The 52,369-nt window shown below is 34.8% G+C and overlaps 6 protein-coding genes across 15 annotated transcripts; 3 read left to right on the top strand and 3 right to left on the bottom strand.

Moving 5' to 3' along the window:
- Nucleotides 1-11,051: 11,051 nt before the first annotated feature.
- Nucleotides 11,052-12,821, bottom strand: LOC145616535 (uncharacterized). The gene is made up of 2 exons (XM_081671282.1): nt 12,686-12,821; nt 11,052-12,584 (listed from the first exon to the last, which is right to left on the bottom strand). The coding sequence occupies exon 2, from the start codon at nt 12,342-12,344 to the stop codon at nt 11,148-11,150; it is 1,197 nt and encodes a 398-aa protein (XP_081527408.1). The 5' UTR covers nt 12,345-12,584; nt 12,686-12,821; the 3' UTR covers nt 11,052-11,147.
- Nucleotides 12,822-13,492: 671 nt separating this feature from the next.
- Nucleotides 13,493-15,190, bottom strand: LOC145616543 (uncharacterized). The gene is made up of 5 exons (XM_081671290.1): nt 15,056-15,190; nt 14,146-14,259; nt 13,802-14,022; nt 13,632-13,704; nt 13,493-13,550 (listed from the first exon to the last, which is right to left on the bottom strand). The coding sequence occupies exons 2-4, from the start codon at nt 14,256-14,258 to the stop codon at nt 13,697-13,699; spliced, it is 342 nt and encodes a 113-aa protein (XP_081527416.1). The 5' UTR covers nt 14,259; nt 15,056-15,190; the 3' UTR covers nt 13,493-13,550; nt 13,632-13,696.
- A 3,445-nt stretch (nt 15,191-18,635) lies between these two features.
- LOC145624173 (photosystem I reaction center subunit IV, chloroplastic-like) lies at nt 18,636-20,174 on the top strand. The gene is made up of 3 exons (XM_081677149.1): nt 18,636-18,972; nt 19,748-19,813; nt 19,929-20,174. The coding sequence occupies exons 1-3, from the start codon at nt 18,757-18,759 to the stop codon at nt 20,037-20,039; spliced, it is 393 nt and encodes a 130-aa protein (XP_081533275.1). The 5' UTR covers nt 18,636-18,756; the 3' UTR covers nt 20,040-20,174.
- Nucleotides 20,175-21,627: 1,453 nt separating this feature from the next.
- Nucleotides 21,628-25,067, bottom strand: LOC145624171 (protein LOW PSII ACCUMULATION 1, chloroplastic-like). Its single transcript, XM_081677148.1, has 4 exons — nt 24,674-25,067; nt 22,734-23,306; nt 22,592-22,642; nt 21,628-21,930 (listed from the first exon to the last, which is right to left on the bottom strand). The coding sequence occupies exons 1-4, from the start codon at nt 24,895-24,897 to the stop codon at nt 21,792-21,794; spliced, it is 987 nt and encodes a 328-aa protein (XP_081533274.1). The 5' UTR covers nt 24,898-25,067; the 3' UTR covers nt 21,628-21,791.
- Nucleotides 25,068-36,788: 11,721 nt separating this feature from the next.
- On the top strand, nt 36,789-38,533 carry LOC145616527 ((R,S)-reticuline 7-O-methyltransferase-like). Its single transcript, XM_081671269.1, has 2 exons — nt 36,789-37,621; nt 37,996-38,533. The coding sequence occupies exons 1-2, from the start codon at nt 36,827-36,829 to the stop codon at nt 38,299-38,301; spliced, it is 1,101 nt and encodes a 366-aa protein (XP_081527395.1). The 5' UTR covers nt 36,789-36,826; the 3' UTR covers nt 38,302-38,533.
- Nucleotides 38,534-47,571: 9,038 nt separating this feature from the next.
- On the top strand, nt 47,572-51,847 carry LOC145624170 (uncharacterized). Of its 10 annotated transcripts, none has more exons than XR_014110392.1 (5): nt 47,572-47,785; nt 48,086-48,319; nt 48,476-48,599; nt 49,702-49,850; nt 51,522-51,847. XR_014110392.1 is itself a non-coding variant. In XM_081677143.1 (5 exons), exons 1-3 carry the CDS (start codon nt 47,695-47,697, stop codon nt 48,584-48,586), a joined length of 435 nt encoding a protein of 144 aa, XP_081533269.1. In that variant the 5' UTR covers nt 47,572-47,694; the 3' UTR covers nt 48,587-48,599; nt 49,707-49,850; nt 51,522-51,847. The 10 variants fall into 10 exon arrangements, 8 of the variants coding, with proteins under 8 accessions (XP_081533269.1, XP_081533268.1, XP_081533272.1 ...); XM_081677143.1 differs by having other exon boundaries at nt 48,109-48,319; nt 48,454-48,599; nt 49,707-49,850; XM_081677142.1 differs by having other exon boundaries at nt 48,109-48,319; nt 48,454-48,599.
- Nucleotides 51,848-52,369: the final 522 nt, after the last annotated feature.

The following is a 52,369-nucleotide window of genomic DNA, read 5'->3' as shown; positions in this document are numbered from 1 at the left end:
TCAACAACATGTCAAGTGTTAAAGCTTACAAAAATCTCAATAATTACAACCCAATAAATCTAAGTGAGCTATTTATACAACTCTATAAATTAAACTGGTTATAACAAATTAATCGAAACACTTGAGCTCCTTTAGTTACGATCATCTCTTGATCAACCTGTTACAATCTTGACTGCTCACCATTAAGGACAAATTCCAAAATAGATTGTCGCAGGGCCACCATAAGAAAAAGACATGGCCGCAAACACAAGTACCACAACAAAATAACATACACGTCAGCAAAAAAAATAGCTGAGTAATCATCACATATTAGAGTACGAAGAATAATATAAAAAAAGCAACATTACTAGCTCATCAACTAATCAATGTAGTTCAAAACTACATTACACATTGTACTCTGAAAAAAATAACCTTCATCAACTCAACCTCGAATAATAATACAACCCTTCACGCAATTAACTCATAACCAATAAGTGTGTCATGCTCTTTGTTTTATACCTAGCCTTAGACATGGGTAATTCGAATAACAAACCAACAAGTATAAAAACTTGAATACTCTCAATAACAGGAAAACACCTTGAACCAGACCACATACGGGTCAATTCCCACTATAGGGGACCATAGAAAAACAAATAATAAAGATTGTACCTCATTTTTTAACTCATGATTATCATCCTCTTACCAACATGCCAAGGACTAAGGTATATAACGCCGAGCCTCAAACCAAGAACAAAATATAATTCTCAACCTTTTGATCTCATACATCGATCAAATAATCATTCACAACTAATAGATAATATCTCAATAATGGCACATGTCCCAAATTATATGACAATTCGATTCATAAATATCTCAACTCTTATAGGGCTAATACTAGTACTCAAAATTAATTAATTCTCAACCCAAAAATAATACTCTACATGAATAACCCTAAACCTCGATAAAACAATATTCCCTATAGCAACAACATTAAAACCCTAGAAATAATCAATCATAAACAATAAAAGTAATACGATACTCATATCTAATCAAATCATATAATACCAATAATCAATCATATACATATACAAACTTGATCACACAAATTACGATTATAAAATCTACACATAATAATAATACATAGTACAAATAACAAATCATATCACACATAATAATAATACATAGTACAAATAACAAATCATATCACACATAATAATACGAAATATAATACAAGCATCCCAAAATTTCGTGAGATCACACATAATAAGCAATACAACAAAAATACTATCAAACGACTCCCAGTGTGTCAGTGTGATTACCTCTCAAAAAGTTGAATGTTTATAGAAGAATCGATGGAGAATTAATAGTTGGATGGAGTTTATATTGGGTGGAATTGAAGAAGAATTGATGGAGAATTAATAGTTGGATGGAGTTTATATTGGGTGGAATTGAAAGGGAAGATCAAAGAGAGGAATCTTGCAGCTAGTTCACGCACGAACAAAACAAAGTCAATTCAAAGAGCAAAACAATTTTCACACGGCTACACTAGTAGATTACTTTAAATAAATAGGAAAATTTGTCGAAAATAACAAGACCTTTGAGCGATCTTCCCAAAATAGCACCACCTTTCGATTATTCCAAAAAACGACCTTTCACATACTTCCGCTATAAATGGTACGTGACCGGTTAGTAACCTGTTTTACAGGTTACCTATGACACGTGTCATAATATTATTGGCCAAATTTTTTTTAACAATTTTGATTTATAAATAAAATAAAATAAAAATAAATAAATAAACCTTAAAATCAAAAAAATAAAAATAAACCCCCTGCTCAGCCACCCTATTTACCGGAACCACCACCCCCACCGACTCACCCCTCCTGAAACCACCCCTTCCGACACCCTTACCCTTTTCCGTCATCATTTCCGGCCCCCCATTCTCCTTCCCTTCCTCGTTTCTGGCCCCCTTTCCTTTTCCGTTACCATTTACGGCCCCTGTTACTCTGTTAGCATATACTCCGTAATTATGTAAATAATTTAAGCCTTAATTTATGCCTAGAAATCAGTGTAGTTGATAGTGATAAATTTGTAATTAAGTGTAATCTTGTATTCCATAAATAGTGGATTCTATAGGTTGTAATGCACGATTATATAAAGGGAAAAAAGGATGACAATCTCCTCAAGGGAGTATTTCACCTATTCTTACATTCTTCATGTCATGGTTGTGTAAAGGGGAAGAGTTTGAAATTGGAGACAATGAAGAGAAGAAGCTAAGGGTTGAATTTGCTACGGGGAGGAGAGGGGGGTTGAAATCGGGAATAGTGAAGGAGAAGGGGCATGGAAGGGGAGGGAGGTTCTGAAACAAGGAAAGGGCCAAAGGGGGGTTGGGCTGGCAGGGGAGGGGTTGGGCAAAGGGTTTAAAACTTTAAATTTTAAGTTTTTTAGTTTTATTTTAAATCAAAATTGTAAAAATATAATTGAACCATAGATATTGTGACATGTGTCACGGGGTAACATGTAATTCAGGTTACAAGTTTTTTGTACCATTTATAGCGGAAGTATGTGAAAGGTCGTTTTATTTTGGAATAATTGAAAGGTGGTGTTATTTTTGGAACACTGCTCAAAGGTGGTGTTATTCCCGACAAATTTCCCAAATAAATAAGCCTATTTTTAGGGTTTGAAATAGTTTATATACCCTTACGAATATATTGTCCTATTTAAATTAAAATAGGGTTTTACAACCTTCTCGAACGCTAAATAAAAATATGAGATTAGGAAATAAAGTTATTTAATAAATAAAAATAAACTATATTTTTTTTATAAAATATATTATATAAATTCGTAAAATATTCGGGTATTACATAAAATGTTACTACGTATTAAGAATATATAAAAATATTGATATTATGAAACTTTACATGATTATTTTTTTGAGGAAAACACGAACCAAGAAATTTAATTAGGATAATTTTACAATCATTACCCAAAAAGGGTGTCTTGATTTTGAAACAAAGCCCAGCGAAAACAACTTAGGCCCCGTTCTTTTGACATGGTCTGCTTTGCTCTGCTATGATTTTTTTTTTTCTTTTTTTTTTCTGACAGGATTGCTCTGATCTACTTAATTAGTAATAATAAATAATAAACAATAATTAAAATCTACAAACCTCTTCTTTCAAAAAAAAAAAAAAAAAAAAATCTACAAACCTCCAGCAATTTTCCAATATACTCTGTATTAGGCCCTGTTTGATTCACCTTAATTTTGCTGAACTGAAATTATTTTTACTAAACTGAACTTATTTTTACTGAACTGATATTATTTTTACTGATTTTCTATTATAATTCTTCTTTAAGAAAACTGAATTTTACTGAACTGAACTTATTTTTACTGAACTGAACTTATTTTTACTGAACTGAAATTAATTTTACTGAACTGAAATTAATTTTACTGAACTGAAATTATTTTTACTTAATATTATTTTTTTAAGGTGAAAAGAACAGGGCCTTAACATAACTATGACATCACTAATTACCTTAATTAAGTGTAGTTTATGCCTTTTGAATCTCATTTTGTGACTTATTAATAAGGAAAAATTGTCAAAAATAATACGAACTTTAGGTGATCTGCCAAAAACAAGTTAATCTTTTAGTTATTTCTAAATAATACAAACTTTGCTGAGTATCCGCTTTAAACAAGTTATGACCTGTTGCTTTTTTTTTTTTATAGGTTGTATGGGACACGTGTCATCGTTTTATTGGTTAAGCAATTTTTTTAATCTTTTTCAATTTAGTTAATGTTTTTAATAATGAAAAAAAATTGAATAATATTAATTATTATTATAAAAAAAACCACCCATTATTATTAAAACTCCTATTTTTTTAAAAATCATTATTATTATTATTATTATTATTTGTTTAAAAAGAAAAAAACGACCCACCACCACAGCTCAGCCCTCAAGCACCTTCCTCCTCCACCTCTATTCGACGGCTCGCCGCCCAGACTCCCCCAACTTCCTCGTGCCGACCGACCAACCGACCATCCTGCCGCCAGTCATGCATCCCCATCCCTGTTCCCCGACAACCAGCAAACCACGTTCCCCAAAATCGTCCCTCCCTAGCAAAACCACCAAAAAAATCCATCTCCCACCCTCGAAAAACCTTAATCGGACCTCCCAAGCCACCTCTTGGGGTTCGACTAGGGTTTTTCGGGGGTGGGGGATGGGTTTTTGGTGGTTTAGCGGGGGAGGGAGGGTTTTGGAGAAGGGTGTTAGTTGGTTAAGAGAGGAAGGAAGGGGGTACAGTAGTGAATCGCGGGGGAAGGGTTCGGCGCCGGCATCGGGGAGTGAGAGTTTGAAAGCGGCCGGCGCCGGGGCTAGGAGGGTTTTGGGGGCGCCGGCGGCGGGTGGCTGGTGGAGGAATTAGGAGATTTTTTTTTAAGAAAATTTTAAAAAAATATTTTAGTTGTTAATTTTTTTTAAAAAGTTTTAATTTTTAATTAACCATAATTAAAGTTGTTATTAAGAGTTAATTACATTGTTAAAAAAATTTATTAAAAAGAAAAAAAAAAATTAATCGGTCATTCAGGTTGCTGGTAAAATAACTTGCTTAAAGCGGATACTCACCAAAGTTTGTATTATTTAGAAATAATTAAAAGTTTGACTTATTTTTGGCGGACCGCTCAAAGTTTGTATTATTTTTGACAATTTTTCCGATTAATAAACACCTTATATTATCAACCAAAAATATAAATTTATGACGTATCATTAATCAGCTAAAAAAAATGTAATTTATGTCATTTAATATTTTTTAATCACTTATCAATGATTTTCTTTACTAGCTTAAATGTAGATTATATTCAACGTGATGATAGATAACGTCATAATTGGGCTGATTTGCCGGAAAATGACAAATAATTGTAAAAATTAATCCCTTTCAAACATATATATTGGCACATTGTTGTTCCATCTATTTATATTCTTGTCCTTGATATCTTACGAGGTAATTCTATACCCTCCTTCATTAATAGGTATTTTATATAATTTTGATTCCAAAAAGGAAAAACACTGATAAAATTTCCGATTTTTGCCCTATAAATTTGTGTAATGTATAATATATAAGCTAGTGTCGAAAGTGTTAGCAAATAGATTAAAATTATTCCTAATGATATTATCACTGCAAATCAAATTAAAGCGCCTTTACTCTTGGGAGATTAATTATATTGTCGACAATTTATTAGTAGCTTTTGAAATATTTCATCATGTGAAGGCTTCTAAGGCTAAAAAAAGGTAATTATCCTCTCAAGTTGAATATGGAGAAAGTTTATGATGATAGGGTGGAATAGGATTTTCAAGAAGAGTTTTTGGTAACGATGAATTTGAAGAGGGTCGGGGTGGATAATAGGTTAAGGAATGAGTTCGGTCGACGAGTGTAGTTCTTAGTGTAGGTGAATGGGACGGGCAACCGAGTGAGGAATTTAGGTCAGATCAGGGCATTCGAAAAGGGATCCTATCTCCCTATATCTCTTTATTTTGGTGGCTGAGGCCCTCTCGGGTTTGTTAAGGAAGTCTTTAGAAATGGGGGCATTACATGGGCTTTGTGTTGCAACTAGTTCGGCTCCCTTTGTTTCTCACTTGTTGTTTGTAGGTGATTGTGTCATATTTGGTAAAGCCACGATGGAAGAAGCAAATGTGATAAAAAAAAAAAAAAAAAAAAAAAGCTAAGTCCTTCAATTCTATGAGAGGGCTTTTTGGTCAAATGGTAAATCTTGGCAAAACAACGATTTCGTTCAATAGAGGGGTTAGTTGATGAGGGGAGAAGACATATTATTGGTTCGTCGTTTGGAATGAAAAATGTGGACATCCATGACAAATATTTAGGTTTACCATTGGTGGTGTGAAGATCAAAAAAGTGCATCACCTAAGGAATAAAGGAGAAATTATGGAAGAAGTTATAAAGGTGAGAGGGGATTTCAAAAGCGAGTAGGGAAATCTTTAATAAGGTAGTGACCTAATCTATCCCTACTTCATGATAAATATTTTTATACTCCCGTCCTCCTTTTGTGATGAGATTTGCTCTCTTATTTCCTATTTTTGGTGGGGTTAAAAGAAAGAAGAAAGAAAGCTTCATTGCATGTCTAGCATGAAAAAAAAGTTGTGTAAACTAAAGTTAAAAGGGGGATTGGGATGTTTAATTGGGAAAATTAGCAAGCTTAGCGAACAAGTTTGGCGGTCGACCTCAAACCCGAATTTGTTGTCGCATCGTGATCTTAAGACACTATTTTCCTCAAGTTTCATTTTTAAAGGCAATTTAGGGTTATGACCCAAGCTACACTCGGAGGGGAATTTTTGAAGTGAAATGGGTTCTTGTTGATAGAGGTGTGACATGATGGCTTAGGTTGGTAGTGTGGAGCATAATCGTATTTGGGCTAATTGATGGATTCCTAACACTTAATCCAGAAATTACTCTGTATTGTAGAGCAGAAAAATATGATATTATATAACCAATGTATACATGCATGCATGATTTATCTGTCATGTTAATCCTTATTTTGTTTGCTCATATGTTCCTATTGTTGGCTTATTTGATTCTTTTGTTGCTTAATTGGTTCATTTGGTTGGCTTAGATGTTGCTTTTGTTTGCTAATATGTTTCTACGTTGGTTTTATACTTCTTTTGTTAGCTGATATGTTACCTGATATTTTTTTTAATGTCTGATGAATTCCTTTTGTTGGTTGCTATCAGACATTAGTTGTCTGGTAAATTTCTTTAATTGGCTAATATCTTTATTTTGTTGGTTGATATGTTTATTTTGTTTGCTTATATGTTTTATTAAATTTGTTGGTTGATATGTTTATTTAGTGGTTTATATGTTTCTTTTTAAAAAATTGGGACAATGTGAATTTTGGGAGAAGTTATTCGATCAAGAGATACGTTCATAAATTAAATTAAAAGAGAATCGGAATATAATAAACTCAATTGATTCTGATATGAAATTAACTTTTTACGCAAGAATTTTTCATTATATTTTGTAAAGGTAGTGCTCTCTTTTTCAACTTATTTTTTCTCACCACTACCTTTACCAAAAAGAAAAAAAAAATCAATTTTATTTATTTATTTATTTTTTATTTTTTTATATTTGTATATTTTTTTTTAGAGAAAAAGGAAATATATTAATACTGTTTAAGTTGAGCTAAATTTTGTACATAGATAAATGATTATTTGACATTAATTTTGTTTAGCCACATATACAATTTTCTTAACAAAATAATTAAAATTTAACGTTTGCTTTTAAAATGATTAGAACTTTGACAACTTTTTTTTGATCAAAAAGTGAAGCTATTGTTGGTAAGATAGCTAAATAATTAATACGGAGTACATATTTCTTTCTATTTAAAAAAACATTTTTGGTAAATTAAGAAATATCATTAGTTAACATATAAATATCATTCTACATAAAATGACTTTTATACATACGTGATACGTGAGAAAACTTAGAAAAAAAAAAAAAAAACCCTACAAAACAATGAGCACCCGAAATAGGAATAATAGTTAGAGAGATTGTGTGTAAAAAACCCTCAAAGTATCATCGTGGCTCGTGGTGGATTGCTCTCAAATAATGCGTCCAACACCAATATTTATAGTTGAGGATGGGTAGATAAAATTGTCTAGAAAATTTCTTAATTATCTTGATTATTCTTGTAGCTGTAATGTTCTAGAAATTTCATAAGCCATTGTTTCTACTTCCTTTCGATTTCAAATATTGTCTAGAATATTCAGGGATGATACAAGCATGTAAATAATTCTTGAAAATCAATGTCAAGCACTAACCTTATTTGAATCCCTTCCCTACCTTATAAAAAGTATATGATTGCTCTTATGAATAGTGTGATGCCAATTATACCCTTCGAAATTGTGCGTTTGACAATTATACCCTCATTAATATGTACAAGTTTTTTTTTTTTTTTAAATGAATAATGTTTGACAACTATACCCTCCAAAATGTTTATTTACTTAATTATTTTCTCTCATTAATGTTAGTTGTCATGGACATTTATACTTCTAAACATAGGTGCTTACATATCATAATTTTATTTGTGATTTAAGACCAATCGAAAGAAGGCTAGCTATGACGCGCGCATAACGCGTGTTAGCTTTCCTAGTTATCCGAAAGATTCTAGAATATGCGTGCACATACTCTTCGATACACGAGATAAGAAAAAAAAAAAATGTAAACCACACCCAACACAATGAACTAATGATCTTGTATTTTGTTACAAGGTCTTATATTAATCAAGGATCAAGGGCAACAAAACAAGAAATCAGTAGAACAGGAAGGGTGTGATCTTGGATCAAATGACTGGATTAGGAAATATGGCTGGTCAAATATCAAAAGGCCCTCCAACTAGAAGATCTTTTGATGGGACTTCCAACGGATCTTTCTTTTAACGTTCCCAAATCACGAAGCCCCACAATATTTAATTAATTATTTTTTCTTCTCTTTTTTAATAGTACTCGTATAATTTAATTTTACCAGCATACTGGAATAAAAATACAAAATAATTTCAGTTTGAGTTAGATTTGTCTAAATTACTAATGCTTGCTATTTCCTTCGTCTCTTAATACAAAATCTCTTTATAGCATTTATTACTCACATAATAAAGAGAAAGAAGTTTTTAATTTAGGGAGTACTTAGTATTTCTTATACACATGTAGTAATTACAGTTTACAGATATTTTAAATTTTTAGTCAAACATGTATGCATTAAAAATTGTGCAAAACAAATAGCACATACGTAAAGGAATGGATATACAATACTCCATTCCTTATACTATGTAGGTGTTTTAAGTAACGGAGTATTGTACCTTGAGTAATTTAATAACACATTACAAAATTATACTCCATTGGTGTTTTATTTTATTAATATGTTATTATCAAATAATATGATTATAGGTAATTACAATAGTCTAAGGGTATGTTTTGATCACCTTTATTTTTATTTTGAATACTAGTAGTTTATTTACTAAGCTTTTAACTTCAAAGTTAGAACTATTATTGAATACCTTTCCACACACTTAACTAAATGCATAGGTAGTTGGTATTAGATAACATTCTATGCACACATCCTAGGAGTATAATTATTTTGGATTCATACCATAACCTTTTAATTTTTCGGAGAACCTAATTCTCACATCATAAAATAATCTAATTATACATTAGTGAATTACATGTAAAGAATTTGGTATTACTTAGAAGCAACTAGGAATTAAAGAAGAGAAAACTAAAAAGAAAAGCCACAACATTTGTATACTCCATTGCCCCACATGCTTCACCATTTACTTCACAAATAGGAAGTATAAGGTACAAGTAGATTAAGCATTAAGGCATTTTTTGTGTGTGACTATCTGCCACTATTTAGCATGACCACCATTAATACATTATCACTCTATGTCGAACGGGTCTGAACCGCACTCGTCATGAGTGTCCACTTTCCACCTCAAAACCATGTAAAAATAAAGGGAGTAGTCTCTTAGCCTTATAAAGTATTTAAGGTTCGTAATATTTTTCAATATAAGACACTTACATGTGTTGTTTGAGATGTCTACTTCAACGCTCTATGAAGAAATAAGTACAAGGGAGACATTTTATAGTGAAAAGGAAAGGTAAATTAAAGCTTCTTTTGTTACCCATAATTCAACAATAATTACACTTTGTGACTCAGAAAATCTGTAAAAGTGAAAATCTCTTGCAGTAAGGCAGTAAGTAGTACTGGAATTTTCTTGCATCTTAAGAAGACAGTGCGTAATAAAGCTTGGCCCAACAAATGTACGAAGGATAAGAGTGTTTTTTTTTTGGGAGCAAAAGGATAACAAGTAGTTAATGAGAAAGCAATGAACTTTTGATACAGTTATTATGTGCAAAAATGCATTTTTTTATCCTTCGAATTAAATGTAATCACATTATTAAAAGAGCGTTTATTAGAACCCTATGTAATCACATTATTAATCCAACTAAGAGTCCATTGAGAAGCGAATTAAATGTAGTGACAAAATATACTACCTCCACTTCTTATGACTCTCAACAAAAGAATGTTTTATGTACCACAAATAATACCCCTTAGTTTCGAGTAATCAGAACCGAAGGTAGTAAGTTGTATTTGTCTAAGGATTAAGGTTAATAACCTGTCAAAAAAGAGGACCAAGGTTAAGATGAGAGTGAGACTAACTACCCTGATGTATATGTAAAAGATTAAATCACTGTCTTTAACATTGAAAAGTGATAAAATATTGGAACAACCCAAGTAAGAAATTGAGAAGAAAGAAACAATAATACTGTAATAATATTAATAGGCCAGAGAAATAATTTACTATGTATTCTTTACAGTAATATACCCGTACTCAGTTTATCAACTTCGACCATCAGTTTCTGACTTTCTGTAGATAGTTAAGTCTCTAGGGACGTCGTACTCGAAATCTAATCTTATTTGTACTGCATGTATCGACCACAATCTGCCACCTCGAGCACACCCCGCCCCAAAGAGACAGTAAAGGGTGTAATTGCACAAGTCAAATACTAGTTTATATGCAGGAAGTTCGCCTGGATTCAAGTAATCTATCCTTAAGGGAATCAAGGTTGAGAACTCAGTGCTTGTTATACAGAAAATATTTTAAAATAAAATCTACGTTACGAGTCAAGATTAATTAATTAATATAATTCCCTCTCTTTTCACTAGGGACTAACTGATTTTCCTTCTTGCTAAAGCTACCTCTAACTGAACCATAATGATAATTAACAAGGGCACGAGACGCCCCTTCCCTATACCTGATGCATTAGAATATTTCGAAATCTGGACATATGCACATTGATTACCTCACAGCATTTAGTAGAAAATGGAAGAAAGGATGACCAAAGTGGCAACTGGCAAAGTATAATTGACATATGTTTTTGTTAGATGCAGATGCAAATGCAATGCAGAAATACAGAGCCAGAAGTTTTAACTAATTAGGCCTCCACAACACATTGGTATACCTTTCAAAAACGTGCGAATCACAGAGGAAAAAGATATGTACATTCCAGCAATGAAACCAAAAAAGATATTAATTGAGTTAAGAAATCACCAGAAGAGTTTATTACAAGTAGTTGTTCCCTTGTCCTCACTGTAAGTAGCAACTTCTGTTACTTCCATCCTATTGTATGTAACTGCAAAGGAAGTGAATCTTCCTGACTTTCAATAGGCACATGCACCCGAGCCAAGGACCATCTTTCTGGTTGTATAGTAGTGAGGCTGTTCTCACTGGAAATGAGTAACGGTGAGCTTGAATATCCCCGTCTGAAATGCTCAAGTGCATAATCAGTATACTCATATTGCTCCTTCAGAATACCAGTTAGTGACTTGCATTTTAACTCTGCTTCAGATTCTAAGTCTTTAAAGATGGGAAAAGCTTCTACAGCAGGACAATTCCTATCAGAAATCATGTTTTCCATTGAGTAATTACTCTTCTGAGGGATGAAAAAGAAACTGCCATCTTTTGAGGGACTCTTAAAGAGACCAGAATCATCTGCGTTCAATTGTTCTGGACCGTATGATAGTCTAAATGGGACATATGGTGATCTTGGAACTAAATCTCTTTGCCGGAAATAATGTCCCTGAAAATCATGTTCTTGACAAGTGTAGGTAGACCAATGCAACAAATTACTGTTTTCCAGACTATCACAATGATCTTTACTCCATGTAGTTGATGGATCGCAACATATATCAAGGTCTGGACTATCCTGAGGATCTTCACTGTATGTAGATGATGGAGGACAGTATACTTCAAGCTCCATATGACTATTATGGGCCGAGTTATGCATATCCAATTCATTAGTATCCCAACCAAGTAAAAGAGGCCGGGGTTCTCTTCTAATCTCAAAGTCACTCGGATAATTAGGTTCAGTGCAATCCATGAGATTTTTCAGCACAGAAGGTCTGGAACTTTTAAAAGAGTCAAGAGAATGAGAATCATATTGACAATTTGAAGTAGAATGTGCTCCTCTATCTAAATTGAAGTCATGTATCTCATGTTCATATGTTAGACTACCACTGCTTTCAGTAGCTGCAACGGAGTCATAATTTCCATTGAGAAGCTCATATGAATGATTCTGGTCTCTAAATCTGCATAACTGTCTACTGTCATATGCATCACATAGATAATGCTTAAATGTTGCATTCTCGACGATGTTATGGACAGTGCTTCCTGGTGTAGAATAATCATGAAGTTCATTATCCCATGTCAAAAGATTTCCGTCTCCAAATCTGTTCAACCAACATCCAGAAGCAATACCATTTAGAGAGCTTCGCCACTCATTCTCTTCTTTGTGCTCAAGAAGCATTCTATAAGAGTTTCTAGCTGCAGAGGCATCAAGGTATTCATCTATTTGATCAACAGGATGTGTTCCCCAGATTCTGTGGGACTGAGAAGAAGAGACACGGCTATCTAAGAAGTGATCCTTGGAGGCCTTCACAACCTTTCTTGAAGTATCCGAAGCCTCCTCAAGTAGAATATTTGAGCCAAGATCCAACAGACTTTTCTCTTTTATTTCTTGTAGCCTTTGTTGTGGATCTTGTGACAGCTGTTACACAAAAATTAGCCTTAGCACAAACAAACAAGATGGGGTTTATGGATAGAGGAGTAAAAGCAATAGTTTAAATCAGTAAAGGTCAAGGATGGTACAATTTCTTGAGAATTCTCAGGGAGCAGTCGGCTCAGGAGCAGACAAACCAAATCACACCTGAGACCTGACAAAGTATCTATGAATTTTTGTAAAATAAATATGTAAAAAAAAGACGAAAAGCAAAAAATAAAGATGTATCAGGCACTTAACTCCTTTGGGACTTCATATGTTTCAGGAAATAAGGTCTTGGCAATCTGCTGCCGTAACTTCAGCCTCTTGGACGAAAATATATCTCCATCTTGCTGCTGGAGTTCTGGACAATAAGAATGTTGTGACCAATATATGAATTACATCCATCTATATGCAAGGAATCAATATTAGGGGAAGGGTATGTTAGTCATAGCCTATTAGTAGTAACTTGGGGAATAAGTTAAAGATTTGTTAAGAGGGATTTTCTATAAATAGACCTCATTAGGAAGAATTAGGATATGTTAATATTGTTGAAGTTTGTTATTGGGAGAGAGTGAGCCTCTCAAAAGCTCATATTAGAAGAGAATCCACCTCTCGAAAGTGGAATTATCGTTCAATTAGTTGTAATTCTCATCTTATTACTATAATCATCATCTTCATTCTTAATTCTCTGCCATTATTAGTGCTGTAATCAAGCTAATCTCTAGCACTATACTACCTCAATATACGTTTCCCACGTGAATCATCAACAGCCAAATATTATAGAGCAGCATAAATGCCACTGAACTACCTCTCTGAACAATTTCTCCAATAATTACAGTTCCAAAGAGTTACCTGGGTTCACAGAGGCATTTGCAGTTGCAGAAAGGAAGGAATCTAAACTAATACTAGTGGGCGTTTTGATAGGAGATGAGCACTTGAATCCCTCATTGCTACGATCCTTCCTGGGCATAGCTATCAAAACATACCACTGAGTAGTGAGTAGCTTAGATCACAAAATGTGGTATAAAAACAAATTAATTCAATGCCCCGCACCTGAAATTTCCACAGCAGCATCTCTACAAGAGAGGAAGGAGTTAATTTCACCATTTGTAGGCTTCTTACTGTGCTGTGAAGATTTTACATCCGTAAGTTTCATTTTATCCAACTCTGCATAGCATATCATATATAATAAATTTGGTATCATCAAAACCGAAAAAGCTTACTAAGATCCCACTGCAAGCTCATTGTTTTGAACTTCTTAACTATTTTTAAGAAGGCATAAGTGAGGTAGCTACCTCTAGCGTGGTTGGTCGGTCCACAATTCCTCACGGGCATGCTGTGTCTGTTCAGTGTATTTTGACAGGAAGTGTGGCCAACAGCTTTCTTTAATCTCTTAAAAAATGCAAACTCGGAGGTTTTTGGTTCATTTGAAGCTGCAGATGGCCTAAATGCATCAGATGAAGAGCGTGTTACAGGTGCAACACAAATGCCTCACTACACCCACAAAATCAGAAGACTGAAATTGAAAGCAATGCTAAGTAACTCGGTTTCTAGATATCATACATACATTGTCAGGTCTTCTCTTGGTTCACATGGTGCAGAACAAGCATCAAATCTACTGCTTGCATAATCAACCGGATCAATTTCAGAGTCCTTGAACCTCACTCTTTTCGCCTTCATTCTATTTGAAAGATCAAAGTAACAACCATTATGTTTGTGCTATACCCCAATTACCCATATACATTGTCCAACAAGATATGTTATCTCAATATGCAGAACGACAATACGTGATATTCTGTGGTAATATTAGCAATCAATGTCCTGATTGCTGAAAAATTCTTAAACCAGGAAGCATTTCCAGAAGAATCTCATCAATGTATGTATGTGATTGCTGATTAATATTGAAATCAATATAGGAAAGCTATTTAGTAACACAATAACAGCAACAGCAACAACGCCATATTCGATATTTCTAAAATGATTTGGGGTCGGCTAACATGAATTATAATACAAAACCATCTTTAAGAATCAGAGCAGGCAATTAGTTAAGAACGTTAACAAAGTAGAGTGTGAAATTCAAAGTATCAAGCATCCAAGAATAATAAAGTAGTTTACATACTCCATTCATATTATGTGAAGATTACAGTCTTAGACACCATTATCTTGAGAAATTACCTAAAATCAAAAACTTTCCAATGTGATCATTCTAAATGCAATTACAATTTCAAAAAGTTTAATCATCAATAACCATATTATTTGAACATAGGAATTTCATAAAAGGTTGTGCAATATATTAGCAGTCAAATTTGATTCAATTATCAAATTTTGGGAGAAATGGTCCAATTTCATAGTTAAATTCTAACATTAAAGGCAAATTAGATTCAAGTATCAAATCAAGCGAAGAACACTGAATTGAGTATACTGAGAATTAAATAAACGATAAACCCTAGATTGTGAAATTGATATACGATGATTACCTCAGAAGCTGCTTCAATGGAAGATACAAATATCACAAGTCGCTCTAATGGAGAACATTCAGTGCGTTTCAATGGGAAACTCAGAAAGAAAAGAGGAGAGTTATGTTGTGTGTCCGACTTTTTGGTACATGGTCATGGGTGTAATTACTCTCCTTTTGTAAAAATCGAAACACTAGCTGGTTACGTATAAAATTTTAATTTTAATAAAGTTATGCGCTGAGGATTAAGGGCCTATTCATTTTACTGATTTGAATTAAACTGATTGGAGTTGAACTAAACTGAATTGAGCTGAAATGAATATTTATGAGAGAAGAAAATTAAGAGCTGAATTGAACTGAACTGATTAGAGCTGAACTGAACTGAATTGAACAGAAATTAAGTAAGTGTGAACAGACCCTAAATAGAAATTTTCTAATACTCAATATAAAGAAACTTGTTAATCAACATTTTGGGGCGTTTGATAACAAATTACTATACTTTTCTGAAATTATATTGATTTTGAAATGCATGTCAAAATCACGTATTGATCTGTATAAATAATGTTTATTTTAAGTTAATATTTCAAATTTTAGTCGTCTAATCTACCTAATGAAGGGCATTGGAGCAACAAAGAGCGGTAACGATGGAATATTTTCATACATGGTACATTATTGGTAATTAAAGACTTGAGTAGCAAATTTCATTTGAGAAATTAATAGACGTGATAAAAATTATATGTGTGACTGACTGTATTGATTATACATTTATAGTGTTGATAATGTCTAGTCTAAGGTCCCGTTCATTTCATCTTATACTAAAATTATATTTTTCTTATTTGAAATTACTGACTTTTAATGAACTGAACTTATTTTTACTGATTGAAATTATTTTTACGGTTTTTATTTATTTATTTATTTATTTTTATAGGTGAATTATATAGGGTTTAAACCTTGAACACTTCATCTCTAAAATCTATATTTGATATTACTCCATAGATGATTTGAATCAAAATTGATACACTATGATTATTTATATAACTGTTTGAATACATCTTAAACTTAACCCTCCACACTTAAATGAGTAGCATTTTAGGGTAGGGTTCATCACTTTTTATTTTTGGGCAATGAGTTGCATTGTTGTTAATCTTGTTATTTGACCCATTTAATACATACAAGTATACATCTAAGACTGGTTACTTCGGAGTGTGGAATATCATCTTAAATTTAAGGGAACATCTGCAGCCAGCCAAAAAAAAAAGAAAAAAAAAAAAGGAACATCTTATATAAGTAAACGCACTATTGTAGTATTGTCCACCTTTCTTGTGTGCAATGACAGTGATGACAAATATTGCTTATCATATGATATTTAATGCAAAGGTAATCCATAGAAAATAGGATCCAATTTTAATTAAGGGTCTGTTCTCATACGTTTATTTTCATTTTAGTTCAGTTTAACTCCTAATTTTCTTCCCTTATAAAATATTCAGTTCAGTTGAGCTCAGTTCAATTCAGTTCAGCTCAGTTCAGTTCCGTTCAGCTGAGTTCAGTCAGTCTATGAGAACAGGCCCTAAGTTAGATATATGAGTGCTTTGATATATTAAGAATTTTAATGGGGAAAATAAGATCCAAAATCAATTCTACAAGACCCAAATACTTTAAGTCAATAGTCCTTTGTGTAATTGTGTCCCCTCCCCAAAGCTCCTCCCATCATAACTAAAAGTAAAGCCACCAAACTAGGTCTATGATCGGTTACACTGATCGATTAGATAATGGTACTTATGGATTCAGTATTTTGATTTTTGAAGAATTGTAGTATCGGGTCAGTTTTTTACGGCTCTACCCATTATGCATACACCGACCCTACGGTTCATAATATTTGAAACACTTCCATTTATACTTGTGAATATACATTATTTTAATATCTGATGAACTTTATTGTCACTAAATAGAATATTAAGAAGTTGACTTGTTAAAAGTAAAAGTATAACTTAATGCTAACTTACTAGAGTACACAAAACTATATTACAAAATAAAGTCAAAGTAAAATATATGAATATTGCAAAAGTCAAAATGCTAAGAATCTAAGGAAATACTTGATGAAAATTGTGGCTAATAACCGTAATTGCCACATGTTTATCCTCTAAAGATAAATCTAGACTATATCGTGTTCTGCTCATGCGTGCCAAACTTGCATGCCTTAGGGTTGTCTAGGCAAGGCACGGAATAGTCCAATAATACATTGCACCTAATATTTCAAAAGGGCAGCAACCAAGCACAAACATACCCAATGTATCAAAATGTGTGGTGCTTATGTTATTATGTTCATTAGTTTATGTCATGTTGGGTTTTTCCAGATGTGGCTCGCATATTCACAACCAAAAATGAATATAGTAAGTTAGTAACAACCAAAAATGAATATAGTAAGTTAGTAACATGTCATGTTGTAGCATGTCGACTTATCGAGTGAGGAGTGAGGGGATGGAGGGATGGTTAGTCCCTCCATCTCTCCCCATGTGATGAAGGTTCGACTTCTCACAGCCCCATTCCTGTGATAGGATAGGGCCCCCTCCCCGTAGTTTACCGGTCAAAAAAAAAAAAAAAATTATCGACTTATCGAGTTTCTTTGTTTTGGATACTTGGATTGTACCTTGCTCTCACAACTCCAACATAAATTTTAACCAACCATACTTATGTTGTTATACTAACACACAGATCATAAGATCAGTGTACATATATAAAATTTCATAATGCATTATGCATCCAACTATCCAAGTCAAATTGTAAAAGTGAAATAGAAATATAATATTTCGTATTTTACTATGACTTAATCTAAAAAACTTTATATACAACCTTCGTTGACGAAAGTTTGACTCATTTACTATTTATATGGTAAGACTTTATATTATAGATATAAATTAGCATGCGAGATCTTATTAGATTCTCCTTAATGTAATATCTCTATATATTAACTATTATAATTCTATTTTACACATATCTAAATCTATTATTGGTCAAAAATGCACATTGGATACCACTTAATTGCAAAGCGAGTCAAACTTTCAAGAATGGAGTGAGTGCAACTTGTGAATTTTTTTCACAATATAGAATAATACATTTTATTTTGATATATAAAAAAAAAAAAAAAAAACCTGACTAAGGCCCGTTTACTTCACCTTATTTTTGCTGAACTGAAATTATTTTTACTGAACTAAAATTAATTTGTATTCAAACTGAACTGGAATTATTTTTACAGAACTGAAATTATTTTTGTTGAACTAAATTTATTTTTACTGCAATGAAATTATTTTTATTGAATATTATTTTTTAAGGTGAAGTAAACAAAGCCTAAGTAGTATATAAAAATAAATTAATAAATAAGTAAAAAAAATCTAAAATTACAAAATTGAACCATAATAATGAGCACCGTGGCCATACTGAAAGCAAAGAAAAAGATAACAGCAATAAGATAAACCACATAAATGAGATATGGCAAGACAAATGGCAAACTCCCAATGGTTGAAATAATATTTCCTCCCTAATCTTTTAACCAAAATCCAAAACAAAAATCCAAAACAGAAAAAAGCTTTTGGATCATGAATAATACCAACGCCACTACATTGCTACAACTACTAGTTCTAGTTCAAGGCACTCCTTCATTTTCACATACTTAATTCTTCAACTTACATAAATTTTATTTTCTTGTAACAAAAAAAAGAAAAAAAAATGGCTAGTATAGCATCATCAGTAGCTGCTCGTCTTGGGTTTGCTCCTGTGTTGTCTAACAAAAACTTGTCATCACCAAGGAGTACTAGGTTGGTTGTTCGGGCAGCTGATGAGGCTGCTGCTGCTCCTGCACCCGCTCCCGCCACACCCGAAGGTGAGGCCAAGCCTAAAGCTGCTGCTAAGCCACCTCCAATTGGACCTAAGAGGGGTTCTAAGGTATATTTATTGTTGTTTTTTTTTTTTTTTTTTTTTTTACTTGGTACTTGTATTAGTTTTTTATGTCGAGTTAACTTTGGCTCTGATGCCATGTTAGTATTTAGTAGCAATATTGTTATGTTCTTGTCAGAGTTGTCACTACGCATATATAATATGTTTGGATGATACGGTATCATATAATCATATTGATTACTATGTTAAGAGTGTTAGTGTTATCAGATTGGTATTAGATGGCTCGACTTGTTCTCTTGATTATGTTTGCTTACATCCTACTCGATCTTATGAACCAAAAAAAAACAATTAGCTTAAAAGGGTTGTCAAATTGGATTTATAATATAAATCTTTGGAATGATTTATACTAATAATAACAAAGGTGCTGACTGCTGAGTTAGTTTCTGACCATACAACATATCAAAGAATATTAATCCTGATGATACTATGAACTAAAATAGCTTAAGTTGTTGATTCGTAACATATTGTATTATGAACTTGTGAATTTGAAAGTAAAGAGGTGACTGCCAATATGAAATCAATACAACAATTTAAAGAAAAGTAATAAGTTTTCGAGTGAGATGATCTCACGGTGTTCCTGCATCTTGAACTCCTGATTGTCATGGTTCAGTACCTGTTTAGAAAAACTAAGATTTTCAGTTTGCAGAACACGAAGAATAGGAGTATAACTACCTCAGGAAGAAAAAGCATCCTGAAATATTTGTGTACTAATATATGAACATAAAAGAGATGATCAACTGCATTCAAAATTGGTACATTGCAGGTGAGAATCTTGAGGAAGGAATCATACTGGTACAAGGGTGTTGGCAACGTGGTTGCTGTCGACCAGGTTAATAATCTCTGCCCTCGAACTTTCATCTATTATCAGGCCTCTTCGGTATCACTGCAGTTTTTCAGTTTTTTCGAAAACACATGTATATAACAAGGTAATTTTCAATATGCAGGACCCAAAAACAAGATACCCAGTTGTGGTGAGATTCAACAAGGTGAACTACGCGAATGTATCAACCAACAACTATGCACTGGATGAGATTCAAGAAGTTGAAGTTGCATAAGCAAACTATATTAATATATGTGCTTTTGCTATAAGTTTGTGAAATTTCCAAACATTTAGATGAATTAGGAGCTATTCTACTGTCTATCCAATGTAAATCTACTACTTTTGAATATCAATTTCTTGCCCATGAAAACTGCTCATATATGCTCCTCATCATCCACAATATTAACCATATTCTTTTCATATTTATAGCAATCTCTAGCCTGTCGCGTGCTGCTATTTACTCCTATGAAAGTGATAGATAGTCGAACTGAACTGTCAATCTGTTATAAATGCTGCTTCTGAGTTTTGATTTGTTGTAATGTAAGCGGTGCGGAGTTGTAGATGGTCAGAAGTTATTTCAACAGAGTTAGTAGCAGTACAGGAGTAGTGAAGAACTAACAAGATTATGCAAAACAGATAGAAAACAATTCTGACATAGCAGAATAATGATATCATACATTTCAGAGGAATTTGTGAGTTAAATCTTCTTCTGCAATTTCTAATTTCAGAGTCTCAGGGAATAATCTCAAAGATGATCAAATTCAGAGTCTCAGGGATCTTTCTTCCTAAATTACCCATAATTTAACCAAGAAAACCCCAAAACTTCCCCGTGTATTCATAGCAACTCTAAAAAAATCAGTAGCAAACTGGTAACACTTATTCTTGTTGTACATCTTAATGAATTTTCAACACAATATGCCGCATTCTTCAAGCAGCAGCAGTGCAACACAGATAGGGATAAGTTCGACACTTACTTTTCATTTACGTTGCATTCGACTAGCATAAAATATTACAATGTGCACAAGAAACAAGCTCACTAACAGTCTTGTGATCTTATCTAGTATCAGCTCACAATCCCCTGTGGGCCAAGCCTCATTTGCCATTTAACTCAGTAACTTGAGGCGCACACAGTTGGTTACTAGGCTATAAGAATTCTCGTGTTACCCTATGTCCCTTATTAATAATCTCGTAAACGAATTTGTTCTCATTTGAGGAAAAGAGGTCAGAGGCAAAACCATCGTCAATTCTGTAACATTGCTCTGCTGCTAAAACTCATGTCATGACAAAAAATTTATCCTAGAATTGAGGTAACAAGCCTACACTAAGATCTTGGCTTCAGAAATGCGGATATATACGAGTAAAATGAAGGAGCTCCAGAATTCTCAAATTCCAAACATTATATATCTACAATTTGTTTGGCTGTTTTATAATCCAGAACTCACAAATTCCAAACATTTTACTCACAGATTACATGGTACGTCTAGATTTCAGAATCCAGACCACTATATATTTTCTTCCTAAGTTGAAATTTGATTATAGAATTTCCTAAAGATGATAATTAAATTACCCTTCGATATCTCATCCTACCTTTGTTACAGGACTTTCAGCTGATATAATTCTTTTGTCTTTAAAACACATGTACTTATCCTGCCTACTTTAAAGATACTGCAAGTCTGCAACATAGAGCCAGATAGCACAGATAAAACGAAATTGTTGAAAGCATACACGAGCTATAAGATCAGTTGGAAGGTCAGAAGTATTGACCAAATTGCATTTTGTGTACAAAGATTTTTGTTTTTGTTTTTGTTTTTGGTGGAGTCCAGTATCAATAAATGACTAATAAATTAAGTGTTGCATTTAGTGTTTTGTGCAGGCGGTGGATACTACCAAGCTGAAGTACAGACTCGACACATACAAATGGCTGTTGCCAATTGATACAATTTACAAGTAAAAGCTAACCTTGCAAACAAAGAATAAGAATACCCTATCAAACTCTTCCATCCATGCCATCAAGAAGGCCTGACCACAAACCCTTTACTGGTGGTAGCTGTGCTACAAAAGCGTTCCACGGTGGGTAACCAACTCCACTTCCACGAACACGACCATCCATGCGTAGGGACATATACCTGTAGATGTTAAATGATGCATATAAGCCTTTATGCAAATTCTGAGAATTTAGAAATAATAGAATCTTCCAAAGCCTCATAGTATCAGCTTGTATATGCACAGTACATATAGGACAGAATGGGTTGCCTAGTTCAGTTGTTCTGATACTTTGCAGGTTCATCAATATTTGTGCTTAACAAAGACCAAAGAGTACAAAGCTACACACCATAAACTGATTTTTATTATGTAGTTTGACTAATTCCTTTCATTCATAAAGTTTATTAACATAGCTGGTGTATGGTGGCTTAACAAGACAAACACTCCATTAAAGTGCACAATTCATTGATAACATTCCTAAGAAAAGTTGCTTTGTAGGATAGGTGACGCCATGTAGGACTTTTCATAAAGTAGCAAGACTTCATGTGGATTCTGGTAGTTATTAATTACTATTGAGTTCATCGGGGCAAAAAGATCATGATTACAGGAAAAAAGGATCAACTTGGGCCTCTTGGGGGACTCTTTGTTTGCAAAAGCATTTAGATTTCCTACAACAATAACAAAGGATTATCTGTTCCAAACATAGGAAAAACATAAGCAGGCTGCAACAGAAAGCTAAAGTCAAGAATATGTAGTCTGAAGGGGAGGGGAGCTTTCTTCGGGGCTCTGTGCTACAGTACTTACACTGGAGAATCAGAGGAGACATTTGCTAGCTTCTTCTGTTCATCTATCCACCTGTATAGAAGAAAAACAAAAATTTTAAGAAAACAAAAGAGAGGAGGGTAACAAATATTGAAAACAATGGACTCCACAAATAGATCCTTACTTGGACCATTCAGATATATTAAAAGGCAGCAATTGCCAAAGCCTCTTCCTTTTGCTAGTCAAATCCTTCATATCTTCACTCTCATCAAACTCAAAGGTAGGAAGCTCTCCATCAGTTGCAAATGGAACCACGAGTACCCCTCGCTCCACAAGCCTCTCAGTGAAAGGTTCACTAAGCTTATAGGACTCAGCGATAAAGGAACCAGGACCGGCAAGAATAACAAGGCGAGCAATCCCTCTTAATGAACTAATTGGAATCGTCTTCTGATCAACAATACGGACCTTAAGATTAGAGAGGTTCTCTTCCCTTGAAAGTCTTGCTATCTGTGCATTTTTGGCCTTGTTCTCTCTACTATATAGAAAGGCAAAGATAGAAACTGCGGCCACGTCTATGCCAAGACCCTTGAGAATTTCAGGGACTTCATCTGCTCTGAATGGATTTGCAAGAGCACCAATCAGTTGTGTTACAGCTATTAAAGTACCCAAGCCACCACTTGCCATGAAAGCAAGGTAAAAGAACATTCGAACAGAGCGGAAAGGAGTAAGAACTTCACTCCTTATCTTGGCTGTAGAACTGAAGAACAAATAAAATCATGAATACAGGGAAGCCATACTTGGAAATCACAACCTGATAAGAAAAGCATTAATCAAGTTAGACAAAAGGGCAAGCATTTAAGTCAGCAACACTGTCGGAAAGACATGTATATCAGCTTAGAACTCAACATGTCACAACACAATTGCATTCATACAGTCTATATCAAGGACCTGAAAATGTATCTAAATATTTGATAGTGGCACTAAGGGATGATAGATGGTCTAGTGATCAATATTACTTTGTATAAGATTGCTAGAACCTATACAAAATTTCTAGGTCCTGGGAATAAGTTGCAATGGAGCAAGTATGTTTGCAATCACTTCTCTACACCTGGCACATATATATTATTTGGCTAGCTATGTTAAAGAAGGCTGCAAAGTACGAAGTAGGCAAAGAGTTCACGGTTCACCTCCATACAAGTGAAACTGACATATGTCCTAGGCTGAAAAGAATCAAGAAAGAAACCACTACGAGTACTTTTTAATTGCTTATGAAATGAAACCAGGAGGAATAGAATATCCCAGGGCAGAAGAAATATTGCTGCTGCTGTTGTAGCTGCGACATTGTATAAAATGCAGTGTGACTGTAATGAAGCCATGTGGGATCGGACATGCAATCCGAATCTATAAAATGACTACAATAAGTGATTTATCACGATATCCATAGTTCCATACTAAGGTCAACTAGAAGATCAGTGGCATATTAGGGAAGAAGGTTTCTGGTTCTGATAAGGAATGGCTAGGAAGTACATAGTTGTTTCTGTTTAAGTAGTGGCTATTGTTTGTAACTTGTAAGGCCTGATAGACATATTAATACATAATCATCTCCATATCATTTCAACTTACAGTACCTTTTGACATAGAAATATTGGACCCTTTGAAGCTTTAGTAACATTACCGAGACTAATCTCTGAATTGTCTATATAGAAATGTATGGAACATTTCCAAAATTACAAGATACAAATTTCAGAAGAGCAAGCATATATATGCAATACACCTTTTGGCTAGCTTTAACAAGTCTTAGGTGAGGCAAACTTACAATAATTTATTATAAGTCCCCCACGTACAAGATTTCGACATTTTAAATTATCAATACACCCATAATATTTCCACAAACAACCTTAAACAAGTCAAAAGCTTCATCTAAACCTTTCACTAAATTATTTCTTAACTATGATCATTCAAATTAATCTCAAATTCCCTTCTCTGTAAACATTAAACAGCATCATAATCCAACATTTTTAGCACATTACTGTGAAATAAAAAACAATGTCTCAAAATAACACAACCACAATAAAATCACATAAAATAAAAATTAAGGAAATTTCAAAATTAACCAAATAAAACCTGATTTCATCTGAAGAATTGGATTCATTATTTGAAGCAGAGCAAGTAAAAATACTTCTTCTTCTACTACTACTAAACCCATTACCATAACTAGATAGAGAAGAAACCTTCCCAAAACCCAGAAATTTTTGTGAAAATTTGGAGGAATTACTCCTACAACTTTGGAGAGATAAATTATGGGGTGCCCATTTCAGAAAAAGGGTAAATGGGGCCACGGAAGCCATGGATTTATGGAGTATAAAGTGAAGGTGAAGTACATCAGCAAAGAAGATTCATCAATGGTGGAAGTTAATGTTAAACAGTTTGATTTGGAGCATATCTTCCTTTTATTTTTTTATTTTTTTTTTGCGGGGTTTTTGGTTTATTTTTGGAATGGTAGAAAATTGAGGCTGAAATTTTGTATCCTTTTGATGACTAGAATTTTGCCACGGATGTTAAGGCCGAGCAAACTATCCGAAAATTCGATCCATAACCGTTTCGAAAATTCGATCCGTAACCTTCCAAAAATTAGGGTATCCGATCCATTAACCATAACGATTCGGGTATTCATTTCGGTAATTTGTTATCGGGTATGATTATTGGATGTCATTTTAAAATTAACAGTTACCCGATCCGATCTGATCTGATAAGCATTTTTTTTTTTTTTGTTTCCCTACTTAAATCTATTTTTTAAAATCTAAATTCTTACACTTTACTTCATAATCACTTTAATATCAATGATTAGTAATATTATTAATAATTTGGTCAAGATGATGTGGTATTGTTGTTAATTAGTGTTAAATGGTATCATAATAACTACATTATTAACCTTAATTATCATTATTTGATATCTTATTGGGTATCCGATAACCGATCTAAAAATCTGGGTACCCAAATTTATCGGTTCGGTTATAGTTATCACTTTTAGTGATTTTTGTTATCGGGTACCTGAACTGTTAGTACTAACGGTATGGGTAAATGTCCCATGCTCACCCCCGATGGATGTCCTCCCATGTTTCGTTGTTCATGCAGTTTATGGGGGTGTCAAAGATCGACTTTTTCCAGCTTAACTAAATTTAAACTTAAAAATTATTTGATTTAGATTTCGACCTGTATTATCAATATGGTTCAACGTGATTCAAATTCAATACAGACCTAATCCAAATAGACTCAATCAAACCCAAATTAACGACCTAAATTGACACCTTGACATTCTGACAACCTTGTTATACAATCTAATATTATATATATAAAGGGGAGTTTTTTCCCGAGTTTTTAGAGAGCCACTTAGGATCTAATTTTCTTAGAGCGCCACATAGGATTATAAATTTTTGTTGTAGCCAATCAAATAAGAGATTATTATATTTCTTTTATAATTAAATAATTCAAATCCCACGTAAGCAAAATTGGCGAATACAATTTTTAAGTTTAAACTAATTAAATATTATATATTATTTTTTGATATTAGGAATTTTATCTAAATATATAACAAATTTTAGCACATTAATACAAAAAAAAAAAAAAAAAAAAAAAAAAAATTAAAAAAAATCAAACAAACCGTGCATCGCACGGGCTTCATCTAGTTTTTATCTAATTAAGTCAAATTCAAAAAGACCCAATCAAAGTATCAAGCCCAACCTAATGACCCAAACTATATAAAAAACAATATGTTATAGATGCAATTTTTTTTTTTTTTTTTTTTTTGCATAATCATATAACTAATATATAAAGCTAAATTTTTAGCCAGGCCAGGTCACGAGGCAGCGACACTTGGCGTTCTAACTTTTCGCCAAGTGTCGTGCCACGTAGGATAAACTTTATCAGATAAAAAAGTTAGTTTAGAATTCTATTTGGATATAATTTTAAGATAAAATTGTTAGTTTTGAGTTTTATTTTCGATAAAATATCAATATTTCAGATGTTCAAATTATAATTAAAATTTGTATCAATGATAAATTTTAAAATTTGATACATATGTTAAATTTTATGTTACAATTCAATAAACAATCCGGGCATTGCACAGGGCATTCCAACTTTTCGCCAAGTATCGCACCACCTTGGATAGATTTAAATATACTTCATTTGATAAAAAAAAACCGTCAAGTGTCGCGCCACCTTAGATAGATTTCATAAGATAAAAAAATTAGGTAAGAATTCTATTTTCAATCAAATTAGGATAGAATTTTAGAATAAGATTATTAGTTTAGAGATATATTTTTGATAAAATACCAAATAATTAATTTATAATTAGGCCACAAGACAACATCATTTAGTGTTTTAATTTTTCGCCAAATATCGTACCACGTTGGATAAATATAGATTGACTTTGTAGCAAAAAAAGTTAATTTAGAATTCTATTTTCAATCAAATTGAATTATAATACTACCTTTGTTAAATGTTAAGTTGCAATTTTGGGGTATTATTTGAGAGATATAAAATATGTCAATGTTGCACATAACATTTAACGGAGGTAGTATAATTTTATCTTAAAAGTCCATAAACTACCCGGGCATCACCGGGGCACAAAACTAGTATCACATTAAAGAGATTGATTCTTGTATAGTTATATACAGTTACACCCAATAATATCTTTCATATGGTGTATAAATAATGGTAAATAATATTTCTAACTTTATCTCTAACAATTAGCATAATATCAAAATGAAGATTTAGATTTTATATACACTCAGATTGGATTCAAAGTACAAACAATATTTTTATTTTTATTTTTTGCTTATTTTCGATCCCAAAAAAAAAAAAATATTTAAAAAGAAACGAAGGTGGTAATACTTACTTCGTATTATTCTTAGAATGACTCTTTGTGATGTATTGATTTTTATTTTGTATTATTATTGATTGATACTTTGTAGTTTGTATTATCATTGATGGACGGTGCGTGGTGAATTGATAACCTATCATCCATAAAATCCTGAATCAGCCACAATACATTGATATTTCGTATTTTTTAAATTGGAGGGAAGAAGTTTAATGAATTATGTTAGTCTGTTAGAAAGTGCTATCTAGTATTTTTTAAAAAAAATTTAAAATAATGTAAAGGATGAACACATATGGAATATGATGATATAATTGAAATAGCTAAAGATAAAGGTGTAAATAATTGTACGTAGTATAACACTTTTATCTAATTTGCCTTGTATGCCATATTTATTTATATAATTATTTATTTATACATACAATCAGATATGTATAGTAACTCAATACTATGACAAGGCTACGTGTAGTAACTCAATACGTGGCAATTACAACACTTATGGATTAACTTCTTCGACATTTTTGTGGCTATTTCTACCCCTAGACATAACACCTCCACCAACACCGCCTCCTCCTCCAACACCGCCACCACCACCACCACCGACCCCAACACCTCCTCCACCACCACCACCTACACTACCTCCAGCACTGACACCACCTCCGACCCCGATACTACCCCCAGCCCCAACACCACCTCCAGCTCCAACACCACCGCCAACTCCACCTCCACCCCCTAAACCACCTGATCCTCCACCACCGCCTCCACCTCCTACACCACCCCCAGCTCCAACACCACCTCCGACACCGATACTACCCCCGGCCCCAACACCACCTCCACCTCCACCCCCTAAACCACCAGATCCTCCACCACCACCTCCAGCCCCAACACTTCCACCAGCTCCTACCCCAGCGCCGCCGCCAACTCCTCCACTGCCACCTCCTCCACCTCTACCTCTTCCACCACCGCCACCTCCAGCTCCAGCACCACCTCCTACACCTACACCTCCTCCAATTCCCCCGCCTATTCCGCCTCCAGCGCCAACACCCCCACCAATTCCACCACCCGCACCAATACCTCCACCACCACCTGCACCAATGCCTCCACCTCCACCGCCACCACCTCTTCCACCTCCTACTCCAACACCTCCACCAGCTCCACCTCCTACACTGCTACCTACCCCAACTCCTCCACCAACTCCCCCTCCAGCACCAATACCTCCACCACCACCACCTCTTCCACCACCACCAACTCCACCTCCAACGCCTCCACCGCCACCTACCCCAACTCCCCCACCAGCTCCCCCTCCAGCACCAATACCTCCACCACCACCACCTCTTCCACCACCACCAGCTCCACCTCCAATGCCTCCACCGCCACCTGCCCTAACTCCCCCACTAGCTCCCCCTCCAGCACCAATACCTCCACCACCACCACCAGCTCCACCTCCAACGCCTCCACCGCCACCTACCCTAACTCCCCCTCTAGCTCCCCCTCCAGCACCAATACCTCCACCACCACCACCTCTTCCACCACCACCAACTCCACCTCCACCTCCAACACTCCCACCAGCTCCAAATCCACCACCAGCACCCGCACCTCCTCCACCGCCACCACCTCCTTGTCCCCCGCCACCACCACCTCCTCGTCCACCACCGCCTCCAACACCTCCACCAGCTCCAATTCCTCCTCCTACTCCAATTCCACCACCAACCCCGCCTCCAGCTCCAACACTTCCCCCACCTCCAATTCTGCCACCAACACCAACCCCTCCACCTCCAGAACCACTACCACCTCCTCCACCCCCTCCGCCACCACCTCTTCCACCACCACCTCTTCGACCTCCTCGCCCTCCACCTCCTCCACCACCACCGATTCCGCCTCCAGCACCACCACCTACTCCACCTCCAACACCAACACCCCCACCTGCGCCTCCACCAATATCACCTCCAACTTCGCCTCCAGCTCCAAAACCTCCACCTCCACCTGCACCACTTCCTAATCCTCCACCACCACCTCCTCCTCCACCTTTTTCTCTTCTACTTCCACCACCACTTTCACCTACGTAACCACATCCATCTGTTTTCCCATCACTACCAACACATACTCCTACATGATCTCCATATCTATTGTGTTCATTCCTTAGAATAATATCTTCCCTTGCCATTCTTCCTTGTACTATTTCAATAAGCAAAAAATGCATACATAATAGTACAACTAGCATGTTAAGATACAACGAAACCCTCCCCATTACTATTTTTTTTTTCTCTCAAGATTATTACACTTCAAAGTAACAACTATGTGATTGAGTGTTTATTTCAATAACACAATGTATATAACTCTCTTTCTAAGCTTATTATCCTCTCTTTCCTTCAACTTAAATTAATGTATGTAGAAGTGACTAGCAAGAAGAAAAGCTTAGTTTTACACTTGATTCTTAACCAAGAGCTCCCTATTTATAGTGAGACGTAGATAAGGTTATAGTATGAACATGCATAAGTACGTGTTAAACTAGGTCCCACACAAATCTATAAATAATGTCAATGAAGCTATGGGTTGACAAAGTTTTGAAGTGCCACGTGTATGTTCTAATTACTAAATAGATATAATTTCATCCATTTATAGTGCGTATTCGTTAAAATAAACCCTCCCATATTTAGTGCTAAGCACTAAGATATGGGATGGTACGTGCTATATAGTTACTAGATTAGCAATTTCAACAATGTATAGTGCTATGCACTAAGTTAAATAGTGGTAAATTTTTAAGGGGAAGTTTAAGGGTTTACCATGTGTACATTACGAAGAATCTAGTGGTAGGTTTTCCAAAAATACCAAAATACTAGAATGAGAACTGAATTATTGATTACTATTTTGTCAAACATTTTAATGATGATATATAAATGGTCATGCCCTTTCTATAGTGGTAGGCAAATCTTAAGGTGGGTTTAGACACTTCATGTTGTTTACTCGTTTTACAATAGTTTCCCATTCTTATCATACATGCCGACATCACCACAAATTTATTGTAATTATACGTCATCTGTCTCGAAATAATATATTAGTATGAGTTTTAGATAGAGTTAAGCTTCGAACTTCATTGTGTTATCTAGTGATTAACATAATAGGGTACTTGCATAATCTTGATAACATATCATACGTTAAAATAAAATTACACATGAGAAACTGTATAATACTATAAAAGCACAATACATGTGTGTTTTATCAACACGATTTTCTTTACTAGAATGTATTTATTCTAATGCACTAAAACTATTCAATTTGCAAAGAATGAAAGAAAGACAATCTAGGTAGGAGAAGCTGAAGTTATTTTGTGTCCTCTCAATTTAAAGATAGTAAATGAAGGTTGTGTGGGAAATTTTTTCAATATACATTAGGATATGTGAAATAATTTTAATGAATATAAATTGAGGATTTAGGGTTTGCACTCTTCTACAGTTCTACCTATATATTTTGTATAGATATGTGTAACCTTTATTTCTCAATAATTTATCTACACTTATATTTTTCATGATTTTTTAGAATTATTAACCCTTAATTATATGAACTTATATTTTTAATTTTTTATTGATAAGTGAAAATAAGTTGAACATGATAGAATTTGCATAAATCTTCGCTTAAAAACTAAAGAGGCAACCTATGACAAAACTTTGGCCTTGTTTAATTAGAGGATATTTTGGGTGTAAATGAGCAGATTGGGGTTAGTTTAGCTATTTTGTTAAGTCAAAATGCTATTTTCGCTCCATATTTTCTAGGCAAATGCTAACAATAAGTTAGTTAGAAGTAGAAAGACTAAATTAAAATTAACATTAATTGCACCGATTGACACGTGATTTTGTCATGCTTTCCCAAATTAATACCACTTTAAGTAAGATTTTAAATGCTTATCCAACGCCCGGGGGCGTTCGTTAGCAAGATCCTATTTTCTTAAGAGCAATCAATATATAAAATGAAACCGCTCATTCGAAAACGTTGCTTTGAACAACATCTTGAGAAAAGCCGGTTTGAAATTATATTTCTTGTATCTTTATTTATACTCCAGCCCTAATCAAACCTTATCTCTATTTAATTAAAAACACAAACATAATCTATCAGTATTCACAAATTTTTGTATGTGGCTGGCCACACGGTGTGGCCAACCACAATTTTTTTTTTCTTTTTTTTTTAAATATCACAACTCTTCTCTCTTCTCTTTTCTTATCTTCTTCTCCAAGCCAAACCACACATCACCAACAACCATATCTCTACTCCACCCATTTTCTCTCACCACTTTTCTTAGCTTCATCTACAACCCAAACCACACATCACCAACAACCATATCTCTACTCCACCCATTTTCTCTCTCCTCTTTGCCAAATTGCTGCAATTAAAGCCCAAAATTGTAGAAATTGGGTGTCAAATTGCTGTGAAAAATTGTGACTAATTATCCTTAAGATCATCAACAACATTTGAAGTAGTGAAATCGATGAGAACCAAAGAAATGTGAGCTCGTTTTCTTTGTGGAATCTTAGATCAAATATTCTACGTCAAAAATTGTAGGGTGTTACTAGTTTAGTCCGGGGTACTTGTAGGGTGTTACTGGTTTGGTCAGGGGTTACATGTAAGGTGTTACTGGTTTAGTGAGGGTGTTACTGGTTTGGTCAGGGGTAGGTTACTTGTAGGGTGTTAGTGATTTTGGTAAGGGGTTACTTGTAGGGTGTTACTGGTTTTGGTCAAGGGTTATTTGTAGGGTGTTACTGGTTTGGTTAGGGGTTACTAGCTTGTAGGGTGTTACTAGTTTTTCTCAAGGGTTACTTGTAGGGTGTTACTGGTTTGGTTAGGGGTTACTTGTAAGGTGTTACTAGTTTTGCTTAAGGGTTACTTGTAGGGTGTTACTGGTTTGGTATGGGGCTTACAAGCAACCCTTGAATAAATGACAAGTAGCCCTTAAATAAGTAATTTATACAAGTAACCCTTGAATAAGTAATTCATACAAGTAACCTTTGAAGTAACTCATATAAGTAACCCATGAATAAGTAACTCATACAAGTAACTAACCCTTGAATAAGTAACTCATACAAGTAACCCTTGAATTAATCTATACAAGTAACCCCTGAAAAAAAAAAAAATACAGGTAACCCTTAAAAAAAGAAATACAAGTAACTCTTGAAAAAAAAATACAAGTAACCCCTGAATGAGTAATCCATAGAAGTAACCCTTGAAAAAAAAATACAAGTAACCTCTGAAAAAAAAAAAAAAAATACAAGTAACCCCTGAAAAAAAATACAAGTAACCCTTGAATAAATAATCCATACAAGTAACCCCTAAAAAAAATACAAGTAACCCTGAATAATACATGTAACCTCTAAATAAGTAATCCATACAAGTAACCCCTGAAAAAAAATACAAGTAACCCCTGAAAAAAAAATACAAGTAACCTCTGAAAAAAAAATACAAGTAACCCTGACAAAACCAGTAATTCCGTTATACGAGTGAAACAGTAACCCCGTTATGCGAGCATAATCCGTTATTTTTACTGACTTGGCAGCAGGCCACACCATGTGGCCTGCTGCACCAAAAAAGCTCTGAAAAACATTAGGAAATTTTGTGTAAAACTACCCTAAAGATAGGGTCATTTGTGAACAATTACCCAATTTTTTTATTTGTTTAGAACTATCGACAAGTTTGGAAACGTTTGGGTAGCACTACCCACTAACATTTTTCGTCCAATTAAAACGTTATTTTGGCTATATTTTTCACTTTTATCAATTACAATGGCCAATTAATGCTTAAATAAGCAAAAACTCCAATTCAATTAAACCCCCAAACCTTAGAATTCAAAATTCTAAAATAATACTAAACTCATGAACCCTAAAATGAATTCTAATTAAAACCTTAATTAGGTTAATTAAGGTAAATTAAAACTTTTATACAAATTAGGAGAGTTAATTGGGTGGAAATAGTGAAAAAAGTGGGCTCCGATAATGTCTTAATTGGACGAAAAATGTTAATGGGTAGTGCTATCAAAATGTTTTCAAACTTTTGAGTAGTTCTAAATAAATAAAAAAAATGGCTAGTTGTTCACAAATGACCCTATCTTTAGGGTAATTCTACACAAAATTTTCAAAACATTATACTACGTATATAACTTCTATTTTACTACTTAAATATCGATGAAGCTTAGTGCTATTACTGCTATAGGGTCTTAAAATTTTCCTTCCATTCCACAATGATGTTATTGTTTGGAACTTTTGACTTTTAAAAAATACTCCCTCCGTTTTTAAATACTTGCTCTGCTTTCCTTTTCCGGTTGTTTTTAAATACTTGCTCCATTTTCTTTTTTGGAAAGCTTTTACAATATTTAAATCATTTCTCACACTTAATGAACCCAACATAATACTCTCTCTTTTCCTACTTTTCCACTACTTTTGCTTTTTACAAGTTTTTATTCTCTCAACTACCCCACTACCTCAATATTTTATTACTTTCTCCAATTTCTCCTAAAACTCCACGCATGGAGAAATGGAGCAAGTATTAAAAAATGGAGGGAGTATGATAGAATATTCTAATAAATTTCTCTCATTATATAAGAACAAATAAAATCATGTGGGATCTCGTTTGATTCATCTTGATGAGTATATTATTAATATCTAACTTTTATTTTTAGTGTGAGATTAAAGATATTTGCGGTCAAAAATTGATAAAAACGTGTATCGATTTACGTAAGCAGAAACATCATTCTGAAACGGAGGGAGTACTTCACAAGAGTGTTGGATTTAGAGATTTTATTTTTGGTGATAAGATCGTTTTATAGTTTCTCCCATTATTATGTCTTTATATCTTACTTTGATACTAAGGTTCTGTTCTCATACGTTGAAATTCAGTTCGTTCAATTAAGTTCAGTTCAGTTCAGTTCTATTCAGTTTAGTTCAGCTCCTAATTTCCTTCTCTTATAAAATATTCAGTTCAGTTCAGGTCAGTTCAGTTCAGCTGAGTTCAGTAAATGAAAACAGGCCCTAAGAGAGTTTAATTTTTTATTTTTTTTAGCAAGATAGTTAAAAATATTTCATTTTGGTATGTCTCATATTTGCAATTAAAACTTTAATAATGTAATTTGTTTATATTGAAAAATTTACATTCATATCTTCAAAAAAAAAAAAAAAAAAAAAAAAAAAACAAAAAACAAAAAAACCATAGGACTTCCTAAATTTTTCTTTTAAGGTATGTTTTATAAGAGTGATATATTTAATTTCACACGAATATTTTCTTTAATTTTCTTTATTTAATCGGGGTATCTCTATTAAGTATCAATAAAAATATACTCTTAATAGTTTTTTAAAAAAAATTAAAATATACTCTCTGTTTTCAATTCCTAGAAAAAAAAAAAAAGAAAATACCTTTGTTTTTAATTTTTTTTCTTTGGTGAATTGCAAAACAAAATTTATTATCATTGATAATCATGATTTTTTTATATTAAGTTAACCATAACATTAATCATAAATAATGTTATAGGGGTTACCCAATTAGTAAAATAGGGTTTACTCGATGAATGTTATATAGGTTACTTTGTTCTAAGCAGCCACATAGTGTGATCATCCACACACAAAACACGCTGATTGTGCATAAAAAAAATATTAGTTAGCAGCACATTCTTTATGCGACCACTCTGTGTAGCTTGTAAAAAAAAAGGGAGTACGTAGTATCCCCAATTATACTAACAGAGTAACTCCTTAATAAACTTAGGGGCCGTTTGGTTCGCCCAGGGGAATCGGAATGGAATGAACAAAGGGAATGTAGGAGAATGGAATGAAACCCTTTCCAACTAGTATGTTGTTTGTTTTCAAAAAAACAAAGGGAATCACCACCACCACCGCACAACCCCCTTTCTTCACTTTTCCAGCCACCACGAGCCACCCCACCGCCCAGCCACAACCTCGATGGGAATCTTCATCCCTCGGCGCACCTCCCCCTCCCCTCGCCGTCCCTCCCCTCCCCAGAAAATCGTCCACCACCCACGCAAAAATCGAGGAGAATTGTCCACCACCCACGCAACAACCCTAGGAACACTATCCCTCCCCCGAAAATTGTCGGTCGACCTTCCCCATATCCTCGAAACCCTATCCGCTAGTGTTTTTCGGGGGAGGGATAGTGTTTCTAGGGTTGCTGCGTGGGTGGTGGACGATTTTCCGGGGAGAGAAGGTATTTTTGAGGGGAGAGGTGGGGGAGGTGCGCGGTCTCCGGCGAGATGTGGGGGGAAGCGCGGCGGGCTCTGGCGACGAGATTGGGTCAGCGGCGGGGTGGTTGGGCAACTTCCGGCAAGTAGACGGTGGTGGGTGTGGTGGCTAGGGAAAGGGAATGGGAAAGTCTAGGGGGGGTGGGGAATCAATGTAGACTAAAAATGGGTGACCTCAAAAATAAAAATGGGTAAAGGGAATCAAAAAAGTAACAAACAAACAACAACAAAGGGAATGATATCAGTTCATTCCGATTCCCTTTGATTATTAACCCCAACCAAACGGGCCCTTAGTGAATAACCCTTAAATAACAAAGTATGTAACACTTACAATACTTACAAACGAACCTTTTTATTTGTCAAATAAAAAAAAAAAAAAAAAGTAATCCTTCTATTACTAAGTAACTCTTATAAGTCTATAACCCTAAACGAGTAAACCCCATAAAACTAATCAGGTAACCACATGATGGTTGACCACACGGTGTGACCAATCACATATAAAAGTTAGTGAATTCAATAATGGTTAACCACATGGTGTGACCAAACTATATAAAAGTTAGCGAATTCAATTAGACGTCTCATCAGAAAAACATAAATCAATAAACAATAATAAAAATAAAATAAACAATTAAACGTTGCCTCGTTGAACAAGCAGCCGTATTAGAAAACAATAATTTGTTCTTCAAAAACAAAAGAAAACAATAATTTGTTGTTTAATATTATAAAATCTTTGTACCAAGACGTTATTGTACAAGGCGCACTCCAATCTTGATTTAACATCAATTTGTGCAATTATGCATGTATTATCCTTTCCATTCTAGAATACTGATTTGTACAGTACTATCACATTATAATTGCACTATTATCATATTATTAATATTTGCAACGTTAAAGTGAATGATTAATTTTATATTTTCGAAGCAGTACTAGTTTAGAAAATTCTAACCAAATCATTATACTGAATTATTTAATTATCAACTTCATCCATGCAATTCTTCATATTGATTTTATTATTACTATATTTTAATTCATTAAAAAGATGTATCTAGCTTGAACTCATCATATTGTTAGCAAGATTGTCCTATAAATAATGTACAGACTTCTCCATAATTTATACACATCTGCTAAAAAAAAAAGCCAAGTTAAAGAATAATAAGAGTAGAAAAAGAGAGAGATGAGCAACTTAAACACAAACATTGTTAACGAGGATGCTAATGAGCTCCTTGAAGGCCAAGCTCAAGTGTTCAATCACTTGTTTGGCTTCGTCCATTCGCTAGCGATAAAATCGGCCGTGGATCTCCGAATAGCCGATATCATACACTCCCACGGCCAACCAATGAGCTTGTCACACCTAGCTTCGAAGCTAGAGTCTGCATCTCCTGATGTACCATGTCTTGCACGTCTCATGCAACTACTAGCATGGAACAACATCTTCACCGTTGATTACAATCGAAAACCGACATCAAAAGATCAAGGAGAGGCTTTGTATGGTCTTACTCCTACATCTAGATGGCTTTTACATGATAATGAGTTGAGCCTTGCTCCTATGTTTCTCACCTTCACCCACCCGTCGATGATGGCCCCGTGGCAAGAGATAGGTCGTTCGATCAAGGAAGGTGGGACCGCTTTCGAGAAAGCCTACGGTGAAAGTATTTGGGAGAAGGGATCTAAGGATGATGAGTTCAATAAGCTTTTTAATACAGGAATGGTATCCGTTACTAAGACTATATTGGACGCTATTTTAAGTGGGTATAAGGAAGGGTTTAGTAAACTTGAAGGAACCCTAGTTGATGTTGGTGGTGGTATTGGGAAAGCTATGGCAAATATTGTCGAGGCTCACCCACATATTAAAGGAATCAATTTTGATCAGCCTCATGTTGTTGCGACCGCCCCTCGATTTCAAGGTATCACCCATGTTGGTGGTGACATGTTCAAGGAGATCCCTTCGGCCGACACCGTCTTTATCAAGGTACACTCTTAAAACTCATTGTGATTCCACTAGCCTGTATTAGTCGCAACTCCTAGTTTGTTGAAGCATAGCTATGAATGTCCCTCATCGATAACAGAGGAAAGGGAAACACACTTTATAAAGCTATTTTGATATATGTTGACTATTTACCATTTAGTTTCTAGTTAATTCTTTAGATAGATAAAGCGAATCAACTTTCTTTTTTAAAAAAGAGTGTGACCTAGACTCGTATTTAACAACTTATAAGTTATAACTTAGTAAATATGGAAGTCAGTCCTAAGCCTTCCAATCATATTTGTATTTTAGTTTGAGTGATATTATACGGTTATTTCATTAAAATATTGTATAACTTATTTCTTTCTTAATTGATGCAGTCCGTTTTGCATGATTGGGGAGATGATGATTGCATCAAGATTTTGAAGAACTGCCAAAAGGCCGTATCCAAAAACAAAGGAAAGGTGATTATAGTAGACATAGTTCTAAATCCGGAAGGTAGAGGCCTTTTTGATGAAACAAAGTTAGGTTGTGATTTATTGATGATGGCACTTTGTGTTGGTGGCAAAGAGAGGACGCAACATGAGTGGAACAAACTTTTAAAGGAAGCTGGCTTTGCTCATTACAACATCATCACAATTCCTGCGTTTGTTTCAATTATTGAGGCATTTCCTACAGAAAATTAATTAATTAATTAATTAATTATTGATGCCATGCCATCTTTTCATGAATTATCATTAATGTTCTCTTGTATTACTCTAACCCTAACCCTACCCCTCTCATTTAGGGATGGGGTGGGGTTGAGTGTCGAATTGAATTAATATGTACGGAGTACTATGTATTAGATAAGCATTGTTGTGTGTTAATGTATGTAACTACATAATGTTACATGAAATATAAGATTTCTGTTTTAACTCGGATTTGTTGTAAGCATGAAAAGCAAGTGTATGTTATAATTGATTATTAAAATAATATTGAAGAACCTTTGCAATATAAAATTCTTTTTCATTTTATTTTACTTTTATCAAAAGCATAAAAAAAAAAAAAAAAAAAATACTAGTAATCTTTTTTCATTAGGTTTTCATCAGTGGTCAACTATTAAATTTTATTTCTCTATTATTTACATGCTAAAAATATTTCTATTAAATTTTTGGGGTCATTTCAGATCTTAATAAACCGAATTGCACTTGGATTTGGCAAAAATAATAACATAAATGCTCGTCTTATATGTTAGGAAAAATTGTCAAAAATAATACAAACTTTGAGCGATCCACTAAAAACAAGTCAAACTTTTAATTATTTCTAAATAATACAAACTTTAAGGAATATATGCTTTAAACAAGATATTTTACCTATAACTTATTTAACCGGTTATTTTTTTTGTATCTTATAAAGTTGTTCAATAGTTTTAAAAAAATAATACAATGTCACGTGTTCCATATAACTTATTCATGAGGTAACTAATAGGTTTTAACTTGTTTAAAACGGATAACCCTCAAAGTTTGTATTATTAAAAAATAATTAAAAGTTTGATTTGTTTTTGACAGATTACTCAAAGTTTGTATTATTTTTGACAATTTTTCCTATATGTTAACAAATTTGTCAATTTGCATGTAGTTATTTTTTAGCTGTGAAAATTGCTCAAGTGAAATTTTGAAGGTCATTTTAGTTATTAAGAAGTTAAGAGTACAAATTAAGCTATAAATTAGCCAAAAAAAAACGTAAAACAAGAGCATTACGTTGTTTTATAGGTTTTGGACAAGCATTTTTAGCCCAGCCCAACATATTAGGCTTATTTTTTTCCTTTCAGCTCGGCTTGCCCAAGATTACCTCTAGTTTAGTAGTATTATGAAATAATCCCTTGAGCTTCTCATTATTGGAAAGTGTTTAAATAGAGTGATTACAAAACACTAAGCTAGAAATTAGGAGTGTGAACCTAATAAATACAATGGTAAAGGGGAGTGAACCTAGTAAGCTAGAAATATATACATAGTCTAATACACCCCCGTAGTCGAAGCGGGAGGCTTGAGGACGCTAAGACTATTGCGGAAGTCGTCGAAGAGGAGTTGAGGTAGACCCTTGGTGAAGATGTCCGCTATTTGGTGAGGGAACATGTAGGACACAGACTTGGCCAAGAGCAACTTTTTCACGAACAAAGTGGATGTCCATTTCAATGTGTTTGGTTCGTTGGTGTTGAACCGGATTGCCGGATAGATAAACGGCACTAACATTGTCACAATATACAACCGTGGCTTTCTTAATGGGGCAATGAAGCTCGAGAAGGAGGTTGCGGAGCCAACAAGACTCGGCAACAACATTAGCAACGCCGCGGTACTCAGCTTCGGCGCTCGATTTGGAGATAGTTGGCTGCCGTTTGGCAGACCATGAGACCAAGTTATCACCGAGGAACACGCAATATCCAGAGGTGGATCGGCGAGTATCGGGGCAGCCCCCCCAATCGGCGTCGGTATAGGAGATGAGGCCGGAAATGGAAGAAGCATAGAGGTGCAAACCAAGAGATAAGGTGCCTTGTAGATACCTTAAAATGCGACGAAGAGCATGCATGTGTTCTTGCCTCGGATCATGCATATATAAACAAATTTGTTGCACGGCATACGAGATATCCGGACGAGTGAAAGTGAGATATTGCAATGCACCGGCTAGACTACGGTATAGAGTCGGATCATCAACTGGAGGGCCGGAGGTGGAACTCAATTTTTCCTTAGTATCAACCGGAGTGGCGGAAGACTTGCAAGAGGACATATTAGCACGGGCAATGATATCGGCAGCATATGATTTTTGGGAAAGAAAGAGTCCACCAGAGTGTCGAGTGACAGAGATGCCAAGGAAAGAACTCAAAGGGCCAAGATCAGTCATGGCAAACTCGGAGCTGAGACTAGTCATGATGGAGTGTCGGAGTTTGTCAGAAGAGGTAGTGAGAACAATGTCGTCGACATAAAGAAGAATATAAGCCACATCCTTGCCTTGTGATAGAATAAATAAGGAGTTGTCGGATTTACTATGAGAAAACCCGATCGTAGCCACAAAAGAAGCAAAACGATGATACCAAGCCCTTGGAGCTTGCTTGAGACTGTAAAGAGCCCTTTTAAGGAGGCAAACATGACCCAGATTATCTTTGTCACGGAGACCGGGAGGTTGGTGCATGTAGACAGTTTCCTGAATATCACCATTTAAGAAAGCATTTTTGACGTCCATTTGGTGAATTAGACAAGACTTGGAGAGAGCAATGCTTAGAACAGTGCGAATAGTTGCCGGTTTGACCACCGGGCTAAAATTCTCATCGCAATCGACACCAACCTGTTGATTCCTGCCATTAACCACAAGACGGGCTTTGTGCCTCTCAAAAACACCATTAGCATCCTTTTTATGTTTAAATAGCCACATACAAGGGATCACATTCACATTAGGAGGACGGGGTACCAACTCCCACGTCTTAGTTTTAATTAGAGCATTAAATTCATCCATCATGGCATTTTTCCAATTCGTGTCGGAAAGGGCGGCTATGGGATTACGGGGTAAAGGTGAAGGGGTAGTTTGGCAATTTAAGTCAAAAATGGGTTTTGGCTTAAAAATACCATGGGAACTACGAGTGCGGACCTGCAATGGGGGAGGGGGAGGCCTAGATTGAGGCTGGGCCGAATGTGAGTGTGATCCGTGAGGTAAGAGAGGGGAATCGGGTTGGGCCTGAGGAGTTGGGCCGCTGGAGAGTGTGGCTGGTAAGGAGCCGAAAATAAGAGGGGTTTGATGAGTGAGTGTGGGCCGTGGTGAAGGGGGACCCAAAAGAGGTGAAGGAGGAGGTCTTTGTGGAGATCCAAAAATAGGGGAAGTAGAGTGGGCCAAAGGAGATTGGGCCGTTTGATTTGGAGGAGGAGTTTGAGTTTGAGCAGGAACTTCAGAATTTGAGGGATTGAATAAGTGATGGACGAGAGATGGAGAAATTCCATCATTTAGAAAATCATAGCCTGTGGGATTTGGAGTGTGAATTTTTGAAAAGGGAAATTGGGTTTCATCAAAAACCACATGACGAGAGATAATAATTTTCCGAGTAGCGAGATCATAGCACTTGTAACCACGATGGTTAGGGGGTAACCTAAGAAAACACAAGGTGTAGACCGAGGTTGAAGTTTGTTGATAGTGGTGGAGGGAAGAAGGGGATAGCAAAGACACCCGAAAACTCGAAGATGTGAGTATGAGGGGTTTTGTTGGTAGAGAATTTTTGTAGGTGAGTCATAAGCTAGAATTTTGGTGGGTAGAATATTGTGGAGATATGTGGCCATTTGGAGAGCATGATGCCAAAAAGAGGGTGGAACGGAGGCATGAGCAAGAAGGGTACGTATCATATTATTGATAGTACGGATTTTTCTTTCGGCTTTCCCATTTTGGGGGGAAGTGTGAGGACATGAGAAACGAAACACCATTCCATTAGAGAGACAAAAATTGCGGAATGCATCATTATCATATTCACCACCATTATCACATTGAAAACTTTTCACATGACGTTCAAATTGAGTACGAGCAAAGGCATTTATTTGCAAAAACAAAACATGCACTTGAGATTTTCGAGCAATGGGAAAAGTCCATAGGAAATTAGTGAAATCATCCAGGAAAAGCACATAATAATGATGTCCGGCACTACTAAGTTTAGGAGAAGTCCATAAGTCACTATGCAAAATGTCAAATGGCAAAGTAGTACATGTAGTAGAGGGATAAAAGGGGAGTTTCACATGTTTTCCAAAAATACAAGAAGAACACACAGTAGAATTCGAAATCCTATTACAATGAATAAAATTTTTCTTCTTGAGGAAACTCAAAACTTGTGTCCCGGGGTGGCCTAGACGGTCATGCCACAAGGAGGAGGAGAGGGCGACAAGGGCGGTGGGAGATGAGTGAATGTTGGCGGTGTTGTTGAGGGGGTAAAGCTCGCCGGAGCTATCACATCTCATACGGGTGGTTCCCGTCCGAAGGTCCTTCACAGAAAAACCAAAAGGATCAAATTCTATGGAGACATGATTATCACTAGTGAATTTTCGGACGGAAATCAGATTTTTGATGAGGTTGGGTGCATGAATGACGTTTTTTAAGGTAAAGGGGGGGAGGGAAACATGCCCATAGCCATGAATTGGAATGCCACTACCATTGCCAACAATTATATTTTGATGATTTTTGCTCAAATTAAAGTAAGACGAGAGGTTACCTTGATTTGATGTCATGTGAGAGGTTGCTCCGGTATCCATGTACCAATTTTCATCAGGAGGAGTGAGAGAGAGAGTGTGTAGAGCAGCCTCAATATCTGTCGGAGCATATCCAACCGAAGACGGAGCTTGTACGGAGTAGGCATGTTGTTGCTGTTGTTGTGGCTTTGCACCAAGTATACCAGCTTGTTGAGGCCTAGGCCCAGCAGGAGGACGGGCCCAAGGAGTGGTTGGGTATGGGCAAGGGGGCATGTCCCAAGGAGGAGGGGCCCAACCACTCCAAGGAGAGTACTGCCAAGGAGCCGTGTTTCCCCACTGCCAAGGAGAAGAAGGTTGTTGTTGCTGCTGTTGGTGGGACCCGCGGCCACCACCACCACGGCCCTTGCCTTGCCGGCAACCCTTTCCGCGGTCGTTATTGTTCCCGGCGCGGCCACCACCGCGAGAATTGACCTTCGAAGGCTGGCGAGAAAAGTGAGAAGAAGAGGAGTGCTCATCATTTATCGGGGAAGGATGGTTTCTTGCAGCCAACAAGGCGGATCCAGCCGCGTTTGCCTCATTCGAGGCTTGGTTTGCTTGCCTCGATTCTTCAAGGAGGAGCATGGAGCGTGCTTTTTGGAAGGAAACCGGGGGGTCGGACTGTTGAAGCAGAGCAGCAATGTTGTCGTATGCTTTGGGTAGACCACGAACAAGGGTGATAACGAGCCTATTATCAGAAACTTTGGCCCCAACATTGGCGAGTTGATCCGCAATCATCTTAATGTGTTGACAGTAGGCAGACATATTGGCGAAATTGTTCAAATCAATTTGGGAAAATTCTGTTTCGAGTTGAACAGCCCTGTTCGTTTGATTGTCTTGAAATACGTCCTTTAATCTACCCCACGCAGCGGCGGCGGTAGAATCGGGTTCAAGGATGGTGTTGAGCAAGTCGTTGGATATCGTGCTATATATCCATTGGAGCACAATGGCATCAAGTTGGCTCCAAAGCGCTGGGTCAGTGGTCGCGAGAGAGGAGGCATCATCATCTTGGTCAGGGGAGGGTAGAATATGTTCAAGTACTTTGTGTGCTCGAGCATTAATCTTGAAGAGCTCGACCCATGAGATATATTGTGCACGGTCCATTTGAAGGGTAATAGGGATAACACTTTTAATGTTATTGACAGTGAAAGCGGGGTGGAAAGAGGAAGCTTTTGGAGTTTTGGGGGAGTCACCCATGGTGAGCAAGAAACGGCAGAGAGAGAAGAAAAGAAGGGGAGAGAAGCTAGAGAGATGAACCTAGCCTGATACCATATTATGAAATAATCCCTTGAGCTTCTCATTATTGGAAAGTGTTTAAATAGAGTGATTACAAAACACTAAGCTAGAAATTAGGAGTGTGAACCTAATAAATACAATGGTAAAGGGGAGTGAACCTAGTAAGCTAGAAATATATACATAGTCTAATAAGTGGTAGGCAAATTAAAATATGTTTAGGCTAGAGGAGGAGAGGGAGTAGAATTAAAAAATGACTAATGAGGATGGAGAAGAGTGTACGGTTTTAGGCTTGTGTTGGAGTGTGGAGTTAGGCTTGATTTGGATTGTAATGTTGGGGCTTTGTTTGAGGGTGGTTTGGGCTAAGTTTAAGTGAGCAACAGAAATGAGTGATTTTGTGTAACGATGAGAATGGAAACTTATAAAGGTGCCCATTATTCGTTCAAGAGTTGGAAGAGAGGGGAGGCCTTTTATTTTAAAAGGAAAGATGTGTTCAAGGAGTTTAACGTGGCGAAAGATGTATATACACGAATACACGATGTGTGTCAAGTTCCATAGTAGAATAGTGAGACATTTTAAAGGGAGGAAAGTTATGTACCTATTGGTATATAATAGGGGAATAATGATAACTTAGTACAACAAAAAGGTGATGAGATTACATAACATCACTTTAATTTTTTAGGTTTTTATTGTACCACTATAGTCATTTAAATACTGTTACAACTGCTATTATACCATTGCACTTCAATGATATAATTTCACAACCTAGTGGTACGTATATTAGATTCAAAAATATACCATTGTAATAATCTTTAGTCTAATTTTAACAATTTACTGTATTATTGTAATAACAATGATACATTTTACATCTTAGTGGTACTAACAATAATTTTTAAAATATTTACGAATTATCATGTTATGTACCAACAAATACATAACATTCCTCCATTTCTAGTTCCTCGTGGAATATTGGGCAATTTGTGTGGGTGCATAACCAATAAAAAATGCAAGGTTCAGAATATGAGATATATAGGGTTTGATGTAAGTATAACAAACAAAGCTTCTTAGGGCATGTTCTCTTCCGTTGAAATTCAGTTCAGTTCAGTTCAGCTCTTAATTTACGTCTAATGATATTGCTAATGATATAAAGCCAAATTTTATTCTTTTAAGCTCTTATTACAACGACGACGACAACAACAACAACAACAACAACAACAACAACAACAACAACAACAACAATAATAATAATAATATTAACAATAATAATAATAATAATAATAATAATAATAATAATAATAATAATAATAATAATAATCAATAAGTAATAAATAATAATAATATTAATCATCAATAAATAATAATAATAATAATAATAATAATAATAATAATAACAATAATAATTGAAATAATAATACTAATAATAATAATCAATAAATAATAATAATCATCAATGAATAATAATAATAATAATAATAATAACAATAAAAAAAATAATAATAATCAATAAATAATAATAATAATAATAATAATAATAATAATAATAATAATAATAATAATAATAACAACAACAACAACAATAATAATAATACTAATACTAATAATAATCAATAAATAATAATAATAATAATAATAATAATCAAAATTAATAATAATAATAATATTAATAATAATATGTACATTTGTATATACACATATGTATAGTAATAAAAAATCAATAAATAATCAAAGATCACTAATCCGTAGTTAGAAATCACTAATTAATAAGTTCAGTTCAGTTCAGTCAATCGGAACAGGCCCTTAATTTATTGTAGTTAGATTGGGCACCAAATTGACTAAAATAATTCATTGTTCAGAGTTGATTAATGTTTTTTTTAACATAACTAGAAGATATATAGATTAAAAGGCTATAGCCTTAATATTTACATCAAACATCCCATAATAATTACAATGAAAATTGATGTTGCAGCAAAATAAGCCTATGCAATAGGCCAAAAATACAGCCGAAATTAGTCTCCTACAAGGAGATCTATGTACATCATTAGTGAGACCAAAAGCTTCCTGCATCCATAAAACATACCTAACAACTATTGACATCCATAAGTCGAACCCAAAAGCTATAAACATCCATGAGAGTTGATTAATGTTACATTTATCAAATTTGACCTTTTTATTTAAATATTACACTAAACATTACATTTGCCTAATAAAATTTATGTTTGAAAGGTTTTAGCTCATTTGATAGGTATAACATTTAATCTACAACCCTTAAAATGTTTCACCTTGTTCCCTTATGAACAGTAGCAATATGTGCCAATTGCATGTGTGAGCTTGCTGACATGGCAAGGGTGTGGCAAAGTTCTTACACCTCGATTGTATCACTTAGCAGTAAGCATGCATTGTTACTTTCTTTTGCAATATTTTACTTTTTACTTAACAGTTAGGAATCTTGACCATTGGCTTTTCTTTCTTCTGCAATATTTTACTTTTTACTTAACTCTATCCCTGTAGTGTCTCTTCCATACGCCCCTTTTCTCTCTCTTCTTCCATCTTCACTTTCTCTAAAGTGAATTGCTATTTTCCACAATGAAATTACTCAAGCTATAGTATTAAAAGACTTTTATGCCCTTTATATTTTGAAAATTACTTAATAATCCAACCATTATTAACTACTAACTTTGTCTTAGCTCCACCACCCATACCACCACTCACCTTTGACTGGGCCACCACCACGACTCCACCTTGACCATCATACACCACAGCTCCACCTTGAATGGTCCAGCACCCACAACATACAAAATGAGTCGACGACGGTCGGTGTTCATATCGGAGGCACTTGGTGGGGACGACAAACGTCGAGTCAAGTATATGTCAGACTTTTTTTTTCAATTTTCGTTGTACCCGGTCGCATGTTATATGCGACTACACCGTGGTATAGTCGCATATAGCATGCGACTATGCCATGGTATGGTCGCATGTTACATGCGACTACACCGTGGTAGAGTCGCACGCTATATGCGACTGTACCGTGGCATAATCGCATGCTATATGCGACTCCACCACGGTGTAATCGCATGCTATATGCGACTATGCCGTGGTGGAGTCGCATATAGCACGCGACTATGGTTTTTGTGCGAAAATAAAAAAAAATTACCGGTGTTTTCCCCACATTTCCCGGCAAATGAACCCCCTTCCCACGCCGCGATTCCATTGTCGTCGGCCTCTTCCTTTTTCCGGTTGATTTGGTGTGATAGATAGTGAGAAAATTGGATGATTCCGGCGACCTTAGGGTGGTGGCGGTGATGGTGTTTAACGTGATGGTGATTCCGGCAACCTTAGGGTGGTGGTGGTGACAGTGTTTAGGGTGATGGTGGTGGAAGGAGTATGGTTGGTGAGAAGAATTGAATGATGTTAAACATGTAAGTTATAAGGGTAAATGAGTAATTTAATACCGCGCCCTAAGTAATTCTATTGTGGCATTTAGTAACCCCCTTCTCTAAAACCATCAACAATGAGCAACTTCTGAGCTTTCTCACCTCCATCAAATGCAGTTGAATTTTTTCAAGTGATGTCTATCCAATTTAGCTGCGACCACTGATCAAGGCAATTCGCAGGTTTTCGATGTCGGAAACTTGCACACTTTCTCTATCTCAGTTTGAAGGTGAAATGATCGGTCAAAGTTTTATGTTTTTTGTTACCTGTCAGTTTGAAGGTGAGTATTTCGCTGCTGAGGTACCATTTCCTCACTCCTCTTTCAATTTTTCTGGATTTTTATTGAGTATATATGTAGATTTTTGGTGATTTTTTAGGACTAATGTTTGAGTATAATTTGGGTTAATTAGAGAAATACCCAAAGTTCATTTTTTTTATTGTTTTCTACGGGTTTTGGGGGTTTAGGATTTTTGAGCTTAATTTTAAATTTGTAGCCATGTAAAATAATCAATTTTCAATTTTTAGCTTTGTCATCCTCTAACTCAAAGTTGATTTTTTTCTTTCAATTATAATGTTCTAGAATTCAAAAAACCCTAATTTCAGGGGGAAAATCCCAAATTTTGAAGAAATTAAGAGAAGATGAGGCCTCAAAGATAGAAGATCCATACTATTATGGCGTGGATAAGAAAGAAGCCGCCGAATGTGAAGGCGTTTCTAGCGGTGGTCGCATGAATGGCGGCTCTGGCTTTGCCGACCTTGCTGAACCTGGATATCTTGTTGTTGCATGCTTTTCAAGTTCCTCACTATTCTACTGGTTTGTATTCATTTTTAAAATTTTGATTTCTTGGTTTGTTAAATTATTTTCAAGTTCTTCCATAACAGTTTAATTATAAGCTTTGTTGTTAGTCCAACGCTATGATATTATATTGGTGCGTGTTTTTGATTCAGTCTTTCTTTTTTGTCGAACAAGAAAAAGAGGAGAGAAAATGCGATGATCGGCGGCAGAGGTAATGGTGGTGGCGAAGTTTCCGGCATCAGACTGCCGCCATCTCAGGATTGCAACCACTTAAAATATAAATGAAACTCATAAACTTGTAATGTATTTTCCCTCCCTTTCAATTTGTTGTGGTTGAATAGGAAGGTGGAAAATTTGCTCATTTCTGAAAAATTAGGCTTTAATTTTAATAAACAAAACTTCTAAATGGCAACTTCTTAATTCAGGCATTCTTTTTTGTCATCAAATTTTAATTTTTGAGTTTTCTTCTTATTTTGTTTATAATGTTCATCGGTGTTGAATTTCTAATTTAGTTGAGCTTTGACATTCATCTGGGTATCTATGTGAAATGATATGATACAACTCATAATTTTTTTTCTTTTCTCTTAAATTTATTATTCTGGTAGTATGATCTTATATGATAGTATTTGTTAGTTCAATTATGCTTGCATTTGTATAATTGATCATTATCTCATAAAACCCAAAAGGGATTTTATTTTTTAAAAAAATAAAAAATTGGGGGTTTCTGATTTATTTCAGATTGTTTAGATTTTAAGGGGTTTTGTCAATTCAATTTGTTTTAAAAATGGTTTTATTTTCTGATTTAATTCAATTAGTTCATAATTTTGGGATGGTTTGATTCAATTTGGTATATAAAACAGGTTTCAGATTAATGTTACAAATCTCATTGATTTTAGAAACAATATAAGTCTACTTCAATTAATGTTCATGGCACAAACCGTGTCTTTATTGTGGCATAGGGTCTGATGCTCAATGATGAGTATAGTTTTTGATGCTCAATGATGAGAATCATTAGGTAATAGTTGCCTTAAGATACAATTGTTCTTGAGTGATATTGATAATGTCGGAATTTGTCATGAATACAACCTTTTGAAGTTGTTTGTTCTTTCCGAAAAATTGACAAGGAAGTATTTTTGGTGTTAGAAGTCTGAAAGGGCACAAATTTCTAATTAGACTTGGTTATTGTATTTAATTTGCCAAGATCAGAGAAGAATGAGAAATTATTCTCCTTTGTCTTTGTTGTAAGATTAAATTTTCTCTTTCAAATTATAATTTGTGGACTTGCTTCATTCTTTCTGGAAATGCAATTGGATTTTGTGCAGAACCCATTAGAGATATTCCTTTATTAGTTTGGTTTTAACTTTTTATTTGAGGGCTTGATGTGTTGTTTGATATGATAGGGTAGGTCAAAGTACTGGAGTTTTTGAATGGGAAAGGGAAAGGAGTTGAGGCTCATGTGGGGAAGCTTGAGTCTGAGTTTGGGGACCTTCAAAAGTTGCTTGTCGTTCGCACTCTTAAGCTCAAGAAGCTTGATTTTCCATGTAAACATGTAAGTATTTCTCTTGATACCTTTGTTGCTGGGAGATTGTGCAATGTTAATTACATTTGATACATTGTTTACTGATTTTGTGCTAAATTATGCATTTAGCTCTCAACTTCGTTGCTGGTTCATTGTCTTGATTTCTTCAATTATATATAGGTAGCATGGTGTTTATAATTTCAAATTTGCAATACTGCTGTCTTTTTTATAATGGTTTTGATGGTAGATTTCATGAAAGATTTTAAACTGATAATAAAAACGTTTAGAGCTTTAGGCTATGTTTTAAGCACAAGTTAATAAGATGAGGATGATCTCTAAGTGACTGAGTTTCTGTATGTAGCTCTAACTTGAAACTGTTTAGAGGCCCAATCGAGCTTCTTTATATATATATTGTCTCTTCTCCATTTATTCTTACAAATTGATATCCGTGTTAGCTTCAATGTGGTTGTTACGTGCCATTTGATATACATTGTTTGTGTTAGGACTTGTATTGCTAAGCTAAGGCCCGGCGTTGGTGTCTTCGTAGAGCTTGCTCAACAGAGACAAAATTCATCGTTTAATTTATCCATTTTCGTTCAAGAATAAATGTATAGACTTATATTTGAGGATAAATTACTAAGTGCAAGTGTGAGTATTATGTGTACCACGTTTAAAGGAAATAAGAAACTTAATCAATCTATAACCCAAGTAAAAGCTACTCCTATATGTTGTCAATTAATATGTTGGATTATATCTTACTTTGAACTCAAGTAGTGTGGGATTTTTTTTGGTTTTCCATTGCCAATTTGCCATGCACGTGTTGGTTAAAGTTGATTTTATCAAGATACTTGAACATGTATATGCATGTACCAATATAGTTTGTAAAAGTGCATGCATATTCATGGAAAAGTATCCTAGACCATCTCTGCATCTCATGAAGTTAATTATATGTGTATATAAAGGAAGTTGTGAGATCGATCATTAGGATGATCTTTCCGTTACGGACTTATTAGTAAGATATGACTTCTTTTGAAAATTAGTTTTTGAGATTTTTATGAGTGACTAAATATGTATGGTAAAGAAAGTCACAAAAGTATCACCTAAATTTAAACGGATTAAGATAGTTAATATCACGCCATCGCATGCATTTATATTTCAATGTGTCTCGTTCAAGAATTATTAAATATGTACATAACAATCCCCTTGAGACTCGACAAATTAGATAATTTATTTTGTGTAAACAAGCATGTATATAATTCGTGTCGTCTGAGAATTTGTAATTCTTCTTGCTCTACGTACGTACATGAGTTCTCTGCAATTCTGAAGATATTTCTTCACCATTGTGGTTTTGGTTTAGGCATTTTTTTTTAAAATATGTAGGCATATATTATTATATTTTAAGTAGCAAGTATGGTATTAAGCTTATTATTTGACGTAATATCTTATTTTATTTATTTTATTCGTCTTCTAGGAAATTGCTCATACAGATTTGCCACCAACTTATTCCATCAGATTAGGTCTTGAGAAACTTGAATGTATTTCACGTAATTTAGCTTAGCTTTTGTATGCCTGTTTATGTAATCAATTTTATTCCTAGGTGTTGCTAATTTCTATACATTGGTTATATACTGATGCCTTCAATTTGACAATTTCCATGTGGTAGAGAATCTAATAATTCACTAAATTTATATATATTAATAGGCATTTAAAGAAGCCACATACTATGGGTGAAGAAATTTAAAAGGACTGCTCTCTTATCATGCAACTATTGAGGGAAAACCTCACTCTCTGAACATCAGACCAAGAAGGAGAATGAGAATTTTTTTGACGCAACGAATGAGAGACAGAGATGGGAGAGAGGCAATGCATTTTTTTATTTTTTATTTTTAATTTTCTTTGGAAATAGCTTAATTTAAATAGCACATCAGTTTCCTCTCAAACACATTACACTTTTAAAATACTACTATTACTTTGATTTCCATTCATATTTTACAATCTACTTCGTAATAAACAAGACATTTTTTTAATTGTTTTGATGTTTCTTATCATATTGTCAAAAATATTGAAAGCTTGGAACGTGACTTCATTACTGGCCAAATAGACAAATTATTAAGAATTGCCACCTAATTTGGAATGAACAAAAATATTCACATAATCACATTCAAAATATATTTCTAAAATGATACTTCGTATATGACAAAATCTAAACTTAAAAACATCTCTAAAAGTATTTTGCAATAAACAATAATTAAACCTATTAGCTACATATCAGTGGCGGATCTAGCGGGGGTTCAGGGGGTTCAACTGAACCCCGTTAGATCCGGGAAAAAATGGATTTTTAAAAAAAAACTAATAGAAAAACTCTATAAATAATATTCAAAACAATCATACAACAAGTTAACCGCGCAACTCAGTTGGATAGATTAATTAGTTTTGGACAAAAGGTCTTGTGTTCGAGACTTAGTATAGACATTAGATGCATTCTAAGTTTTTTTTTTTCTTTTCAATTTTCTCCTTTTTTTTATCCTACTCCTCAGTTTCTCTTTCTT

The sequence above is a fragment of the Chenopodium album genome, chromosome 3 (genome assembly GCF_948465745.1).
Source record: "Chenopodium album chromosome 3, dcCheAlbu1.1, whole genome shotgun sequence".
NCBI classification, from domain to species: domain Eukaryota; kingdom Viridiplantae; phylum Streptophyta; class Magnoliopsida; order Caryophyllales; family Amaranthaceae; genus Chenopodium; species Chenopodium album.
The sequence above is the reverse complement of the archived record's forward strand: the minus strand, read 5'-3'. Positions and strand labels throughout refer to the sequence as shown.

Coding starts and splice junctions, on each gene's coding strand:
- LOC145624170 (XM_081677143.1), top strand. CDS start 47,695: ATGTCGGAAACTTGCACACTTTCTCTATCTCAGTTTGAAGGTGAAATG. Junction 47,786..48,108: donor TGTTACCTGTCAGTTTGAAG/GTGAGTATTTCG, acceptor CCCTAATTTCAG/GGGGAAAATCCCAAATTTTG. Junction 48,320..48,453: donor AGTTCCTCACTATTCTACTG/GTTTGTATTCAT, acceptor TTTTTGATTCAG/TCTTTCTTTTTTGTCGAACA.
- LOC145616543 (XM_081671290.1), bottom strand. CDS start 14,258: ATGAAGGCGAAAAGAGTGAGGTTCAAGGACTCTGAAATTGATCCGGTT. Junction 14,023..14,145: donor CCAAGAGAAGACCTGACAAT/GTATGTATGATA, acceptor TGATGCATTTAG/GCCATCTGCAGCTTCAAATG.
- LOC145616527 (XM_081671269.1), top strand. CDS start 36,827: ATGAGCAACTTAAACACAAACATTGTTAACGAGGATGCTAATGAGCTC. Junction 37,622..37,995: donor CCGACACCGTCTTTATCAAG/GTACACTCTTAA, acceptor TAATTGATGCAG/TCCGTTTTGCATGATTGGGG.
- LOC145624171 (XM_081677148.1), bottom strand. CDS start 24,897: ATGGCTTCCGTGGCCCCATTTACCCTTTTTCTGAAATGGGCACCCCAT. Junction 22,643..22,733: donor AATATATCTGAATGGTCCAA/GTAAGGATCTAT, acceptor TCTTCTATACAG/GTGGATAGATGAACAGAAGA. Junction 21,931..22,591: donor GTCTCCTCTGATTCTCCAGT/GTAAGTACTGTA, acceptor TAACATCTACAG/GTATATGTCCCTACGCATGG.
- LOC145624173 (XM_081677149.1), top strand. CDS start 18,757: ATGGCTAGTATAGCATCATCAGTAGCTGCTCGTCTTGGGTTTGCTCCT. Junction 18,973..19,747: donor GACCTAAGAGGGGTTCTAAG/GTATATTTATTG, acceptor GGTACATTGCAG/GTGAGAATCTTGAGGAAGGA. Junction 19,814..19,928: donor ACGTGGTTGCTGTCGACCAG/GTTAATAATCTC, acceptor TTCAATATGCAG/GACCCAAAAACAAGATACCC.
- LOC145616535 (XM_081671282.1), bottom strand. CDS start 12,344: ATGCTTCTTGAGCACAAAGAAGAGAATGAGTGGCGAAGCTCTCTAAAT.